Source organism: Prionailurus viverrinus, unplaced genomic scaffold (genome assembly GCF_022837055.1).
Source record: "Prionailurus viverrinus isolate Anna unplaced genomic scaffold, UM_Priviv_1.0 scaffold_63, whole genome shotgun sequence".
Classification (NCBI taxonomy): Eukaryota; Metazoa; Chordata; class Mammalia; order Carnivora; family Felidae; genus Prionailurus; species Prionailurus viverrinus.
The window spans coordinates 321,995-382,942 of NW_025927625.1; the positions used below are offsets into that span (position 1 = coordinate 321,995).

A 60,948-nucleotide genomic window follows, 5' to 3' on the forward strand; every position below is an offset into this window, starting at 1 on the left:
ACAGTATGGCTATAACTGCAGTGTGTCCTGTGGCTGCTGTGACAGATGACCACACACTGAGTAGGAATTCATTCTCGCACAGTCTGGGGCTAGAAGTCTGACACGGAAGTGTGGACAGGTCTGTGCTCCCCCAGGTCTGGGGGAGGCGGGGCTTCGCTCAGCTTCCCTGTGGCTCCAGCACTCTTGGAAGACCCTCGCTGTACACAGCCTTCCTCTCATGTCTGCGTCTTTCACCGTCTTCTGGAAAGGCCCACACACTGATACCTCACCCCATCTCCCCATCCCCCTCCCCGTCCTTGTCCCCATGCTCACCCATCATCAAGGGTGCTGGAGTGGACTTTTGATCCTGCCTGTCCACCCACAGCCGAGCTCCAGTGATACAATTCATCTTGGAGACCCCAAGTGCCACGGATTCCCTCTCCCTACTCCTTCCCTGACATTACAGAACATCTGGTGAGTTTGGTGAGCTTTTCTTCCTCTTTGGGTTGGCACAGTCTCCTAGGAGTGCAAGTCATGGCCCATGGCCGTGGCACCTGCAGGGGCTGTCCGCACCGGAGGCCAAGCACGTCAGTGCACCACATAGATGGATTCCACTGCCCTGGGCCTGCCTGAGGCTCCGCTCGGGGTCCACACACATCCGCCTTGTTGTGTGCACTTTCCTGTCTCCCATGTGGAATCTGGGGAATTTCAGAGAGAGAGAGAGAGAGGGAGCTCTTCAGTGGAGGCCAAGGGGCCTTCACTCCCTATGTGCTCTGCATGTTCTCAGGGCCCACACACTAGGCTGGGCCCCTGTGGTCCAGAGCTCCACCCAGGTCTGGTAGGCAGCGGAGGAGGAAGGCAAGTCGGAATCATAATCCAGTTACGCTCTCTGGGCCAGAAGCTGCAGACTCAAGTGGCCGTCACTGTTGCGGCCAGGCTGAACTGGGCCAAGTTTGCACGAGAGCTGCTTTATTCGATGCCAGGTACAGAGGATCGTGGGGTCACCTCTTGACTTTCCCTTCTCCATGAAACCTGGTTGAATCACTGGTGAAGGCAGGCTACGGCTGCTTGTTGCCCTCTCAGAGTTTACAGAGGAATAAGAACACAGCATGGACAAAATGATCCGCCTGTGGATACGAGTCACGTTCTGCTGGACTTGACCTCTGGCCACTAAAGCGGAAGCACAGTTTGCTTAGGGAATCACAGGGGTGTGAGCCGCAGTGTCAGGAGGGTGGGACAGGAGGTGGTGTGGGGCATGGGCTGCAGGGATGGGCAGGGGTCACACACACTGGGCGCCCGCAGACTGGGCCTTGGGGGGAGAGAGAGAGAACAGGGCCCCGTTGATCCGCTTATGTGGAACGCCTGGGGCCGGGCGAGGTGGGAGAGGCCTGCTCTGCATGTGTCGGCATCTGAGAGGACTCAGAAGGGGCCGAGAGGGGACCTGTGTGCAGGGGCAGGTGCTGCCGGTCACCTTACAGCCACCGTTTGGATCCCCCTTGGTCCACCTGCAGACAGTTACCTTGACAATGAGGGAGGGAAGGCGGTGGAGCATGACCTGCAGGAGAGCCCCCAGTGCTGAGAGCAAGAGGCCAGAGCCAGGGCATCATGTCAGGTGGGGAGGGGCCCCCCAAAACCAGTCGTGGGTTGAAGGGGGCCCCACTCACCCTGTTGAAAGGCGCTGACTCTTACAGCCCCTTGTCAGTCATCATCGTACAGACCAGACGAGATGCACCCCAGCTGCTCCCCATATGGGTCCAAACTTGGGGACAGATGAGTTACATGCTGGCCATGCACCCCTGTGTCCTTGCCTGTGGCCGGGTACCCGCAGCTTTTCTAGCAGACCTGCGAGAGGCCCTCTGAGCCAGGCGGGGCTGCCGACTTCCCCTCTGCTTCACGTTGGGGCCCCGGGGATCCGTCCTCCCGACCAGGAGGCTCAGGAGGGGAACAGCTTGGCATGGGGCATCCAGCGCCCCCGGCCCGGAGACCCCTCCCGGGAAACGCTCCCCACCGCCCCCGCCCCCCACCCCGGCCTTCCTGTGCCCACATGCTCCAGGAAGCCTGGACAATGCCCCACGTGGAGCCTCTGCTGGCCCGTCCCACCTCCCGAATGCGTCTCCACCCGGGCAATCCCATCCACATCACTGCACGGAGGAGCCCCCCCCCCCATCATGCAGGCCGAGAGGCAGTGCCCCCTCCACGGCACCTTCACCCTGGGCCTCACACACACACACCCCTGCACCCCCTGTGCTCTCGTTGCCCCAACTCCTGCTGGGTGGCCTCTGCTTTCCTGCAGCGGCGGGAACTCTGGGCCGCGGGTTCCACGGAAACAGGAGGGGCGGGCTCGCTCATCCATCCCTTCACAGAGCACCGACTGCCTGCGGGCTCTGCGCCACACGTGGCTCTAGGCACTTGGGCGTGTGGGCTGATACCGTCCCCCAAAGATGTCAGGCTCTCACCCCCGGGCCTCGCAAATGTGGCCTCAGATGGCAGAGAAGAGGTCTTCGGGCTGTGACAGGTTAAGGCTGAGGTGAGAAGCTCACGCGTGGCTGGGGTGGGCCCCGAATGCCGTCCCGAGGGGCCTTACAGAGACGGGAGCCCCTGAAGCGGGGGAAGCGGCGAGGGGCCTCCTCCAGAGCCCCAGGAAGGGGGTCGGCGGGGCCGGACCAGCAACGATGCCAACAGCAACCCCGGGTCTGCCCTCTGGCCTCACAAGCGAGACAATGCGTCTCTGTTTTGGTACAGCAGCTGCAGGAGACAGGCCAGCGCCCTAAGCAACCTTCCCGCCCTCCGCCTTCCAGTGTGGGCAGGACCGTGAAATCGAGGAAAGCACAGGTAAGTGCCGCCACCAAAGTGCAGGGCTGTGTGTCCACGGGGCACAGGGGCTGCCGGCCGGTGTCCCTGCCCGCGGGCGCTGAGGCCGAACCCCGTGGCGATGTCGTGGACGCTGCTGGGCAGTCGGTGCCGCTCCCCGCCCTGGGGCCTCATCAGATGCGGGCTGGGGACCCCGCGGGTGGAGCGAGCCCCCAGGGCCCCTGAAGGGGACACAGCTTCCTTCGGAGTCGCCCTCACACCTCGGCCAGAACTGACATCTTCTGCCGAGAGCTGCCGAGGCCCGAAGCACAGAATCCCCAAAACGGAAGTGGCCAGAGGGTGGTGTGGATGCTGGCCAGGCGGCTGCTCAAGGTGACAGGGGCGGGCAGATGCAGGGGAGACACCAGGATGGCCCACATCACCCTGCAGCCAGGCGGTCCCACGGGGTCCTGATGGTGACATGGAGCCTGGGTGCGGTGGCCGCGGGCGGGCCCAGGAGGCCTCGGTGCCACCGCACAGCCATGGAGGATGGGGCGGAGCCTGAGCCCGGTTCCCCCACTGACTGCAAGGCCAGGTCCCGGCTCCGGCCCGGGGACGGCCGCCCACGCTGCTGTGGGGTCCGCGGGTCCCCGTGTCATTGTGCAGGTGCCAAGGTCATCAGGGGATTCCCACCCTTTTTTCAGGTGTTTCGAGTACAAAACCACGGAGAGAGGGGTTCCCAGGCAGCCCTGTGGCCCTCCTGGCCCAGCCACCGTCAAGCATCCCAGGAGAGTCTGCATTGGGCCTTGCTTGCTTTGCGGGAGTCCCAGGAACGTGTGATTCCTCATGAGGGGCCGGCGTGTGGAGAGGACCCGAGTGGGGCCGGGCCTGGGGGTGCCCGTGGGGTGCAAGCCACGTGTGTCACTCGCCGAGACCCAGAGCGAAGCCGCCCGCCCCACCTAGATGCGTCTCCCCCCGGGCACCTGCCCTCCCGTGTCCTCTGCACAGAGACTCGGCCCTCAGGGACTGGGGCTCAGCCGCTGTGGGACTGGGATGGGGTTGCCTCGAGGACCCTGGGGCTTCATGGGCAAGTCCAAAGGCCTTGTGCCCGAGGAGGGGTCTCTGAAGGCGGCCGCTCAGGTCTGAGACCCCAGCGAAGGCACCCTCTGGGACGCGTCCAGGGCAGCAGAGCTGAGGTCAAAGACGGTCTGCTTGGCCACCCAGGGGCTCCTGCTGCCCACCGGTCCCGGCGCCGCCTCCAGCCTGGGTCCCCGACCCTCCCAGAGGCCCGGGTCTCCGGGGTGGACCCGCTGTCCAGAGGGGGAGGCCGGGCACACAGGGGACCCAGCACCCCGTGCTGAGCAGTGGGTGTGCAGCCACGAAGAGACACACGATTCCAATTTCCTGGAGCCTACGCTAATGAAGCAAAGAAGAAAAATCACGTGATCGCTGTATAGAAAAACATCTGAGAACATTCAGTGTTCATCCATGAAAAAATTCTCAGCAGACTAAGAATAGAAAGGCATTTCCTTGACTGAACAAGCAGTTTGCTCAAAAAACCTTCAGCAAATATGATCCCCAACAGTAAAACAGAAGACATTCCCCGTAAGACAGGAATGGTAAGCATGCCTTCCAAAACGTCTTCTCAGCCCGGTAGGGGAGTAACCGCTGTCCTATCGTTCCTGAGAGAGACAGACAGAGACAGAGACAGAGAGGCAGAGACAGAGACCGAGAGATACAGAGATAGACAGAGACAGAGACAGAGAGGCAGAGACAGAGAAGCAGAGACAGAGACTGAGAGACAGACAGAGACAGAGACAGAGAGGCAGAGACAGAGATAGATAGAGACAGACAGAGACAGAGACAGAGAGGCAGAGACAGAGATAGATAGAGACAGACAGAGACAGAGGCAGAGAGGCAGAGACAGAGACCGAGAGATACAGAGATAGACAGAGACAGAGACAGAGGCAGAGACAGAGAAGCAGAGACAGAGACTGAGAGACAGACAGAGACAGAGACAGAGAGGCAGACAGAGACAGAGAGGCAGAGACAGAGATAGATAGAGACAGACAGAGACAGAGGCAGAGACAGAGACCGAGAGATACAGACAGAGATAGACAGAGACAGAGACAGAGAGGCAGAGACAGAGATAGATAGAGACAGACAGAGACAGAGGCAGAAACAGAGACCGAGAGATACAGAGATAGACAGAGACAGAGACAGAGAGGCAGAGACAGAGATAGATAGAGACAGACAGAGACAGAGGCAGAGAGGCAGAGACAGAGACCGAGAGATACAGAGATAGACAGAGACAGAGAGGCAGAGACAGAGATAGAGACAGACAGAGACAGAGGCAGAGACAGAGACCGAGAGATACAGAGATAGACAGAGACAGAGACAGAGAGGCAGAGACAGAGATAGATAGAGACAGACAGAGACAGAGGCAGAGACAGAGACCGAGAGATACAGAGATAGACAGAGACAGAGACAGAGAGGCAGAGACAGAGACCGAGAGATACAGAGATAGACAGAGACAGAGACAGAGGCAGAGACAGAGAAGCAGAGACAGAGACTGAGAGACAGACAGAGACAGAGACTCAGAGACAGAGACCAAGAGACAGAGGGACAGAGATAGGAGATAGAAACAGAGACAGTGACAGAGAGACAGAGATACACAGAGACAGAGACAGAGGGAGGTGGAGCGATAAGGAGGGGAAGGGAAAAGGAAAAGCAGATTATTCACAAATGGTCTCATCATAGAAATCAGGGGAAAACGAACAGGATAAAGAATCAATAATAAAGACAAGACACAAGGGATAAGGTGGAAACCCGGAAGCATTGTGCACACGTTACCAGAGGAAACAGCACGTAGCAAGTATGTTGGGTGCAAATGCGACGTACAGAATCGGCTACATCTCTGTGTCCCAGAACAAACACACGAAGACCTGTACAAATCTAACAACAGATGCGAACTTCGTGGAGACGCTGATAAGGCTCTAGCTTCTCGGCACCACCGCGCCGACGGAGCGTGAGCCTGGGCGGCTGGCGAAGACGGTGCCCGCAAGGACCAGTCAGCGCCCATCCGGTTTTGCTGCAGGACGCGGCAAGCTGCTGCAAATTCGCGGGGACGCTCGCGGCACAGGACAGCCAGACGGAGCGGGTGGGGAACTGTCCCCGTCGGAGCCGAGACGGAGGCGCTGGCGCAGGACAGACCGGCCGACAAGGGGCGGGCGGGGAGCGAGGACGGACGCGTGATCCGACACGCAGGGACGCTGCAGAGGGCCTTCTCGGTGGACGTCTCGGGAAAATCAGCCGTGGCTTAAGAAAAGAGTGTCGCGTCCGGGCAGAATGCCGGGTAGAAGACGTACAGGAGCAAGCACCTAGGTCCCTAGGGGAGCAGGGCTTTCCGAAACAAGCCAGAAAAGGCAGAAAGCGTCAAGGCAGAGGCTGGCCGTGAACTGAAGAATGCGCACTCATCGAGACACACGCAGGCTGCAGAGACCAGGTGTGGGACCCAGACGAAGCGCTCACGTTCAGATGACGTCAAGGACGCCGAGCCGTCAATGAGGAAAACACCAAGGGCCCGGGAGCACGCGCCGTTCAGCCTCATCGGTAACGACGGCCCCCAGGAGCAAGTCAGGACACCGGCCGTGTCACTCCCTACGGAGACCGAAGTCCGCAAAAACCAAGCGACTTCTCGCTCGGGGTCGTGGTACGAACGGCGGTATCGTCAGAGGGAGAGGGAGGAGCGGACCAGACCGAGGCTCGGCGGGAGCTGCCCCTCGAGCTGCCGGGAACTTTCTTCCAGACCCTGGAACCAGCAGAGCCTCGCGTGGACCAGCGTGGCTTCCGCCTCCCGTAGTGAAGTCACCTCCCTGCGGTGCGTACCCACAAGTGCGGAACCGGACCCGTGGCCCCAGAAAACCGTTTCTCTTCCTTCTCGGTTAGGCCCGTCCTCGGGAAGAGTAATGTACCGTCCCCAGACTCCATTCCTGCCCCTCTGACTACACACGGGCTGCCCGCAGGGCCCTCGGAGGCCAGAGTCCAGAGCCGCCTGTGCTCCCAGCGCCCCCAGTGGAGAGACCCAGCGCGGGTTGTGAGAACGGTACCCCTTACCTCCTGATACCCTCGGCCGGCCTCTGCAGCCTGCGTGTGTCACCGGCCCCCGGTTGCCCGTGGAGAGATGGGGCTACTTCCTTGTTGATCGGAGCGTCCCCTTCTCTGTGGGGCAAGTCGCAGGGAGGTAGATCGTCGGGTGGTGGGCACCCCAGCGGGCCGGGGCCTCGGGTGCTCCTGGGGAGCAGGCAGTGGACCACTCGCTGGGTGGGGCCGGGCCAGGGGGTCCGGGTGCTCTCCCATCTCCCCCCTGCCCCGTGGGGCTGGGCTCATCACGGTCCCTAAGGCCCGAGCCCTCCGACGGGCTAAGGCCGCGCGTCGTCAGGACAGAGGAAACAAGCACGCCAGCCCACGTGCTCCTCCCTCCACCCGTGTCTACACGGCGGCCTGCCCTGCCCCCACTGCACCCCAGCACGGCCTCGCGCAGCCAGGCCTGCACCGCTCCGGCCCCCGGAGCCGCCCGGCAGAGGCCCCAGCCGCCGGCACCCTCCCAGGCGGCCGGCAGGGCAGCCCCCACTAGGGCCCGTGGCACACCACGCACAGCCGCCTCCGGATGGGCGGTGGCTGTGCTCACTGCCGCCTGCCCCCCCTCCCCTCCCCCCAGCGCAGGTAGCTCCGCCAGGGCCTGGCCCTGAGCAGCTGTACGAGTCCAGGAGGGAGTGCGGCCAGCCTCTCCTCTCTGCGAGGAGCACCGGTCTGGGGGTCTGGCCGGCCTGCTCCCCTCACTCCACGGATCCAGCTGACCGTCAGGAGCAGGTTAGTTTGAGTCCGTTTGCTGTGCGGTTGGTGTTTCTGTCTTAGACGTACTCTGGAGAGGTGGGCCTCTGCTCCCTGCACAAGAGTGTTTCTTTATTTTTTTAAAGTTTATTTGTTTTGAGAGAGAGAGAGAGTGTGTGTGTGGGAGGGGGGAGAGAGAGAGAGCACAAGCGCACACAGCAGGGGAGGGGCAGAGGGACAGACAGAACCCCAAGCGGGCTCCGTGCCGTCAGCACAGAGCCCAACGTGGGGCTCGATCTCACAACCATGAGATCGTGACCTGAACTGATATCAAGAGTTGGACGCTTAGGGGCGCCTGGGTGGCGCAGTCGTGAGTTCGAGCCCCGCGTTGGGCTCTGGGCTGATGGCTCGGAGCCTGGAGCCTGTTTCCGATTCTGTGTCTCCCTCTCTCTCTGCCCCTCCCCCGTTCATGCTCTGTCTCTCTCTGTCCCCAAAAAAATAAATGAATGTTGGAAAAAAAAAAAATTAAAAAAAAAAAAAAAGAGTTGGACGCTTAGCCGACTGAGCCACCCAGGTGCCCCCAAAAGTATGCTTTTTGATGCCCGGGTCTGCCGCACCATGCGCAAAGCCACGAACACAAACCCGTGAGCCAGCGAGACGGGCGCGCTGCTCTCCGGGACCTGCCAGCCTTCACCCAACAGGGTGCCCCGCAAGGGCGGCCCTCAGGGCCTCCAGGGCCGACAGCCTGTCTGGTGCCCATCTTCCTAGAGCCTCGGGAGGGGACCCCCTAGTGGGGCCGTGGGCCTTCTCCCCCACCCACCGCAAGCGGCATGCAGGGCTTGGGGGCGGCCCCTGGCCACGGGATCGGCTCTCGGGGAGGCCTGTGTCTCCGCAGCGTGCCTGCACCTGGACGTGTGTGCGTGTGTCCGTCCACCTGTGGGCCAAGGTTGCCTCTATGTGCAACTTCTTACCTAAGACTGCAATGTTTATAATTCAGTGAACTGGTACCATGAGTCTTTCCAGGCAGGACCACAAAATTAGCAAAGTCCTTTGCATTATCTTCCTCCAAAAACTTTATTCATAAATCAAAGGCGCAAGGATTCATCACCCAGATGGTTCTGTCAGGACTAGCCCATCCAAGAGAATGCACCGCAAGACATATATAAAACCAGATTTTCTAATAGTCACATTAAAACAAAAACAAAAACAAAAACAAAAACAAAAACGAGCGCCTGGGTGGCTCGGTTGAGGGTCCGACTTCAGCTCAGGTCATGATCTCATGGTCCAGGAGTTCAAGACCCACGTCGGGCTCTGTGCTGACAGGTCAGAGCCCGGAGCCTGCTTCTCACTCTGTGTCTCCCTCTCTCTCTCTGCCCCTCCCCTGCTGGCGCTCTGTCTCCCTCTCTTTCTCTCAAAAATAAACATAAAAATAAATAAAAGCCCAAAAAGAAACAGATGTCGTTAGCTTAAATAATATGCCATTTAAGCCAACGTACCCCAAGTATAATTTTGGCCAAAATGTAACCGAAATGTAAAGTTGTTGCCAAGATGCTCTGCGTCCCTTGCCCTGCGCTGTGTCCTTCCACATGTCTGCGGAGGGCAGGTTTCAGGGGCCCCACAGGCCCGGCGGTTGGCGGCCACCAGCTGGACACCCAGGCCCAGACTTGCCATGTCACAGTCAGGTGCTGCCTTGCCCAAGTCAGCCCACGTCTGTCCTATATGGCCCTGGGTTGCAGGATGTGTGGGGCCCAGGGGCAGGGGGGTATTGGGAGAGGGAAGGACACCTCAGGTCCCTGCACGTCTCCTGGGGGCCGAGCCCCTGACGTGCCTGAAAACCCGTGTGCCCTCCAGCCCCACCTGCAGTTGGAGGGGAAGCCGTGAGGGGGACAGGAGGTAGAAGGGTCACCACAGGATAGGGCGGGCACGGAAGGTAGGACCAGCCTGTCCTTCGGGAGCAAAGTCTCTGGCCCCCAGGTAACGGCAGAACCACCCCGGCTTCTCCCCAGACGGGGGTGGGGGGGGGGTCCCGCGTCCCGGACCCCGTGAGGAGGATGGTCCTCACACTGTCCTCGTCCACACCAGAGGACTGAGGTCACAGGGAAACAGCCACTTTGAGTCTACGGAGACAGAGGGTCACTGGCACCCAGAAACCGGCAGAAACACCTGACGGTCATTTTTACGAGTTGACGAAGGCTGAGCAAGGACAGACTCCGCATCTTCGCGGTTTTGCCTCCAGGAACCACACCAGGTTCTCCTGGTGAGGATGCAAACACCTCCACCTGAGAGGAGGGCTCGGTCCCCACGGTGACTGGTCCCCATCAGGGCAGGCCCGGGCTGAGTGTGGGACGCTGTGCCCTGGAGGAAAGGTCCCAGACGCTCCGTCCCGCACGTGTGGCCGCCTGCAGACACAGGGACGCCCAGAGCCAGAAGGGGAGACGACACGGCCTCTGAGCCCTGGTGCCGAGGCCACCGGCAAGCGCAGCCTGTCTCTGGCCAAAAGAACACAAAGCCCATCAGAAAGGCCTGCGTCGCTCGGTGCCACTTACCCCGCACAAGTGTCCGGCTTTCCACGTGAGCCACAAGACACACCGCCATCTGGGAAACGCCACCACCAGACGAGACTCTACGAGACACAGCGGGGATTTTAGAATTTGGGGACTGGGATTTACTTTTTATTACTCTCAGTTTTTAACACTTTGGCAGAGAGAGGGAGAGAGAGAGAATCCCAAGCAGGCTCCGATCTGTCAGTGCAGAGCCCTACTCGGGGATCCATCCCACGAACCGTGAGATCGTGACCCGAGCCAGAATCAAGAGCCGGACATTGAACTGATGGAGCCACGCAGGTGCCCCTGGGGCCTGGGATTTAAGATGCCAGTGATGAGCGTGTGAGGGGCTCCAGTGGGAAAAGTAGACGGAATCGGTGGCCTGGAGCAGGGAAGCCCCAGGACGCCATGGACCCACACACGCGCAGCTAAGAATTCCAGGAGGAGGAGGGAAGAAGGGAGAGGACCCGTTTGCCGTGAAAGTGCCTGGAATCTTCCAGAGTTAATGAGACTCAAACCACAAACCAGGAAGCTCGGGGCACCACCAGCAGAATGAACCCCCCCAGACAGACACCTCAGCAAATCCTACTCCAGCTGGAGAACGGGAGGCGGGGAGGACGCGTGAGGAGCCGTCGGACGAACATGCCAGCTTCCCTCCAGAAGCCAGGATGGGGACCCCAGCTCACCTCCCGAGCCCGTGGCTCCAGGCCTTCCCGGAGGGACCTCGCACACGTCCCAGAGCCCTCCTGGAGGACAACGGGGTCGGGAAACCACGACCAGAGGAGCCTGGGGAGACATGGCAGTAGGCCTGTGTCTGTTCGTGTGTGTCTGTCAGTCTGTCCATGTCTCTGTGTCCGTTTCTACGTGCGTCTGTCCGTGCCTGTATCTGTCTGTGTGTCTGTCCATGTCCACGTCCGTGTGCGAGCCTCCCGGGAGGTGGAGGGCGTCTAGTCTGAAGGGCCCTCTTGCAGCCTTGGTTCAGAGGTTCAATTGTATGTTCAATTGTATGTAAGACCATACAATTGACGCAGGAACCATTTCCATTAAAACAATTTCCCCGATACGTGGACAGAGCAAGGTCACGTCCAGGGTCATGCGGAGGTGCGCTCAGGTGCACGCGCTCCCGGTCGGGTCTGTGTCTGCTGTGCTTATGGCCTCCAAACAGCGTGTCTCCCCAAGCGAGCACTGGTGCTAAGTAGGCGAGGTGGGTGCGTGCACTGGCCGCTTACCCCCGCTCCCCCCTCAGGTGCCCTCCACCCACCCCCCCGCAGGCGCCCCCCCCACCCCCCCGCAGGCATCCTCCCCACTGCACAGGAGAGCGCTGGAGTGCCACCGGAGGCGCTCCCTGTGGTTGCACTTGACTTAAAGCTCCGAGTCGGTCTGCCCGGTCTCTCCCTGCGATGAATCACTGAATCACGGGCCGCAGACACAGTCACACCCGCCCTGACAGCCCCATGTGGAAGCAGGCCTGGGGCCAAGTGGCTTAATGCTTAACGTCTGGGCCCCGATGCAGCCTTGCAGGCGAGCGGTCTTGCCGGTGGCCTGGGGCGCTCGGGCGGGACCGGGCCCACCCCACTTCCCTGCAGGCTGATGAGGCTACGTGGCCCACGTCCTCAGATGACCCCTGCCTCAGCCACCAGCCGTGCTGTCCTCCCTCCCCTGCCCCCCGACCACTTTCTGGCCTCAAATCCCTGAGGGGCATCTTGGTGATGGATAGATGGAGGCATCATGACCTCAGCACGAGCAAAGAGAAAACCCTAAGCAGGCGAATGAACCTGAACAAACGGAGACTTCGAACAAAAGGCAAAAGTGTCTGGACTCCAGGAGGCGTCACCCCCAAGCGGCCGCTGGAGCACTTGTCCGAGGGGAGCTTCCAAGCTGACGATTAAGCGCGTGACGAGGACAGTAACCAAGCTCCGAGAGGAGGGAGAGTGGCTACGGAGAACGAGTGGGACACATCGGGAGAAAACAAAACACACGGTGGCTGGAATACAGAGTGCGACGCGGGCCAGGGGCACCTGGAGGCCATGGAGGCGGCGCCTGGGAGGGACGGGGGCCCAGAGGAGCACTCACAGCCATGGGGGTGTGTGGGGGCGAGTCGGCGCCCACACCTGGGGCCATGGGACAGAGCAGACCAGCAAACGGAAAACAAGCTCAGAGTTTCCAGAATTACAGAATGATAAGACCGTCCCCGCCTGCGGCCACCATCCTAAAGTCTGAGGGCACAGACCAGCGAGGAGGCCCAGATGACCAGGAGGGGTGCTCAGGCGGCCATGTCTCTGAGCCCCACGTTCGGGGTCACAGAGCCCCTGTCTGAGAGCGCGTGGTGGGAGGGGGCGCAGGTGGTGACAAGTTCAGAGTCGGCAGGAAGAGTCAGGGCAACAGGAAGGACAAAGAACTTGCAGACCAGCCCACGGAAATGCACTCGAGGCAGGGGACGGCACAGAGACGAAGGGAGGAAAGACACAGGGACACGTGTGGAAGTGGAAGGCGGAGCGGACACTGGACTTGGACACGGAGTAGGGCTGCACACCTCCTCCGGGGGCGGTTTTAGACACGTCTGCCAGGAGAGGGGACAGGAAAGGGTGCCGCTCCTTCCGTTGTCGCTCAAAACTCCTCAGCGCAAGGGACACTGGAAACGCTGGCTGGGAACCGGAGGTTTCGAGGGTCGCGGCCAGAGGGTGGCTGGCATGGGCAAAGAGGCCCCGCTCCGTGGGCTGCGCCCCCCACTGGCCTGAGACCCTCGCTGGGTCACTCCGTGTCTGTCACTCACTAGCAGGAGATGACACGGAGGTATGTGAGTGGGGTTTGTGTGGGGAATAAAAGGACACAAAGAGAGGACATGGTCAGCAAGGAGCCCAGGCATGGTAGGGTGTTCTTTCTGAGATATCCCATTGTGACCATCCTCGAGGCCACTGTCCCCTCGTTTGGATGATGCATTTGGGCCGAGCCACAGGAACAGAGACTCGCCGCACCAGCCAGAGGGGGGCCAGATGGGGCCATACAGGGGTCAGACATGGGTCAGATGGGGGTCAGACGGAGACCAGACAGGGGTCAGATAGGGGCCATCCGGGGGCTGGTGGGGGTCAGACAGGGGTTAAGCAGGCGCCAGATAGGGGCCATACAGAGGCTGGTGGGGGTGAGACGGGGGCTGAGGGATCAAGTGGGGGCCAGGTGGGGGTCAGATGGGGACAGGGGTCAGACAGGGGCCAGATGGGGGCCAGACGGGCTGGTGGGGGTGAGACGGGGGTCAGACTAGGCCGGACCGTCGGGATGTGCACAGATCCCAGGACCCCTGGTCTGTCCCTGAGGGTCTGGGAGCACTGACTGCCTAAGGTTCCAGGCGACTAACGGGCCTGTGCCGAGCAAACCAGGCGTCAACTCCAATTTCTCACGGTGACGAGACAGGGTCGTTACCCACACACAACCGACAGCTCGTCACCCGCTGAGGTTGAAGTGGCGGGTGCCATACTTACTTGTCACGGTAAATAGATGTGCAGCCACCGGTTTCCCAGCAGAGGAAACTGGAAAAAACACCAACTCTGGGTTGATTTCGGAACAAAAAGAGGGCCGGACCCGGTGTCGTGCTCCACTGTTCCTGCTAAAAGTCCGTCTCTTCGATCAGAATGTGGGCATAGTTTCCCCATCTGTGCATCCCACTTAAGCAACAGGTCCTCCCTCCCTTTCATTCCAAAAATTAGGCCAAATAAAAACTAGCCAGAGTGCCAGTTGTTCTCCAAAAGGGAAATAAAAGAAGTCATGTGTCAGCAGAAAATATAATAAATAATATATAAATATATATAATATATGATATGTAAATATAATAAATAATAGATAAAATATAATAACTGTTATAGGCCAGTGGGTGGGGCAGGATCCCACCCCTACATCGTGTCCCACACCCAAGGTGTTAGCAGCAGGTGCCCAAAGCCCAGGGTAAGACAAACTAGGCCCTGGGGCCCTGGGTGGCTCAGGGGTTCAGCATCCCACTTCAACTCAGGTCACGATCTCTCTGTTTGTGACTTTAAGCCCCACGTCGGGCTCGCTGCTGTCAGTGCGGGGCCCACTTCAGATCTTCTGTTCCCCTCTCTCTCTGCCCCTCCCCTACTCGCTCGCTCTCTCGAAAATAAACAAAAAACTAGGCCCTGCCAGGCGCTCGGCTTTAGCTCACTTTGTTGTAGCCACTTAAAGAACGTGCTCCTTCCCCAATCACAGGTGAACATGCTCACAGGTGAGGACAATCACAGGTGGACGTGGTCTCAGGTGAGTAAGATCACAGGTGGATACAGCTATCGATGGAGGTGCTCACAGGGGAAGGGTCTGTGTCGTCCGGCTCCCTGGGCACCGGGAGGAAGCGTGACGTGCAGACATGAAATTGGGGTGGCCTTGACGAGGGTGGGCACCCACGGATGAAACAAATGCAAGCTCCAACTCCACACGCAGAGTTAACTCAGGACGTCGCTGATATTCGTCTCTTTCTAGCCCCAAACACAGCTGGTTGTGCTGACACGGGCATAAATTACCCGGGTCAGGATGGCAGGAGAAATTAAGATAGCCCAAAGCAGGTGCTTGGCTTAAGCACAGGTCTTTAAAATTCAAATCAATGTAAAATAACATCCGGTTTGAAAGACTCACCATGGTGGCTAAACCAGGCCAGCTCCGGGAGAAGTGAGGCTCCGGCTCCGGGAAAGGAATCACGGGGGAGGGGACACCGCAGGGACAGAAGCGGGGGAGAGGCGGACACCGGCAGCACCACCTGAGAGCCAGTGAGGGCTGCTCTGTGCCTGAGGCCACGCTGTCCCCGGTTCCCCGGGCTCTGTGGCCACACCAGAGGGGGGCGGGGAGAGGGAGTGGGTGGCCGCGGGGTCGACGGCTGGCATCCCCTCCAGATGTCCCTCGCCCTCGTCACGGAGTCGCGTGCAGCGGCCAAGGCCAGAGACCAGGGGAAGCGCGCCGGCACGCGCTGCCTCTTCGAGCACAGGTGCGTCCTCTCCCCGGGCCTCGGTGGCCCCCCAGCCAGGCGAAGGGCCGAGCCAACACCCGTCTCAGGGAACCGATTCCGGCATGCCTTTTGCAGGCGGTTCCAAGTAAAGGTGTCACCTAATTTCCATTCCAGGTGCCAGCAGCCTGGTTTTGCCTTTCACAGGGCTGCTTAGCGGCTCCGGGCAACTGGGAGCGAGCGGGTCAGCCCAGCCGCCAGGACTCCCTGAGTCAGGATCACAGGCCTACGTGTGGACGAGGAGCTGCTGGCCTACGCGGTCTCTCGGGGACCGGCCGGCGACGCCACAGCAGGGTCCTTGTGCTGCTGGGCTCGTCTCCCCGCCACCCCTCCGCCAGCACAGGGAGAGCGAGGGGTCACATGTGCCCAGGACCCGGGCCGAGTGGAGCGGCGGCGTCCAGCTGTAGGCACCTCGGCAAGCCGACAGCAAGCGCCAGCAAATGGCCCTCATTTTCTGAAAAGCTCAAAAAGAACAAAAAACAAAACTACCTTAGAGCAATTGCTAATCCCAACCCCAGCGGTTGAAAGCAGGCCTCCTTTCCTGTACTGCCTCGGGGAGACTAAAGAAATCTCTGGAACAAGTCCGACTCGGCGGCACAACTGAGCAACATGTCCTTGCACAGCCCTCTGCCAGTCCGGCGGGGAAACGCTCACAGCGATCTTCCCAGGTGACTGCAAAGAAAAGTGAAGCGGGAAAGACAAGTCTGTGCCTCAAACCGGCAACAGAGACTAGGTCAGGACCCACCGACTCACAGATGCCATCCCACACGCTCTCTTTCCCAGGAAACCACCGCCGAGTGAAGAAAACCACTAAGAAGAAAACGAGGTGTGCAGGACAGAGGCTCTGGGACACAGGCGTCCACGAAGCAGGACTCAGGACGTAGAAGATGGGTTCCAGCCATCAGTGACAAGTCAGGGGGCACAGGAGCACTTTCTTCCACGTACGCCATGTCAGGTGACGGGGAAGGGACCGTTCCTGATGTGTGTGAAAACACAGGTGACGAAAGAGATCGCTGGTTGCACATGGTGACTCGGTAGATAAGGAAGGGGCACTTCCAGTCAGAAATACCTCAGATGGTCGAGAAGGATAGTTCACGGTTGCAAATGGCAATGAAAGTAACAGAGGAGGACTTTCTGGCCATAAATTGTGACCCAGGTGACAGGAAAGGCTCCAGTGGTAAGTGGTCAATCGGTGGACAGAGAAAGATTCCTAGTCATTAATGACAGCTTGGGGGTTAGAAAAAGATGGTTTCCGTTCATAAGTAACAACACACGTGATAGAATAATACTGTTCCAGTGATAAATGGTAGCTCAGCCAGCAGGGAGAGAAGGTTCTGGTCAAAAATGACCGTTCAGTTTTGATAGAGAAAGAATGATTTCAGTCATAAATAACTCAGGTGACACAGACAGACGTTCCCAGGGATAAAGCTTCAAGGCTTTCAGCCCCAGATTAGAAGTCAGATAACGGACGGTGAGTGTTTCCAGGGACAAACCACTGGTAAGTGGCAGGTAAGTGATCAGAGGTGATGGAGTCAGAAAGACTTCCTGTCAAACATGAGAGCACAGGCGACAGGTATTGAAATTTTCCCGTCATAAGCCGTAATTCACACAACAGCAAAAGGTTTCAAGTGGTAAGTCCCGTGATGGAGAAAGTTTCTGGTCATAACCGATCATTCAGATGACAGAGGAAGGCTTCTAGTGCAAAGTAATAACTCAGCAGAGGCAAATCCGGCTTCCAGTCATCAAGTATGGCTCAAGGTGGTGACAAGAAAGACCGCCAGTCACAAGTGATAACTCACGTGACAGGGGAAACAGGTTTCTGTGAATGGTAACTCATCTAACAGAGAAAGGTTTCCAGTCCTAAGTGAGAACTCGCGTGATAGAGATTACACTTGTGGGAAGTTGGGTCTGGGTGTCTGTGGGGTGCAGGGACTAGAAGCACGAGGGAACGTGGCGCTCACGCCGCTCACTGTGCCGAGAGATGACCTCTGCCTCTGCTTGAGTTTCCCGCCAGCATCCACGAAACGTGTCTGCTCTTAACTGACCCCTGGAATGCTTCGAGGGACCAGTCCTTTCTCCTGACGGGGGGCTCCACCAACAGGCCGTCTTTGCTCCAGTGGCCTGGTTGGCCGATAGAGTCCAAACTGTTGGGTCCGCTCGGCCATCTGAAGGCTCCCGGGCCCAATCCTGCGTCCTCTCTGGTTGGGGCGCCTGCGTCCCCGCCTGGCGGGGAAGGTGCTCAGGCGCCAGGGACCGAGGAGGCTGACCGTCACCGCGCCCGAGCTGTGGGGGTGTGCCGGCCAGAGAGGTACGTGAAGTGCTGGGGGGAACGGCAAATGCAAGGACGGTGGCACCGGGTGGCTGTTACTATGATGTGAGGACGTCCCGCAGGAAAGGAAAAGCTGAGGCCAGCGGGCGGTGCGCGGAGAGGAGCGTGAGGGCCGGAGAGGCTCCAGACACGCAGAGAAACGCGGCTCATGCGGCAGAGAAGCGGAGAGTTCGGTGGCCCAGCACCCGGACACAAGGCGGTCGAGTGCCCCCGGGGGATCCCAGACCCCAACCCAGGCACAGGACACCTGTGTGAACGGGTCCCGAATCTAACTCCCCAGACCCGCTGGACCTTCTGAGCCCGCAGAAGTGGCCCCCGAACTAGGGCTAAATAGCACAACCTACCTGGGGACCTGCCGGGTCCCCAGGACTGAGCTGTAGAGGGAGCACCAGGGCCACACCCCAGGGTGTCACCGAGGGAGCCGGAGGGGAAGATCTGTGAGCGTTCAGGACTTCAGGCGCTTTCTTGGGACACGGGGTCAGATTTCCCGGCCAAGACCCAAGGGATGAGTAAACCGGCCGCTCAGGGGCCCCTGGAGGCTTAAAGACAGATGTGGCCACGGCAGCCAAGGAAGGGGTGGCTGGGTCGGCAGGCCTGTGACGGCAGGGGCCAGGCAGCCGTGGGGGAGAGCTCACCAGAGCCACCTGCTTTTCCCTGCTGTGTGCGTTGGGAATGAAGCAACGCGCTTAACATCGGGTCCCTGTCCAGTGGTGAGAGCCACGCCAGTGGGGAGAGTAGGGGGCAATCTTGGAACTGACCCCCCACGACGGTTTCCCAAAACCAACACCAGGTGGGAAAGGGTTCAGGGGTGTGCCCTTCCCACCTCTGCTCACTCTCCGCCCGGTCCCGTGGAAACCGGGACGCAGCGATGACCGTGGGCTCCCTCAGACATGGCTCAGAGGTGGCCCTCCTGGCCCCGGTCCCCACACCTCTGCTGCTGAGGCACGGTCTCGTGGCTACAGCGGTCCGTGGCTCATGCCCGCTATTTGGAGGACTCAGAAAAGGGGCCCCGAAGGCGGTCACACACACACTGCCCTGCCTACAGGTGACCTCTCTCTCAGTTTCATCTCACGGCCCCTCCGGGCTTCCGGGGACAGCGCTCGGCGTTTCGCCCATGAGGAGTGGGCTGCCCACCCCAGGAACGCAGCTCTGCTTGCCCCTCGGACCCGCCCCTTGTGGGCAGGACGGCCCTGAGCCAGCGGGGTGTCTAGCGATGCCCGGCGGCGTGCACCTGGGAGGTTTTGGCTGCTACCCACACAGTGACCCCGACACAGCCCGTACCAGGGGACGAGCCCAGGACCCGTGTCCTCAGTCTCGGGGCCCATGTATGACCCCACCCATCTCCAGCAGGCCCCTCCGGATGGCCAAGTGGGCGCGACGGCCCACAGCCTTTCTCCTACACATGCCTAGCGAAGTAGGTTCCGAGGAGGAATGGGAAGCTGGGAACACTCATGCCCCGCCGCCCCCTCCCCCGCACGGAAGTTCATACTCACGCACAGCCCCAGGCTCAGACATGCACATGGACACACGCGGCACGTGGGGAAGACAGAAGGGACCGCAGAGCTTAAGAGGGGACACGTGGCAGGGTTGGTGGCCTTCGCTGACCACGCTGTCCACCCCGGGGTGCCGGCTGAGCCCCGGCACCCCCTCCTGTGCCACCACCCGGGGCGGCGCCACCCTCTAGGGGCCCTTGGGCGGATGCCTCAGATGCACCCACGGAACCTCTGGAACCCACCTTCTGGGAAACGGGTCTTGGTCTGCTGGCCTCCAGCGCTTAGATCTCGTTTTCTGCCCGCAGGGTCTGGCTCTGGAGCCCCTGCCCCTGCCGTCCCCAGTCCCTCGGGCTTCCCTTCCCCCTGCCTGTCTCCCTTACCCTGTCTTTCCCCCCATCTGCCCCGGCCCAGCCCCTGTCTCCTTCCTTCCATCCAGGCACCTGGACACCAGGCATTCCAGCAAAGTTGAGATGAGGTTGTCTCAGGGTCCCCCGCTCCTGGAGCACGGCGCGCCCCTCTTCTGACCCCGGTGCCCACAGACACTGCTTTTACCCCCACTTCAGGGCTCGAGGAGGCCAGAGCCAGGCTCCAGGTTCCAGATGCGGCTCTTGGTGTCATTCCCATAAATGGTCACAGTCCCTTTTGACACCTCAAGGCATGAAACAGGCTAAAAGCTACATAATCACGGGAACGTCTCAATAGAATCCACATCGTCGGAGTGGAGACCCAACATGAAAAGTTCTGGTGGAGTATGCTTTAATACTTAAAAAGCTCTGTAACAAAAACCAACGTGGTCTTCAAAACGTGTACAAAACATGAGCGTGAAATGGATTTGAGCGTCGGGTAAGCGCAAAGCACATCCTGTGAGGTGCGCCAAGCTCCAGCCAGCTTGCCGTGGGCGAGTGACGTGCCACCGCGCGCGCGGCCGCAATGCTACCGCAAAACGACGGGCAGGAAACCGTGCGACGCCGCCTGTCCTGGGGCCGAGCTGCGTGGCACGCGCTCGCCCGATCCCCAAACTGCACCTTTCTCACAAATAGCACCTTTGTGCGAAGCCCACTCTTCCAGAATTGTTTTCTCCGTTTCTAGAACATAGGAATAGGTTTTTTTTTCTTACTCATTAGTCTCTGAACCATTTGTACCAAATAAATGAGGCTCAGGTCAGAGAGCAAAGGCCACCTCATATTTCAGCGACCCAGATGTTTTTAACGCTGGGATTACATTCTTATTTAAGACAACGTAGTTTTTTCTTTTGCTTCGTAAAGCCTGTGTTCATGGCCTATTTTAAACCAATTTTGTCAGCATTTTGCATCTGACTGTCTAGCGGCAGGATGAAGTGAGGACACCTAGACAGCAGAACTTGAATCATCTTTTGAAACAGTGAAAATGACAGGCCGACTCGTCTTAAAAACACGTCACATACAACACACTTCTTTGAACACCACTCAGCCTCGTGGGCTTCCAGCCCGGGCAGAGCGCGTTCGGAGACTTCTGGGCAGCGACGTCACCTGCCGACTGTGCCCACGATCACGGCGGGGTCCGGATCAGACGCAAGGCGAGAGCTGCTTCTTCTCTTCGAACTGCTTGTCCACTGCCAGAGACAGGGCTCGAAGGAAGCCCTCGATGGTGACAGTGGGGGCCTGGAAACAGACACGGGTATATGGGCCGGTCATGTCCCTGGTGGGGCTGCTGGCCGGCACCCCCAGTATGGGGCAGGGCGGGGGACTCCGAGGCCCTGCTCCGCACGAGTCCATGGAGGGCCCAGTGTGAGCAGAGGTGTGTGAGACGCCCACAGGCCACCTCCTCGCTTCAGAGGCACCGAGGCCCTCCCGCCCAGAAGCCCATCGCTTAGGCATGGAGGTGAGTCAGATCCGTAACGGTGTTATGTGCAACTCCCCGCGAGGCCAGGCCCCGCCACACAGAGTGGTGGTGGGGGGCACACAGTGGCAGTGGGGGGCACCGAGCAGCGGTGGGGGGGCACAGAGCAGCGGTGGGGGGCTCAGAGCGCTCAGAGGCAGGGGCGGCCATGGCGGACTCACCTGGACATACAGCGCATGAGCCAGAAAAGGGAGCTTTCTCAGGACGCGGCCGCTGAGACCCTCGCTCTTCCTGTGAACAGAACCGCGCTTGGGGACGGTCTCCCTCATCTCCGGAAGTCCCCTCCCCTATAGCTGGCCTCAAGGTGGGCTGGTGGCCCCCGGTCCTCAGCTCCTGCCCCAGGCGGGACAGGATGCTTGCCGCCCTGAGCTGCTAGCTGCCCAGGAGAGGCACACACGACATGGTGGGCACGTGGCCAGTGGCACGGATCCCGAGGAAACCAGGCTGGTCCCCATCAACTATTTTTGTCCAAGTGTCAGAACTGCCCTCTTCTGCCTCATCTTGACCAGTTTCCATCTCTTTAAGAGATAACCCGAAATATAGTTTCTTCAGGCTATCCCTTTGTTCAAAAGCTTCCACAAGCCTCACGGCTTCAGGATGAAGTTCAAACTCTGGTCACAACGTGGCCTCTGGGCCGCCAGCACCACCACCTGATCTCTGCCGTACAGCCCACCGCAAGTCCCCCACGGCCTTCCCCAGTTCTCTCCAGTTTGTCCAAATTCTAACCGTCCTTCACTCCACTGCAACTGTGCTCCACTCCATCTCCCCACCTTCCCTTCCTGCCACCCCTGGTCACCAAAGCCACGGGGGAGGTCGACCACGCTGCCAGCCACAGGCCCCCAGCACGTGTGCAGCCACTGGCGCTCAGGGGCCGAGCGCTCCCTCCTGACGCCTAGGGCTGCCGGGCCGCGTTCTTTCTCTGATTTCCCGAAGCACCAAACACAGACCCCTGCCGCTGTGTCCTCTGCTTACTCACACAGAAGCTTCCACTTTTTCCTTCTCATCCATTTGTAAAAATCTAACAAATGCCGTTTTTTAAGAAATCAGGACTACGTCACGAGAGCCTCATCTGAATATCTATCTTTTCAGAGACAAACACAGCACTGCTTTTTACTTTCTAACGGTGCCTGTGGGAGGGTGGCGGACCTCTACGCTCTGGCCCAGGCGCCTGGGGCCCGGGCGGTCGGGGGCTCTCAAAGCTCTCCCAGCGCCTGTGCGACAGACGCCTCGGGGTCCCAGTCCCTGTCCTCTGACCCCAAACCACGACCCCAGGCTGCTGCAGTCAGCTACAACCGCCCATGACCACAACAAATGCACTTTTCTAGGTTATAAAGACGGAGGCAATGCACACCTTGAAATTTCACTCAAAAGGAGACTCAACCTTGACACGTTGTTTTCAATGAAGCCAATCATCTCCAGCTCCCGGAGGGTCAGCAGCTGCTGGCGAGGGTATATGATCTGACACTGGAGACAGACACAGGGCGTCACGGCGCGGTTCACGGGCAGAGTGCACACTGTCGGCCACGGAACAGCAGCCCGTTCCTCAGAAACATCGCCTCCCCCAGAAAGGCAAGCACGGCCACGCCAGGACGCAGGCCGCTCCCCTCTCGCTCACACGCACGTCCCCGCTCCTTCAAACGCAGGTGAGAATACGGGTGACGGGACACGTCTCGGAGACTAGCGGGGACCCAGCCTCTTCTGTGCTTTTGATCAAGACGTGTCTTCACTACGTGTCAGGGCAGAGAGGGACTCGGAGGGGCTGAGGCCAGCCCGGTATTGGGTTTCAAAGGCGTATCACAACCCAGGGAAGCAGAGTCGAGCTCAGGAGTCAGGACTTGGCCTGCCTTTCAAGGAGGGTCTCCATTTTTTTTTTTTTCTTTTAGTATTTATTTGAGGGAGAGGGAGAGGGAGAGATAGGGAGAGGGAGAGGGAGAGGGAGAGGGAGAGGGAGAGGGAGAGGGAGAGGGAGAGAGAGAGACACACAGAATCCGAAGGAGGCTCCGGGCTCCAAGCTGACGGCACAGAACCCGACGCGGGGCTCGAACCCACAAACCATGAGATCATGACCCGAGCCGCGCAGGCGCCCCTTCATTTGTTGTTTTTAAGACAAGACCGTTGCGTGGCAGGTGGCACAGCCTGACCCTGGATCTGGACTTCATTCCCTTGTGAGCCACGTGGCTGTACACGGGAGGCACTCTGCCAAGAAGCGGCACCTGACAGGGCGCCCAGGGACCAGCACCGAACGACTTCTAACGTGAACCGCTCTGACTTAGGGACCGGGAGAGAACGGGGAACAAACAGCTTTGTCCGCATGTTTTGGAGGTCTGGTGAAGGCTGTGAGTAAATTTAAGCAACAGGGTTTACGCCAGGAGTGTTCTCACCTTCCTGAGCCTCCCTGGGTCCCTGCAGCCTCCCCGGGACTGCCCCCCGCTGCCCCTCCGGGTGCACGCGACAACCGCGGGTTCCTGACGAGTGGGCCAGGCACAGGCCGACAGCCTTCAGGACTGGCCAAATTTCCACTCCGTCATCGGAATGGCTTAACTTCCTGCAAACCGGTTGAGAACCCCTGTCCCACACACTCAGCTTCTAGAAAAAGTTCGTACGTTAACTGGCGAAACATCTCCCGGATGCGCAGCACAAGTAGGAGCGTGACCACCGTCGGGATCCCATCACGCTGACTTCTCGGCACCGACACTTTCCGGAGCTCACCTGGGACCTCAGGTCAAGGCTCCCTGGGGCCGCCACTTCCTCCGTGCCGCAGCAAAGTGGGACGGGGTGCACACGCCAGACCAGCCCTCCCATCCCTGTCAGGGGCTGTGTGATCCCCGCCGAAGCTCTGTGGCGCCGGGCTGGGGGTCGATCCCACCCCCGCCATCCTCTTACGACAACGTCATGCCAACGATCACCACGTAAATCCCCGTCCGTCGGTTGGCTTGGTTACTGCCTATCTCCCAGAATCAGGGTTCAGGAACGCTCCCCTGGGGGAAGGGACTGCCTGCCTCGGGCCTGCTGTGCCCACTGCCCTGGACTCCTAGCACCCAGGTTCTGCCTAGAGTGGTTTACGCCAGGCCACTGGGAGCGCGCTACCTCGCCCACTGCTGTTGTGCTCACTGCTCGCCAGAACACGGGACTGAAGGGACATTAATGCCGTAGCTAATGATACACTGTGAACGGCAACCCAGTCAGATGACCCCTCTGTGAACTGTGACCTCCAGTCAGATGACATCCCTGTGACCTGTGGCCTCCAGTCAGGTCTCCCTATGAACTAGGACGCGTCCGGCAGGTTTCCACGCCCCTCCCGGCAGATCGATCGATCACATGATCACAATCATCACTTTGCACTAAAAGAGCAAAAATATAAAGTCGGTGGCCATAATTTCTTTTTTTTAAATTTTTTTTTTACATTTATTTATTTTTGAGAAACAGAGTGAGACAAAGCGTGAGAGGAGGAGGGGCAGAGAGAGAAGGAGACACAGAATCTGAAGCAGGCTCCAGGCTCTGAGCAAGCGGTCAGCACAGAGCCTGATGCGGGGCTCGAACCCATGAACCGTGAGATCATGACCTGAGCCCAAGTCAGACGCTCAACTGACTGAGCCACCCAGGCACCCCAATAATTTCAACTATCAACTCAACCTACGAAACACACCAACTGCAGTTTTCGACCTAAGATGGTTAATACCACGTTCAAGTAACTCATCCCATCTCGGAATTGGCGACTTTAACCCGTGTCAGGGAACTAAGGACACACGAGAAGCCCGGTTGGAAACAAAAACGCCCCGTACCTTCATCAGTTCTTCCAGACAGGAGAGGTAGATTTTGAAGATGGCTGCTGCAGAGGGCGGTCCGATGTACTGCCTGATGTCAGCCCTGTCCACGAAGGCCACGTCGATCCTCTCCGTGATGTTGGAAGTGGTCAGAATCACCACGTTGCAGTGCCTGGAGGCAGAGGAGTGAGCGCCAGTCGGCCGGTGCCTCAGTGATTCCATCACACACCCCCACCCCCGTCCTCGAAGGTTCAGAATTCAGCCAGCGTCTCAGCCGGCTGCACCCCACATCCCACACCCAGCCTAGGAGGCCTCCTGAGGCCCACACCTGAGTGCCTGCCGGGCCCCCAACTCCCACCAGGCTCTCTTGGCTGCAACACAGTGCGCTAAGGAGGTGTTGCTCCTGTCTTCCAGCAAGTTGTCCCAGACCCCCACTTGACTGTTCCCTCTCTTCCGTCAACTGTGGCATGACAAAACTCTCGTTTTTTCTTTTTTCTTCCTCCCCCCCCCCCCAATTTTATTTTTATGTCTAGAGACAGGGAAAGTGTGTATGTGCAGGGCGGGGGGAGGGGGGGGAGGGAGGGAGAGAGAGAAAGAGAGAGAGAGAGAAAGAGAGAGAGAGAGAGAGAGAGAGAGAGAAGAGAGAGAGAGAGAGAGAGAGAGAGAGAGAGAGAGAGAGAGAGAGAGAGAGAATCCCAAGCAGGCTCCATGCTCAGCTTGGAGCCCAGTGCAGGGCTTGATCCCACGACCCGAGCCAGTATCAAAAGTCAGACACTTAACCGCCTGAGCCACCCAAGCACCCCCGGAGCTCTCACTCTGTGTGCAGCGCCCTGAGCACCCCATCGACCTGCCAGGGCACAGCCAGCTGAGCACTCGACGCGCAGCTCTCGGGACTCCCACATGCCGCGGAGCTGAGGTATTTATCCTGTTTACGGGCTGCTTCCCCTTTAGCTTCCAAAGGACAAGAGAGCCCCGCTGTCCAGTCTGTCGGCCAGCGTGGCCAGCACACGGCAGGCACAAGGCATCCCGTGAGCACGCTTCCCAGGCCACTGGGCTTGGTGTGGGGGATGTGGCGATGCTCCCCCGGGGCCCGAGTCAACACACAGGCCAGGCCGCAGGAAGCGTGTGGCCTGGGGAGCCCCCCCAGGAAGGCCAGCTTCACCCGGTGTCTGGAAACAGGTGTGTAGTGCGGGGTGAGCAAGGGTGAGCCACTGAGGGTTAGGGGCAGGGAGTGTGCGGGTCACAGGAGTCCGGGCGGAGGGATGACACGGCTGGGATTCTTGTCTGGGGACGGGCTTTGTCCCAAAGAGTCAGACCCACACAAAGGAAGGCCTGGAAGGGTGGCCTAGAGGGGCCTGAACAGGAAGCGTGAAGTTAAGGGCACAGGAAGGGGTGAGGGCAACCGGAAACCCGTGCGTCTCCATTCCCTCCTGAGCCCCCACACCTGCCAGCGACAGGAGGGGCACTGGGACCCCACCTTCTGGCTCGAGCAGGGGCTGCACAGGGAGGACATCGGGTCAATGGGAACCCTGGAGGCGGGAGCTGCAGGGCTGAGTGAGCACCCCGGGAGTGTCCGACGCCCAGTCTAGGTGGACCCACAGGCCCGTGAGGGGTAACCAACAGAAGAGGGAAGGAGGCTGACAGCAGAAACTAGGCGGTCTGGAGAGTGGAGGCAGGGGAAGGGTGGCTGGAGGTCTGATGGTGCGGAAAATTCCAGGGAGGGCGGGTGGCTCTCAGGTAAGGGAGGGGCAGAAACCAGACTGAGGAGCAGGGGCGGGGCTGGGAGCAGAGCCCAGGGAGGAAGGAGGAGCGGCTACAGGGGCACATGGCTGGCCCCGAGCAGGGTGGAAGCAAGCAGGCCAGCAACAGCTGCGGCTCAGGAAATTACAGCCCCTCACAGCAGGTCGCAGGTCGTAAACCGCAAATGTACTGCGGGTGGCCCGGGAAACAGCCCACGACACGATTCGGTTCCCCACCAGTCCACGCGGACAAGCTAGCTCTGCAGCCGGGCAGCCTCCCAGTGGGAGAGCGCTCCCGGGACCCACCGAGGGCTGCGATCCGGGGTGGGGGTCGGGGGGTGGGGGCCCGGACCGAGTCAGGTTACGAGGAGTCACTCCCTAAAGCTGCACGGGCTCAGGGCACACTGACCACAGGCCCCGGACCTGCAAGGCTGGGCTGTGGAGACGTGAAATCTGGCCCCATGAAGCGCACGCGGGGGGCGCTCGCCTGTCCATCGCCAGCCCTGCAACGCCAACCAACACCGGGCGGTGCCGGCATCGGTGCCGGAGGACGGCCGTGTTTCACGGTCACGCGCTTCTCCGCACGCTTGAGTTTCGCTTTATGTTTCCGATACCTTAATGAAAGTACCTGCCCACGAAGTGGTGCATTTAGCAGATACACCGCCTCAGGTGTGGGAGAAGGGCCGAAACTCAGCAGCCGTGTGTCCACTCAGAGGAGCTGAGTAACGTGTAGAGGCGTGCGGCCACTTCACACCCTCCCTGTGGCTTCTCGCGTGAGACCACCGTGTCAGCATTACCTCTTAATCTGATCGATCTGGGTTAAGACAGCGTTGACCACACGGATGGCATCTGACGGCTCGGTACCTGCTCTGCAAGCGTTGCGGGCGGCCGTGAGGCTCTCCACCTGTGGGGACGGGGCGACAGGTCGGAAAGGACAGCACCCGACCCCAGGGGCAGCCGTGCGCTGCATCAACCGAGCAAGCGAGGGGCAAGCGAACGGGTACGCGTGAGCCCGCTATGCCAGGAGCTCGACGTGCGGGACGCCGGGCAGGAGAGGGCTGCGTGACAGGAGTGCCGGATGGAGGACGGACTCAGCCAGGGGTCCAATTCCCTCCAGTCACGGGTGTGATGTCCAGCTGCGCCTACCTCATCAATCAGCACGAACACCAGCGCATCTCTGTCATCGATCAAGTCCTGAATCTTCTGGAACATCTTCGTTACCAGCTTGCCACTCTGGAACCAAAACACTCCTTTAATGTTGACTTGTACGCTTCACGCCGCCTGCTGCACACCCTCATCTGCCGTCCCTGCCCAGCCTCGTTATGACCCCAGGGGGCCCCACGAGCCCATTGCCTCCTGACGGCCCCCCGGAGGAATCCCTAAATCCCAGGAGCCAGGGCCACACGGGAGAGGCCGACCCACAAGATCCCCTTGCCCCGCTCCACGTGCCGGGAAGCGCGCTCGAGCCCACGCCGGCTCAGCCCTGAGCCGCCTGGCACACACAGGTGCCTCAGCGCCCTCCCTCCTTCCTTTTGCCTGCCATCCGCACCACCAGGAACAAGATGGGTCACGGATGCAAGCTAAGGGCACTCCTTACGGGTGCTCCGCGTCCTGGCTCACCACCCTCTGGAGGGATGTTTGCACCGGTGCCCGGGCAGAGCTCTCCTGTGCTGAGAGGCACCTGCAACATCACCTTGGCCGAGCCCCACGGTTCGGACAGAGGAACACAGAGGAACGAGGCTCAGAGCCCTGAGGGCGTGCTCTCTGAGGATGCAGCCCTCTGCTGAACGCAGGTCCCGTCCTCAGAGAAAGCTGAGTGTCTGTCCCGCCCAAAGGTCTGGATGCCACCAGCAGAGGGTACTCTCGGGCCTATTTCCAAGTTACCGCTCAGTTCTGGAACTTCCCTCCGACCGCGAGTCCGCCCTACTGTCCCGTTACCTACTTCTGTCTGAAGCTCTCGGAGGAGAGTTTGCCTACTCTACGAGACAGCCGTCCAACTACATGGTTGACAATGCCGACAAGCAGAAGCGATGCTGATACTTACTTCCGAAAACCACTTAGAGAAGAGGCTGTGGCTGTTTATTTCAATTAATTGGCCGTACCGGTACCTGAGATGATAAAACAGAGTTACAACGAGTGGCTTCCAAATCGCTCCTACGGCACCCACAGGGGCGGCAACACTTCCGCTTTAACCCAGCATCCCTCCGCTGCCCGCTAACTGGTTAAGTCGCCACAGCTACCAACGAGGGCTGGTGCAGCAGCCTGCGCAAGTACTTACGACCATCTAACAACATGCAATCAGCGGTCCTGGCTGAAGCAAACTAAGGGTTTTGAACTGGAAAACATCTCTGCATCAAAACAACTTTTCATCTGCTTGTAACTGACGTCTCAGGTGCTCTAAGAAGCGTCACCAGCAGTAACGTGGTAGCAAAACAAAACGTAACCGTCAGGCGTTTTCTGGCCAGAGCTGAACGTGTTTTCCTCCCTCCATAAACCCGACGAGTGGACAATCTGTTTCCCAGCAAAAACTCACTTCCTGTGGACCCCAGGGCCACGGGGCACCCGGAGGCCCCGATGTCAGCCTCAGTATATACTGACAGACTGCAATCTAGCACTGGTCCTCTGTGCACACGGGACACCTGGATGCACTTAGTTCTAACTAAAATCAAACAGGGAGCGAGACGGGGGCAGAAGGGAAGCCGGGCCCCGTCCCCGATGCCTCGAAAGTCCACATGAGAAAGACAACCCCTTTCAAAAAATTGCAACTGGCTATCCGCTAATTCTGTTTACCAAAGAGGGGAGAGACAGACAACCTAATGGAATAAAGACTGGGTTGAATACTGAACAAAATCAACCCTAAGGCATTTCCATCAGGTGAGCAACAAAGGCTTGCTAAGGTTTCTCTCTGGCATTTCTAAGCCACAAAATAAATGCGTATTTCCAGACGGTTGTACTGCAGGAAGTTTTCTTTCTTGAGGTAACATCTTCAGTGTCCAGTGTTTCAGGTAACGGCTCCAAGAGATCTGCAAGGCACAGATGCACCTCGGCAGGTCAAGACAAAACCAAGTTGCTCACACAGAATAAAAGGTAGGAAAAGAGCAACTTCCCTACACAAAAATACTCACGGGACATTTTTGAAAGGGAAGAAAATAAAGTATTCGTCCTAGGATACACGCTGGAGTAACAAGTCTCAGATCAATCCCCTGAATTAACCGGAAAAGGAGACGAAATCATCGCAACAGCAACAGCCATCTGTGAGTGGCGCCAGACAGCAGGCGTCAGGACTGTCACCCAGACAGGAACGAGGGAGCCCGCAAGCGCTCTGGCTCTCTGCCTACAGCGCCTTCCGACCGCGAGCCTGGAGGGGACCCAAGACGTGCACAGCCACCGCGCTGACTTGGACACAGAGGTCAGAGTTCGAGGAGCCTGAGGCAGCTGTAGGCTGCAGAGCAGAGTTCCAGAGGGGAGGTAGACACGCAGGAGTAAAGCTCCGGGAATCGTCACGGGGTCCCTCTGGGTCTTTGCTGACACTCGGGCGTGTGTGAATATGGAAATCCCAATCGGCTGGAGAGCCGTGAGGGGCACGGCTCCTGGGGCTCACAGGCTGGGAAGCTCGAGTTCCCAATGGCCAACGTGCGCAGTACCCGCTATCACTCAGGGTGCCCAAGTGAGATCCCAGAAGGGCCTCACTTCACTATTAAGTCTGGACTCCTTTCCAGTAAAGCTTAAAAACAAACCTCAAAAGGGTTGCCCTAAATCACAAATGCAATGCCTAGCGGAACAAAACCCGACAAAAACAATGTCTGCACTCAACCAAAACTTACCTGACAGCACAAGCAGAAACGGACCCCGAACCAGGAGAAACGCCAGTCAACAGAAAGACCCGGAACTGACAAGGATGGACTTAGCAGGGAAAGTTGTGAAATGGTGACCACACACCGGCTCAAACATTTTAACACGAGGATAATGCGGAAAATTGAAAAGTATAAAAGGAACCAGGTGGAACAGCCGGAAAAGAAAAACATGCAAACAGAAACGAAAATGTCACTGAATTAAAAGCAGATCTGACATCTTAGAAAACTGTCCAAAATGCAACACAGAAAATTCTAAAATCCTCAAAGAAAAAAAGCCACATCGGTGGCCCAGGGGAGAATATCAAACAGCTGAACACGCAAATAAATGGGTCTGTTCCTAGAAAGTGAGTGTGTGTAGGGGGAATTCGTTGAGAAAATAACGGCCGAATGGTGTCTAAACGCAAGGACATCATAAGCCCCGAGAGAGACAGAACTCAAGGAGAAACAGACAAACCCACCCCTGGCTTGGCCATGCCTCTCTCAGGCAACAGGATGGGAAACCGTCAGCGAGAGCAGCAAGCATCCGGCCCTGAGAGCGGACTGCATTCTGACACACACGTGGGACGGTCACCCAAAGAGCACGTGCTGATTGTTAAAGGAAGCGCCGTAAACGTAGAAGACTGAGACTCTTAACTCAGAACAGTGCTCAGTACGGGAGTGAATTTGCTCTGAGAGGGATCTACTAGTAAAGGAAAATTAGGAAGAAATAAACAGCTTCCATGTCACACGTGAAAAGCAAGCGACCCGGTCCTGCTGCTCCCCTTTCTCGAATTACCAGAAGTTACCTGCTCGAAAGTCTGATGGTCAATTTCTGGGCTAGTGCCTTACACAGGGATGTTTTTCCAGTTCCTGGAGGACCTGTAACAAAACCCAAGCAGATGTGTTTTTCAGTCAGCGTGGTAGCAAATCCCTTAAAACAACGGGAGCTGCGTTATCCCCGGCACACACAACAAGGAGTGGGGCTCAGAGCTCCGAATGCTGTTACCCCAAGTACCGCCGGGCAGCCCACAAAGAAGTCGGCTAGCAGCGTGCGTGCTGCAAAATATTAACACGCTTCCCAAGGCTTTCCCTTTTTCTCCTTGTCTGACCTCGGCCTGTGTTTCCACTCTTGGCTTCCACGTCCCCAACACAGCATCGCCTCCCGGCCCGTGCGTCCCCTCAGCATCCAGAGCGAGCACATCTCCTGGTCTCCAACTTCGCTGACACCCTCCTTGTCCCCGCACGTCCTCTAGAAAACCCACTCGCTAAGTCACCTCGTGAAAGGTCAAACACCTTTCGTGACAAGCATCTGGATCCTTAAGGCACTGGTGCTTGTCATTCCTGCAGCCCACAGCATCCCCGTCTTCCACGGCAGCCCACACTAAACCAGGAGAGCAGCAGGCGAAGCCCTGCTCGTACAGCTTCTTGCCCCGTGTGCCGCCGAGCAGGAGGCCTGGCAGCAGCTGAGACGCCAACACAGAGGGACAAATGCATCTGCCAGAAGATGCAGACGCTTGCAAATCTGATCTGCGTGCATTCTTGATAATTAAAGAAGAAACATAGAGCCGATTCCAAATGGGAAATACTTGATTTCACTAATCAAAATACCCACGGATGGTCTGCTCAGAACCCAGTATCGGGACAATATGCTGAGATTATCTGCGGTTTAAAAGGCCCCGTGTTGGGGGTGCCTGGGTGGTTCGGTTAAGCATCTGAACCTTGATTTCGGCCCAGGCCAAGATCTCACAGTTTGTGAGACTGAACCCCGAGTTGGGCTCTGTGCTGACAGCGTGGAGCCTTTTCGGGATTCTCTCTCCCGCTCTCCCTCTCTGCCCTTCCCCCACTCGTGCGCTCTGTCTCAAAACAGAGAAATACAATCTCAGGAGAAAATAAAAGACTTTTAAGACTCCACGGAAGCATATGGTCTTAACTGGTCTCAGAAGCTAATCACCCCCACCTCACTATTATTGGGGCATTCTCTCGATTTCTTTCTAACCAGGAACATCAAGAAAAAATCCAATGTTCTCCTCTGAGAAGATTCAGACAGAACTTCAGTGAAGCAGGGCTGTTGCGGTTTATGGTCACAAAGCGAAGCCCTGGGAATACTACAAAAACGTGAGGCGGTTCCTGCCCTAAGGACTGTACGATCACTTGGGGGAACGAGGCAGTTATGTGAAAAGTTTAATAATAACATAGAAGAGTCACAAGGCAGAGACCAGGCAGCTGCCGAGTGAAGGGTCAGGTGACACATGCCCAGGGTAATGTGAGCTAGAGTGGCTTCTCAGGGAGGGGACATTAGAGGACAGCTCTGGCTGCATCAGAAAACAGAACTGTAACCCCTTGAAGGTCAGCGGGACAAGTAAAAAAGCCTGACTTCACACGGTTTACCTGGTTAAATAAAGAAAACCCCACACGCTCTTACCGTGAAGCAGCACCACCCGGTTCCAGGCGATGAGATTGCTGTCGACGTTCTTGTCTGAGAAGAGCAAGGTTGTCATCACGTAATCGAGGAGCTGAGCGAAGAAAGGTAAAATGCACACGGAGGTGTGGACAAGGCAAAGGTTCCCACCAGATGTGCCCGAGGAGAGGGGCCGGGCGCCAGACCACCCACCCCTCGGCGACTGCTGGCGCCGAGTGCCGGATGCTTCACAGGCTTTCGTTTTGGAAGAAACTCCAAACGTACGAGACCAGGTTGGCTGCTGCTACTCTAAGTATGCAGACAAACACAGGGGTCCCGCCAAAGGACAAGACTTAGCAAGTGATGAGTGGGCTCCTACCTCTGGGACAACACAGCAGCGGGCAAGCCACAGCACATTCACTTAGGACCACAGCCAGGACTGTGGCCGCGTAGCCCGGGTGATGCGGGGGATGGACTTCTAGTGTCCCCCACGGCATGCAGGACCCTTCCCCTTGAAGGGGGCTCAGACGAGCTGGCGCTTGCTCAGACCTGCCGACCTGCTCTGTCTGCCCCTTGGCCCTGCCTCCTCAGTCCCAGTGCGTTAAAAGCACAATCCGGTGAAGGCTGTCTTTACATTCTGCACCCTCCTCTTCCTCCCCCATGGGACAGACACCCGGGACACGGGCTGCCAGGAGCCATAAATTCGCAAAAGCCTATTTGAGTCACGGGGCTCCAAGATGCTGGAGGGCAACACAATATTGATCCCAACTCAAACAGCCGGGACTTCCTGCAAAATCAGCACGGCAACTTACATGAGATTTGACTTCCACATCATATACCAGGCTGTCCCAAAGCCCATGGAATTCAGCTGGGAGAGAGGAAAACAAAAACCTAATTTTAGGAAAACAAGCACCACAATGACCAGTGAGGTCTGCCCCGAGTCACTGACGCTCTCCACCGCGCCACACACCACAGGCCGAGAGTCTCGTTACCGGGAAGTTAAATGTTTGAGTTGTTTCTTAAAAGTTTAATTTTTCTTTACAGGTGCAAAATCACTGCCAGTCACTCAGCTTTCAACAGACAACCGAATGGAGTACGGAGTTACTTTTTCATCACGTGGCCACGCGCAATTATCTCTTGCAGACCTGAGCTCTCCCACAAGCACATAGACTGCCCCACCGTCCTCCCAGCAGCCAGCACTTGGGTGGGGCAGAGGCAGGTCTGGACCGGCTGTCACGACACCACACGTAAACGCTGAGGACTCCACCGGCTAGAACCAAGGCAAAGTCCACAGGGAAGCACGGAGAAGGCAGGAGGAAGGAAGGGGCCGGCAGGTGACCAACCGGGAAGGAAAGAGCACCTCCGGATTCTCAGCACCATCTCTGAGGGACCCGCCTGCAGGAACACAGCCTCACAATGGAGACCCCTGCTTTCATCTTCTGTGATGCGCTCTCTGTTCCACAAGAAAAAAAACACCCCGAAAGCCTACAAAACAGATGGATGAATACAACCTCCTCAGCTAACTGCCGTGGAGAGAGCAGGCCACATGCCGACCCCTGACTTCGTGTCCTAGGTGCGTACTGCCCGGCGCCAGTGCTCACGCACCTGCGGGCAGGACCCAGTGACTCGCCGCAGTTATGTTCTCGGTCTCCTCCTCCAGAGTCTCACTGCTGGGGCCGCCCTCATTCAGCTGGAAGACGTGAAGTGAAATCGTGCAGGCACCCAAGTCGATGGGCTGTGATGAGAGGGAGAGCAATCAACCCACACAGACTGAACTCCCTTCCCAATTCTAGCCATGACAATTACCCGGTAACGTCCAAAAATAAAAATTGGATATGCAGAACGTTAGAAACTCGTTCGTAGATTAGGAAAAAAGCCTATCATATTCAGATTCGGTATCAACTCTTTAAGATGTTTCTCTCTCCCCTTTTGACTAAAAAACTACCTTATTGTTCTTCGTAATCGTGAAAATTGCGTGGTTGGTGAAAACATACAAACGATACAGAATGAAGTTTGTCAAAGTCGCCCATCCAACCTCACATGCGCCCTGGTCTATCACGCAGCCACATACATGTACTTGACCAAAAACGGATTCAACCACACAGTTTTCTAACTGGGCTTTTCCCGCTTCTTTTTCACAGCTATGTCGTATTTACTGTGATCCTATCATCTGCTTAGTCAACCTCTGACTGGCGGATAACCAAGATATTTCGAGGTGTCAGCTACTATTAACAACGTATAGAAAGTCGCCCTTGCACTTCTATAAAACCACATAATTACGTCTGAAGATGAATTTCTCTAGGTGAACAGGCAGAGCCAAAGATGAGAACGTTAAAACGTCTAACCGCTGGCCCCAGCACCCTCCACTGAGGCTGCGTTAACCTGTCCTCCCTCAGTAGCGTGGAGAGCGCCTCTGTGTCCTCCAAGCTGTCCAAAATCAAGTATGATGGGTAAAAGTCACAAAGCCACGGGGCACCTGGGTGGCTCAGTCGGTTGAGCGTCCGACTTCGGCTCAGGTCATGATCTCACCATTCGGGGGTTCGAGCCCCGGGTCGGGCTCTGTGCTGACTACCCAGAGCCTAGAGCCTGCTTCGGATTCTGGGTCTCCCCCCTCTCGGCCCCTCCCCTGCTCACACTCTGTCTCTCAAAAATAAACATTAAAAAATTTTTTTAAAAAACCCCAAAACTGACAAAGACACAAACGTTAGTCCCAGTATAAGAAAGGAGAGGTCCACCTTCTAAGCAAACTTTTGGGGCCAAACCAATGCTTCCCAACTGATTCTAAGACACGAGCCATGCGGATAGAGGGGATGTATCAGACACTGGGTTGTTTGTACAGTGACAAAAAGGTCCCAACACACCCACCCTCTCCCACAAAGATGGTGGGCGGGGCCGTCCGCACGCCAGACTAGACGAAGCCCTTCTCCACGGAAGGCCCATCTCATCCCTCAGCCCCCATGCCTCCTACAGTCTATGCCGGTGGAGCGGTCCATGGACCTCTGCTGCCTGGAAGGACAGAGAGCAGGGACGGAGGCCTCATCAGCACAGCCCATTCCGCGGCGCTGCGTTCTGCTTTCCCAATGGTCCCCCTACTGTGCTGTGAGCATCCTGACCCCGGGGCCAGCCCACTCCCAGCACCTGGCTCTTCCCAGACAAAGCAACAGATAAACGAACCACTTTCTGACAACACACCACCAAAGCAGCGAGCAGACATCCGTGACACTGACGTTGTTGTTGTTTTTTTTTTTTTTTTTAAGGTAAACTCAACACCCGACGTGGGGCGTGAACCTATGAACCCAGGATCAAGATCGCATGATCTGCTAAATGAGCCAGCCTGGTGCCCCCATGACACTGACTTTGTATTCGACTATGGATTAGCGATTTTTTGGCAATATGAATTAGTCACCTGTGGGTCTTTAACCTTCAACTCTGTGTCAACAATAGACACAGACTGCACGTTTCTGCTCAGAAAAGGATCATCAAACTCGGTCCACGTGTAGTCACCAAACACAATGTTATGTCTGTTGAGCAGCTTTCTAACGCTCAGCTTTATATCTTCTTTTTTGGCAGTGCTGGGAACACAAGACACAGAGGTCAGGGTGGTAACAAGTGCCTTCCACAAAATCAGGCCTTTCAGAGCACAGCGGTGGGCTCGCCTGGGGGTCAGCCCCAAGCCAAGCCCTGCCCTCCATCCGCCAAGAGGCCACAGCAACAGCTCCTGCCACCCCGGGCTGCCCCAACGGAAGATCAGCCAGGACACACAGGCGCCGCGAGCTCTCGCTAGTGCTGCTACTGTTAGGAACCAAGGCACAAAGCTCCCACAGCCGTGGGGTTGCAGCCCGAGTCCGCATTTTAACAAAAGCCCGAGGCCTGTGATTCACGTGGGAAAACTCTGACACTTTGGGACTGGCATTCGAGGCTTCCAGGACGCCGACAGGTTCTGGACCGTACCTGCCTCCGCCCCCACCTCCCACACTGCCCCAGCCGGCCTCCCCCTCGGGCTCCCCCTCGGCGGCAGGCAGGCCCCCGGGAGGGTCCACCCTCCCGGGCGCCTGCCCCACGCAAGCCACACCCAGACCCCTCTGAAAGCTGCGGACCACGGGGGTTCGCCTGGGGTCCTGAGAGATCAGGTGGTGGGCGGCTGGGGTGACGAAACGGCCCGACAAACGCCAGGTCCGAGGATAACGTGCACACGCGCCCCTTCCTCCCCGGGCCCGTCCGGCTCCGCTTGGGTGCGGCGCCCGGGCTCACCTGCCGCTCCGCTGGTGCACCTCCACGTGGACGGTCGGCGCCTCGGCCACGCACGGCAGCGCCTGCTTCAGGTCGCCCACGGCCTCGTCCATGGCGCCGCCTGGAGCAGCGGGGACCCGGCCGGAGCGTGGCCGCCGCCGCCGCCTCGCGCCCCGAGCCGCCGCCGCCGCCGCCGCCACCGCCCGGGCCGCCACCGCCCGGGCCTGTCCAGCCGTCAGCCCTCCCGCCCGCGCTTGAAAGTGCCGCGCGCGGCGCACCGCCCTCTGACCCGGAAGCGCTGGGCGCCGGCGGGGCGAGGCGGCCCGACTTCCGGCGCCTGCTTCCGGCGGGGCCCGGCGACCTCCGCGGGGCCAGGCGGGTGGCGAGTCAGGGCCGCGGCGGCGGCGGCGTCCACGCTGCGGCCGCGCTTGCTTGCAGCCCTCAGCCCCGCGCTCCGGCCCCGCGCCGCCATGGGCAAGAAGCACAAGAAGCACAAGACCGAGTGGCGCTCGTCCTACGAGGGTGAGGCGGCGGGCGCGCTTTGTGACGTCGGGCCGGCCGGCGGGCGGGGGGCGGGGTCCCAGGCGGGGGTCCCGGGCAAAGATCCCGGGCTCGCGGGCTCGGGCCCCGAGGGAGAATCCCCGGCTCGCCTGCGGGTGGGGGAGGGGGGGTCTCGGCGGGGGGAAGATTCCGGGGTCGCGGGAAGGTGTCCTGGGCGAGGATTCTGGGATCGCGGGCGGCGGTTCCGGGCCAGGGCGCCAGGGCTGTCGGGCGTCTGGTCCGGCTCCTGCATCTGTGTTGGCTTGTCTGGTCTTGGAGAAGTTCGTCCCTGTTTGTCACCCGCGTCCCGCCTGCGCGTTCCTGCAGCCTCGGTCCTGTGTCTGCCGCAGGACAGACGGGCGTGAGCGCAGGCCAGGAGCTTAGGGAAGGGGGCGAGGAGGGACCAGGCTCCTGGGCTCCCCTGCCCCCTTGTTCCTCGCGAGACAGAGCAGCTCGAACTATGTCCCTGAGGGTGATGCAGCACCAAGGGGGGCGGGACTGGCAGCCCTGGGGTTTGCTTCCCCATCTTTCCCTGATGGTGTTGCCTTCTGGGGCCTGGGCGTCCTCTCTGTTCCCCCTGCACGTCGGGCCCCTGGTGCGTCTACACACCCGAGCACACCCCGAAGCTGCGGTCTCTGCTTCCAGATTATGCAGACAAGCCCTTGGAGAAGCCCCTGAAGCTGGTTCTCAAGGTTGGAGGAAGTGAAGTGACTGAGCTGTCGGGGTCTGGGCACGACTCCAGTTATTACGATGACAGGTCAGACCACGAGCGAGAGCGGCACAAGGAAAAGAAGAAGAAGAAGAAGAAGAAATCCGAGAAGGAGAAGCACCTTGACGACGAGGAAAGAAGAAAAAGAAAGGTAGAGCAGGGCGGCAGCTGGCCGGTGGAGGCCCCCAGCCCCCCGGAGGGCAGATCACAAGGGCCGTGGGGTCTTAGGAAAGGGCTGTCCTGCTTGTAGCAAAAGGCGCACGAGCCCAGGGGGTGGTCGTTGGGGGGGGAGGGGGGATCTGAAGGAGAAGCGTCTCTGGAGGGAGGTTTGCTCGCTCAGCTTTGTGTCGCAGGAGATTATTTAAAACCGCTTGCCCTGCTCTCGCTGCCCTGACTCTGCCTCACAGGAAGAGAAGAAGCGGAAACGGGAAAAGGAGCACGGCGACTCGGAGGGAGAGGCCGACGACTTTGACCCCGGCAAGAAGGTGGAGGTGGAGCCGCCCCCCGACAGGCCCGTGCGAGCGTGCCGGACACAGCCAGGCGAGTGGAAGGAACGTGTTTGGAGGCTCTCCTGGAGCGCGACAGCTCGTCTCTGTGACACAGTGGTTGGCGTCGTGCTTTTCTGCCTTTTGGGGACGTGTGCGGGAAGGAGGGAACGGCGCTTTCTCTTCCAGGGCTCGACGTGAAGCGTAGCTGGACCTGAGGTCTTAGTGTCAACTTGAACCTGTAGAGCAGGGTTCAGCCAACTGCCGCTCCTGTGCCCCCTCCCTTTGTTCTTTTTAAACTCACGAGCTCGTCATGGGGAGAAGGGAACTAGTGCTCAAATCAGTTGTTACTGAGGCTGTCAGGCACCACGAGGGCTGTGCCAGCCTCACCGGAGGAGAGGACACTCGGGGCTCTCTAATCTGTGAGCGGTCACTTTCCTCAGGGGCTTTCAAATGGTCAGGAGGTACTGAAGTGGAGGCGGTTTTGCTTCAAGCATTTCTCTTCTTGACCTTGGGTTTGACTGCCTGTGATTCAGGAGAGAAGGAAGCGGGGTCGTATGGCAGTCGTTGCCGAGGGTGTGGTTTTCTGGCAACAGCCGTCCCCGTGCAAGTCATTGCCACGGTGAACAGGTAGGACCCGGGGCCACGGGGCACAGTGGGCAGGAGAGAAGGTCAGGCATGAGACGGTTCGCTAGGGGAACGCGCTCACGGAGCGCGTACAGTCGCCGGTCCCTGCCGGCTTGGTCTGATCAGCTGATTGAGGTCACGCGTGCAGTGCTTCCCTTCCGTGTACCCGAAGGGGTGATGTTCACACTCGCTCTGGTCACTGTCACTATCGGGACCCACTCGTGGTCTGCAGGCCTGTTTGCTTCAGCCCTGGAACCAGCTATTTCTCCAAGGAGCCCTGGTTCCTTAGTGCGTTCAGATGCTGAGGTCTGGGGGCTGGGCGTGGCCGGCAGTGGATGCTCTAGGTAAGAGCACTTGTGTTCTCATGGCTTGGGGAACAGAGCCTAGGCCGCCACGTGTGCTTACTACGTTCACCAGAAACCACGGTTCCACACCGTGGGCCAAGAGACGTAGTTAGTGGCCGTCCTCACAAGGACCCCCGTGCGGTTGCATTCGTACCCGTTTTACAGAGGAGGAGCCGCGGAGGCGCGGCCAGAGGTTCTGGACTGCCAAGTGAAGTGATGGTCGGTGAAGCGCGGCCTCTGTGTCCTGGCCGTCTGCGTACCGTGTCTGGAACGTACTGGGTCCGGTCGTGACAGGGGACTCATACAGACTGACAAGTGACAGCTCCCTGTTGTCGTTTGAAGGATCTTGGCACTTTCTAAGGGGTTTGGGGGACTGATGCTGTGGTGGATGCCCCTCCCCCCCAGCCGAGTTTTTTGGGGCCAAGACCGGGTCTGGGTCGTCCTCGTACCCGGTTCTTGTTGGAGCCTGAAACGCTGAAACGTGCCGTGGAGTGGGAGCTCTCTAGTGACACAGTATCAGGATGTTTTGACTCATCGTTATCCTGTACTCTTTAAATTGTCAGCCGAGAACGAGAGCACACCGATTCAGCAGTTACTAGAGCATTTTCTCCGCCAGCTCCAGAGGTAAACAGTTTCTCAAGAACTTGAGGTCGGGAACCTTCAGGGTGTCTTTCCTTGTGACGGGTTCTTCCCTCACCTCCCACACCCGTGAAGCAGACCCTTCGCCCTCCCTGGGTGACGCCTAGTCTAGTGGGGGGTGGGCCGGCGTGGGGAGAGCGCCGTGTGCCCGGTCCGTGCAGGGCAGGGGTGTTGGCGGGGGGCGGTCAGGACCTCCACGATGCAGATGTCACGGCTCCAGCCAGGAGGGTAATTTTGGAATTTTTAATCATCAAAAACATCTATGCTTCTACAGAGTGTAAATTTTATCTCTCATCTTAAGGAACAAAACTTGGTGAATTGTATCATGTTTTTACCGTGAAACGTTTTGTATCGTTTGGAAATCTACATTTAGGGTTTTCCTGTTTAAGTAATGACGTTCTTGTTTTCAGAAAAGATCCTCATGGATTTTTTGCTTTTCCTGTCACGGATGCAATTGCTCCCGGATACTCCATGATAATAAAACATCCCATGGACTTTGGTACAATGAAGGACAAGATTGTAGCCAACGAATACAAATCAGTCACAGAATTTAAGGTAAACTAATTTCGGTTTCTGAAATAATTGCTGCAAAGCTCTCTGTGTGTTTATGTCCAGTAAGTACTCTGTCCGTATCAGTTGGTTTCTAGTTGCGAGCGTTCATGGGGGCCTGAGCCTTCGGGCCAAGGTCTCCCAAATGTTGCATCAGAGAAACTGGTATCTTGTCTGGAAGCTGTAGAGACACGTGAGGTCAAGCAAAAGTGTGTCTGATTTGGTCTGACTCCAGAATGGGTATTTTTTTTTTTTTTTAATTTTTTTTTTAACGTTTATTTATTTTTGGGACAGAGAGAGACAGAACATGAACGGGGGAGGGGCAGAGAGAGGGGGAGACACAGAATCGGAAACAGGCTCCAGGCTCCGAGCTGTCAGCCCAGAGCCCGACGCGGGGCTCGAACTTACGGACCGCGAGATCGTGACCTGGCTGAAGTCGGACGCTTAACCGACTGCGCCACCCAGGCGCCCCCAGAATGGGTATTTTTAGAATTACAGTTTTTCCTAGTTTTTTGTTTTATAGTAACTGTGAGTTTAATTTTTTTTTTTAACGATAAACTTCTATGACTCTCTAGTGTGTGGTTCTGAACTCTGTTTCTTGGTACAACTGCGAGGCAGGAATTGCTTGTTGGCTTTGATCCCAGGGGCGGATCAAGATGAGTGCTTGACGCTTTGGTAATGATGTCATGTAGGAAAAGGCATTGGGTTTCTTTCTTAGTTTCTATTCAATTTGGAAGGCTTAGCTCTGTCACTTTCATTTGCTGGTGACATGACTGAGCGTGTTTGCTGGGCCTCAGAGGCTGTGCCACGTGAAAAGGTACGGGGGCGGGGGGCCCTCAGTCCTCCACCTTCCTTGTCGGGCCCTGGTTTGCTCTGCTGCCCAGTGACGGTCCTGGATGTGAGCAGTGTCCCCCCTCTGCCTTGTCCTCAAGACTGCTACATCAAGGCCCACAGAGGAAGGGGAATTGAGGGCCACAGGCCCAGCCCTGGGGACCTTGGCCGTGGGGCCAGTGCTGGGGCTCGGTCGGGGTCTGGCTGGCGTCAGCTGTCCTTATGCGTCCTCATGGCCAGCACAGCGCACAGTGACAGGTGTGTGTGCGGTCTGTAATTTGGTTGGGGTGATGATATATTGAGACGTCCAATAGCTTGCTTTTAACGTAAGCTGTTCAGCAAGATTTCCCTTATCTTACAGAAAGCCTTTTTTGCTGATGCTATTAGAGTAATTGGCGATAGACCAAGTTTTGAATTCTGTGCCAAAATCCCAGAGAGGGGACGTGAACGTGCTCAGCTCTCAGTTCATTCCTCAGCTTTTACTTAAAAGGACCTGGCTGTCACCTCTCGTTCCTACTTACATCTGATTTCTCCCAAAGCGGGGGAGCTGGAGATGGAGAGAGGGAGCCGCGATGTTCTTAGAACGCGCACGTGTTGGGGCAGCTGGGAGGCTCCGTCGGTTAAGCGTCCAATTCTTGGTTTCGGCTTAGGTCATGATCTCGTGGTTCACGAGTTCAGGCCCCACGTCAGGCTCTGTGATGACAGCATGGAGCCTGCTTGGGATTCTGTCTCTCCCCTGCTCACACACACATTCTCTTTCTCAGAATAAAAAAACAGAAACAGAAGCCACGCGTGTCGCGCTCAGGAGGAAGGTCCAGGTTTGGCAGGCTTCTCACTGTAAGGTCTGAAACTTCCCTCAAAGAGTCGTTAAAAACCATTTGTTAAGCTGAAGAGCCTGGTTTAGTTGCTTGCCACTCAGTTTTAGCCTCTTGACAGGAATCCGGTTTTTGCCGGCATCTCAGTGGTTCAAACTCGACAGATTCTATTTTTTTCCCTTTCAGGCGGATTTCAAATTGATGTGTGATAACGCGATGACCTACAACAGACCAGACACCGTGTACTACAAGTTAGCTAAGAAGATCCTTCACGCAGGCTTTAAGATGATGAGCAAAGTAAGAAGCCCGCGGCGGCAAGGAGCCACAGAGACGAGGGTTCCCCTCTGTCTTGATGCCTACACAGAGCCCCACCCCCACTGACTGACATGCTTCCACCCGTCCATCACTGGCCGTGGTGCAGAGCCTCTGTACACATCCCAGGCCACCCTCCCCGCCAGGCGCGCTCTCTCTCTCTCTCTCTGCTCCTGCGCCAGCTGGAACGTCTCCTTTAGGGTTGGTGGAAAGTGCTGGATCTGTTGATCTAAGTGTGGGTGTCTGATGGATTGCAGCCAGCCTGCGATTTGTTTTACGTGGCTGCCTCACTGAGTCCAGACAGGACGTCTTGGCCGTCCGGAGTGGATTCCCAGATCTGTCCCATGAGCCAGGTTGCATGCGTCACGCATCTAGGACCAGTGCCTTGTGCCTGAGCGGCCTGTAGGTGAGGTGTGGGCCCCTGTGCCCTCTGGCCCGTCCCCCTCTGCCAGCCCCGAGTGCTCCCAGCCAGTCGGCCGCGCCTGTGGTGCTGACTCCCACCTGCACCTGCCGCGGTAGCGCCATGGGAGCCCGCTGTTAGGCCAGGCGAGGCTGCGGCCGTCCCCATCCCACCCATCGCCATGGCGCCTCGGCTGTGAGGCAGAGGTAAAGGCCTGCTGCTCTGTCCTTTTTGATTCTAGGAGCGGCTGTTAGCTCTGAAGCGCAGCATGTCGTTTATGCAGGACATGGATTTTTCTCAGCAGGCAGCTCTTCTGGGCAACGAAGACACAGCTGTTGAGGAGCCCGTTCCTGAAGCGGCACCTGTACAAGTAGAAACTGCCAAGAAATCCAAAAGGCCGAGTAGAGAAGTTATCAGGTAACGGGAAACGCACCTCAGGATTGTGAGTGAGGGTGAGCCTGTGCTGGCGCCCGTGTCCGCGGAGTAGCTCGCGGACCCCCACCTGCTGGAAGGAGCCCGGTCCCCAGCGGCCGCGCGTGAGCTCTGGTCTCAGGTGTTTCCAGGCAGCTGGCCGGCAACCTGGGCCAGCCGGGCCTCGTCACGCTAACGGACCTGGGGGCACAAGGGCAGGACAGCTCCTGCCAGCCACACGCAGGCTCTGTTCCAGGTGTGACACTGCTGTTCCCATATGCGTGTTGCAGTGATTGTTGGCCCTTCACTCTGAAGAAGTTCCCTCACGTGCAGGAGGACACTTGATGGTGGCCTAGCTTGGCTGTCCCTGTGCGGGGGACGTAGCTGTGCTGTGTTAGGCAGGTGACACGCTTTGTGGGGGGGCTTCATTCTCCTCGTACCTGACCCCCCAACTCCTGCAGCCGTCCACCCTGGGCCAGAGGCGGGGCCTTCTTGCAGGCTTGGGGTCCGCAGGCAGAGTTTGCTCCCGCAGCTCCTTGGATGGAGTCGGTCCATATGCTTCTGGAACCTTCCACAGGAGAGGCCACATCCCTTGGGCGCTGCACCCAGTGACCCTTGGCTGTTCGAATAAATCTCTTCTCTGTGTGGGGTCTGAGCCCGCCTGCCGAAGGCTCGGGACGCCCCTTTTGCCTCACGACCTGTGCTCCCAGCTCACCCTTGTTTCTGGCATCTCCACGCTCCACGGAGCTTTGCCTCTTTTTCCAACGATGCCTCGAATGACATTGTGAGTAGTCAGGTTGCCGTCAGGTTGCTCTTAGATCAACTCAGGTGTGCAGCTGAGACACGAGACACCTCCAGCGGCCGTTTGGGGCTCCCTCGCTGTTCGTGGAGGCCCCGCATATTGGTGCAGTTACAGCCATGAGGACAGGGTCGAGGAGTGCTCCGTGCCCTTGCTCCCGGCCCGTGGTGACCTTGGGGAGCGGTAGGGACTGACCGTGGTGAGGTGGGAGCAGCACGTGCCCCGGTGACGTGTGTGGTGTTCCCTGCCTCGCAGCTGCACGTTTGAGCCGGAAGGAAATGCCTGCAGCCTGACTGACAGCACGGCAGAGGAGCACGTGCTGGCCTTGGTGGAGCACGCAGCTGACGAGGCTCGGGACAGGATCAGCCGGCTCCTCCCAGGGGGCAAGGTAGAGTCGGGGGTGTCCGGGCAGAGCTCGTGTCCCGCAGGCTCGCTTTGGGTCCCGTCACCGGCTCCATCTCTGGGGTGGGCGGGGGCCTCCCAGAAGCGGTGTGTGATGCGGGGACGCTGCAGCAGGCTCGCTCCGTAGTGGGGATGTTGCCCACCGGCAGATGGACGTCAGGCCTGCCAGGCGTCTGCGCTGCAGCCTCCCTCTTCTCCTGGTGTGCTTGCGTCTCTGTGTGCCTCTGCTGCGCCCGTGGTTCCCATCTGACCTGGGCCTGGCCTGTGGGGGCCTCCCTGCTGTGCTTGGAGCACCCCCCTGCCGGGAGAGCAGCCCGGCACCTCCGGTAGAAACGGTGTGGCTCTTGCGTGCACTTTTAAACCCGCTAGTGACGGTAACAAGGACAGAGGTGACGTTAATCCCGGCACGTTTCCTTGACCTGGTGCATCCACAGTCTCGTCTGTGCATGTGGTCCATGTGAAGAGCTCTTAGAACTTCATATCCCTGTCTCAGACACGCGTTTTCAAAACGCGTATGGAGTGTTATGTCAAGGATTTTGAACAATGACGTTTTGCGTACGCCAGGTTACGTGAAGCATACGGAGATGAATCTTTTACTTATCTTAAGCTTCCCTGGGGGAAAGTTTGCGGTTCCCTGTGTAGCTGATGTTGATCTGCTGGACCCGCTGGTCTGCGTGCCTGTAGTGCTTCTGCCCTGGAATGTCCCAGGCACTGGGCATGGCCCTCAGTGGCGCTGGGAAAGAGCCCTGCGGACTGTAGCTCGGAGAGGGAGGGCCGTGCTGAGCTGCGTGTATTCATCAGAGGCACGTGTCCACACCCGAACCCCCATTGCTCCCAGTGCTGGGCCTGTTTCCCTTTTCTCCCTTTTTGGGTTGTAATTCCACAGCGAGAAACCTGACTCCTGTTCCCCTTAGTGCATTCACGTGGTCAGTGCTCACGTGATCAGCACTTACATGGTCAGCGCTCATGTGGCCGGTGCTCATGTGGTCAGTGCTTACACGGTCAGCACTCACGTGGTCAGTACATCCATAGTCAGCACTTGCATGGTCAGTGCTCACATGGTGAGTACTTACATGGTTAGTACTCCCATGCTCACCACTCACATGGTCAGCGCTTATGTGGTCAGTGCTCACGTGGTCAGTATATGTGGTCATTGCTCGTGGTCAGTACTGACACGGTTAGTGCTCACGTGGTATTTATGTGGCCAGCACTCAGTGGTCAGCACTTACATGGTCGGCGCTTACGTGGTATTTACGTGGTCAGCGCTCATGTGATCAGTACTGACACAGCGCTCACATGGTCCGTGCTCACATGGTGAGTACTTGTATGGTTAGTACTCACACACTCAGCGCTCACATGGTCAGTACTTATGTGGCCAGTGCTCACATGGTCAGCAGTGACGGGTCTCCTGTCCTCCCTGCCCTGTATTCAGGCACTCAGGCCAAGGGTCCCCCTCTTCTCTTCCCCCACTCCCATGTGCAGGTGCCCCTCCTGGACCTTCCTGGGGGCCTTCAGAGGAAGAGGGCTTTTGTTCAGTGGTTTTCTGTAAGCGGAACTAAGTCCCTTGTGTTAGAGATGGAGCCTCTAGTGCCCGTTGATGTGGCATTTGGTGACCAGGGTCCTGTTCTGGGTCATTTGGCTCAGGTTCTGACATCCTGTAAGAGGGCAGTTTCTGGGGTAAGCTTCCTGTTTCCGTATCTCCTTTAGAAGAATCAGGAACTAGTCTTAATCCTTTCAGTACACACGGGTGTGAAATCAAGTTCGGGGAGGTATGAGAGAGGTCTGTGCGGTCTTTTCCATGGGGAAACCAACTGCCCCGTGACCTGTTGGGATCTGTGCACGTTAGGCCGTGCTCGCTCGCACGCCTTAGCTCTGTTGGCGTTGCGGCAGAGCACGTAGGGCCGGCCCTCAGGTGTGCTTCCTTGCAGATGGGCTATCTGAAGAAGGACAGTGACGGCAGCTTGCTCTACAGCGTGGTCAACACGGCCGAGCCGGATGCCGACGGTGCGTGGCCCCGAGCAGGGCTGGGGTTAGTCTCTGCAGCGCCAGGGAGTTTCGGCTTCGTAGCCCGTTTGAGATCACGGTTGCCCGTGCAGAGCAGGCCCCAGTCGCACGGCGTAGACGAATCCCATCCGGTGTTACTCCCCTGTCCTCCCCCTCCTGTGTATGATACGCAGCCTGCGTATGATACGTGGACAGGGGGCAGTCATCCAACGGGGGCAGGGGTGCTGCTCAGACCTTTTCTGCCCCAGGGTCTAGCATAGGCAGCCAGTGTAGAGCTGTGCTCCCGCAGGGCTGTGGTTCTACAAGTCCTCATGGCCTGACTTCCAGATACCATCATGAGGATCGACTCACACCCTTGTCAGGGCTCCTGGGAGGAGCCAGAGTGCACAACTCAGTCGCACGCGCGGAGCTTGGAAGGGGCCCAGACGTGGGCTTAGAGGGGATGCCCTGTGTGATCATCGTGTTGACGACCTTGAGGGGGGCACAGATGCTGGATCTGCTCACCCGTGGGGAAGCCCTTATGTACTCCGTTTCTTTGAAAAGTATCTCGAGTTGATCAACTCGTAGCTTAGACAAAGTTAAGGTTTGAGAATTGTAGCGGCTGCTTTTTTTTTTAAGTGCTTATTTATCTTGAGAGAGAGAGGGAGAGAAAGAATCCCGAGCAGGCCCCAGGCAGTGCAGAGCCTGAGGCGGGGCTCGACCTCACAAACCGTGAGATCGACCTGAGCTGAAATCAAGAGTCGGATGTTTAACTGACTGAGCCACCCAGGCGCCTAAGAATTTTAGTGGTTTCTGTAAATTTGATTTTAGCTGGTCTTTCTAGAGAGCCCCCCGTGCCTTCCCCAAGTGCACTCTGTGAGCCACTGCGGGAGCTGGGAACTCCCCGAGCCACCTGTTCACAGCCCGGTCCCTTTGCAGAGGAGGAGACCCACCCTGTGGACCTGAGCTCGCTCTCCAGCAAGCTGCTCCCCGGCTTTACCACACTGGGCTTCAAGGATGAGAGAAGGGGCAAAGGTGAGTGTGGGGTGGGCAGGTAGGGGCACGGGATGAGGGAAATCACAGGAGAGGTGTGGATCCAGAGTCCTCCCGCCATCTTCCTGGCTCACCTGTTCTTAGTACTGTGTCCAGATTCTGGCTCTGAAACTAACAATGAGGTTAAATTAAGGTCCTGCCGAGTGAGGGGAATAAACATTTCACCGGGCACGCTCTTCTTTGCCGTCCGCTCGTACCGGTCTGTGGGTCTCAGCCGTGCCGACCGTGGGTAGGGGTGTATGCCCGGGTGTCTGCCGAATGATGGTGGGCCAGTGTGGGGGATGGAAGGTTGGATGGGTGTGGCGGTGGAGGGAGGGAGGGCACTGGTGTGCTGGCCGCACTTGTGTGTGTGGCCGAGTGACCGAGTGACATCTGTGGCTGGTTTGCTAGATTTGGAGTGTGTCGGTGTGCAGCAGTTCTGTTCCCCGGGGGACAGCTGGTGGCGTCTGGGGACGTTGTGATGGCCACATCGTGGTGCGACTGGAGTCTAGTGGGGGGGAGGGGCACGTCTGAGACGCATCGCTCTTGAGCTCTGACGTCATTCACGTGGGGACGCCAGCCGTGATGCCCCCACAGCCCCTCGAGGGATCCAGCCTCGTCCCGTGGGCTCGGTTCCCAGCGGGGCCTGGGTCGGCACGAAGCCCATCTACCAGCGCGCGCTCGCCTTGCATCGCGTAAACTGTCCTCTGCACATGCTGCGGAGCCTGAAGTGCTGGTTCGGCCCGGAAGCTGCCACCGCTTCGGGTCGCTGGGGAGCAGCGATGTCACAGGGAGGGGGCTGGGAGCGGGGGCGGGGGCGCCGCCCGCGGGACCGAGCGCGTCTCGTGCGGGCGTCACCGCACGTGCGTCTCACGTCTTGTGCTCTCCCTCTCCTGCCCTCAGTCACTTTTCTCTCCAGCACCACCACCGCGCTTTCAATGCACAGCAATTCCGTGTTCGGCGACTTGAAGTCGGAGGAGATAGACCTGCTGTATTCCGCCTACGGGGATGAGACGGGCGTGCAGTGTGCGCTGAGGTGAGCAGGGTCGGCACGGTCTGGAAGGTTCTCGCTTGCCGTGCGGGAGGAGCCGTTTCCCTGGTGGGTGGTTGGCGGGAGACGGCCGACGGCAGCGGGTCTGCACGGCAGAGGTTTTCGAGTTCTTTTCCGTAAACCGCTGGTTTGCCACGGGTTGGTCTTGAAGTTCGGGTAACTCAGCTGCGCCTTGCAAAGGTGACGATCCGGGCTGTAGTTTAAAAAAGAACGTGTGTGTGCGTGTAACCAACCACGTGTTTGGAGCTTGTTTCGTGATTTTGTTGGAACCTGGCTCGGTGGCCGTGTTCGTCTGCTGGGGCCACCGGAACCGTGCACCCCAGCCTGAGGGGCTGAAGTGACAGGCATTCGTCGTCTGGCGGGGCCGGAGGCTGGGAGTCCGAGACCCGGGCGTGGGCAGGGCTGCTTTCTCCTGGGGCCTCTGTGCTTAGCGCGTAGACGGGCCTGGTCTCCCTGTGTCCTCACCTGCACGCCCGTCTCTAAGTCTGTGTCCTGGTCTCCGTTTCCTTCAGAGACACCAATCGTAACGCGTTAGGGCCCCCTAAAGACTCCGCTTGAACTTCATCACCTTTGGGAGGCCACGTCTCCAGATAATACGTTCTGAGGTACTGGGGTTGGAGCTTCAGCAGAAGAATTTTGGGACACGCTTCAGTCCCCGACGGTGACTGGGACGTGGTACCGAAACCGCAGACGTGGTGCCGTGTTTCTGTGGAACTGCTGTGTTCTGTGCACCAATAGAAGTGGGTCACGCCTGTAGGATTTTAGTAATTCTCCAGGAGGAAAGGCAAGTTCGGCTAACCTCTAAGAAATGGATCTTTCCACATGAGATCTTTAATTCCAAACAGAACATGGGACGTATTTTAAAAACGAACAAAAGGAAATCAGCCCTTAATACGATTTTTATGAGCCCAGAGAAGCAGAAGTGGAACACCAAGGAGGAAATCTGGTGAGCGAGGACAGTGTCACAGGTGGTGCGCCGCCCCCCCACCCCCCCTTTTGCCCCACTGCCCTGTCACAGCCTTTAAGGGACGGCAGTCACCTTTGGTTCGGGGGGCACGGTGTTCCCAGACGGTGGTCGCTTTCACCCGCGCCCACCCCTGAAACACGGATGGACTCTGGGCGCCGGGCAGCGAGAAGCCCGACCGCGTGAGCAGCGCACGGCGGCCGCAGCCCACGCTCCTCCCGGGCGTCCCCGCGTCACCTCGCCACGCGCTCTGTTCCGGACCACGCCGCGAGTGTTCCGGCGTCCCTGCTCCCGTCACACGCTCACGGTGGTGGCGTCTCCTGAAACGCCCCCCGGAGAGACTCGTGTGCCGTCACGGTCTCACCCCCAGATCGGTGGCCCTCCTCGCTCCGTGTGACGGTCTGGCCTCTGGGGAGCCCTTCTGAGCCTTTGCCCCAGGGCTTAGAGGCCAGGACCCGGGCCTTCGTCCCCCGCCTCCTTTTACGGTGCCTTCCACTCACTTCTTTTTAGTTTGTAGTCTTCACGGAGTCCGAAAACCAGGACGACACTCTAGGGCGCGGTGCCCGCGGAGTCTCGTTCCCGCACGGGCTCCCTCTCCCCGCTGCTGTGGAGCATCTCTCCTCGGTCTCCTTTCGTTAAGTCAGAACGGAAACAAAAACGAAAACGGCACCGGGTACGGCCGTGCCCCTCCCGCGGGAGCCCGCGTCTCCCCGTTGACCCCGAGCCGCGTGCTGGCGGTTGTGCGGGGCTACCTACCCGCGGCCTTTCTCGGTCGGTAGAGGACGGCGTCGCGGTCGGGTTTTCTCGGGATTTTCTTCGTAACGTGCTCTTCCTGGCGTGTCTCGTGCGGGGTGTGGTGTGCGGCGCGTGTGACGTGCGAGAGCCGCGCTCGTCAGCTCGCGTTCTCAGAAAGGCTTCCGGTCAGCAGACTGCGAGTGGTTCGGTCTTTGGCGAGACAGAAGTGATGCGTGGATTTGCAGCTTGCGGGGTTGACGCCCCCGATCCCTGCCGTTGTTCAGGAGTTCACCGTATGTGCCCGGACTCTCGTTAGCCTTGTCTTTTTTTAAGCGATCTTCTCGAGATGGTTTTTAAGTTTTAGCACCTGTTTTTCAAGATCTTTTGTGTGTGTTGTTTAGTTTATGTTGAGGGAGAGCGCCCGTGCACGTGAATGGGGGAGGGGCGGGGGGGGGAGGGGGGAGAACCCCAAGCAGCCTCCGCGCTCAGCTCAGAGCCTGACGTGCGTCTAGAACTCCCAAAGTGTGAGATCGCGACTCGAGCCCAAGTCGAGAGTCACGTGCTTGACGAGCCACCCGGGCGCCCCTTGAGTTGCTTTTCGCCTTTCTGGATCACGGGCCACCCTGAGTATCCGACGAAGACGGTTGCTGCCACCCCCCAGATTACACGTGGGAGGTTCGCGGCTCTCGGCGAGACCCTCTCGCGGAGGCGCGTCCGAGGAGCCGGGTCCACGGGGCAGGCCCCGCTCCTCGGGACCGCCGGCCCCGGGGAAGGCGCCTGGGAGACGAGAGTGTGCGGCGCGGGGCCTTCCGGCGGCATCACGCCCTCTCTCGGCCTTCCAGCCTGCAGGAGTTCGTGAAGGATGCTGGGAGCTACAGCAAGAAGATGGTGGACGACCTCCTGGACCAGATCACCGGCGGGGACCACTCCCGGATGCTGTTCCAGCTGAGGCAGGTGGGCGTGCATGTGCCGCGTTTGTGGGGCCGCGCCTGTGGAAAGAGCCTGTCCGGATGGACACCGTCCTAGGGAATCGCTGGCTCGTCTCCCCTCATTCATGTTTTAAGTTTTTACTTCAGGCGGTCAGTTTTCTTTCAGAGGAACTGAAAAGTTGGAGAAGTCCCGCTTGCCGCCCCCCGCCCCCCCCCCCCCCCCCCCCCCCGCCGTCTCTGGGGCTCTGTGACTTTATATCCAGATCACCGTCGTGTGCCGTCCATTCCCTTTGCTCTGAAGACTCTTTTTGGCTATTTCTTCGAGTGTAGACTTGCTGACGGGGAATTTATTCAGCTTTTTTTTGGTCTGAAAGAAGTTATTTTATCTGTATTTGTGGAATTCCTCTTCCCTGGGTCTGGAATCGTGGAATCATAGGCTGCTTTTCTCCTATTTTGAGAGACATCTGACCACACCGTTTCTGAAGCGTCGCCGTCGTAGGCGTCTGCGTCTTCTGTCGCGCGTCTTCTTGGCAAAGCGCACGCGTCGGCCGTCGGGCTTCGAGTGGGCTTTTCCTTTTTTCAAGGTCGTAGGAGAAGACCAGAAGAGGTCTGTGCTATACAGACCTCCGTTCCAGGAGGCCTCAGATACTCGCTCCTTTGTCCTTTGCGGGAAATGGACTGTTTGCTGCTCTACATGCTTCTAAAGTTTAATCTTTGTAACTGATTTTCAGTAATTCGTCTCTGATGTGTTTCAGCGTTCTTTTCTCTGTGTTTATCCTGCTTAACGTTTGTCGGGCTTCTCAGGCCCGTCATTTAGAAGATTTTCATCCGTCGTCTTTTCAGATGTCGTGTCTGCCCCCACCCCACACTCGTCGCTTCTCCAGGACTCTGACACGCCGCTGGCATCCTGGCCTGTCCCGAGTGCCGGTAATGCTCAGCTCCTTTCTCAGTCTCTTGTCCCTCCCTCAGGGGTGAATGCTGTCTGTTGCCGTGGCTTCAAGTTGAGTGATCTGTTTTTGTGCCGCGGCCACATTTGCTGTTAAGCTCAGCCAGTGAAGGTTTCCTTTGAGACGCCGTGTTGTAGGTCTGGGCTCTGTTTTCTTCCTTCTTAGGCCTTCCCTTTCACGTTATGTTCATGCTTTCCTTTAAATTTTTGGACCTATTTCTCATATCTCCCACAGCTGCTTTGAAAGTCCTTATCCACCAATTCTGTCATCTCTGCCATTCCTGGATTTGCCTTTTGGTAGATTTTCCTCTGCTTACTGTCCACAGTTTGCTGCTTTATTGTTTGATTGGGCCCCGGGCATTACATTGTCGAGTCTTTGCTGTCTGGACTGTGCTATCACTGCCGCCAGCAGTCATAAGTGACTGGCGGAAATATGACTGTGGTTAGTCTGAATTAGATACGATGAGAATGTGAGCTGCGGACCAGAATTTCAGAGACTGGTGCGAAAAAAGAAACGTAAAACTATTTCATTATTTTATCTGGATCTCACGTTACAATAAAAAATGTTTTCAACACGTTGGGTTAAGTGAAACGTGTCATCGTCGACTACGTGTTAAGATTAATCTTAAGCAGGCTACTGGAAGGCTAGGTAGGTATGTGCTCGCGTTACATTACTGCTGGGTGAGGCTGGCCTGATTTTACTGTGTTCTTTTAAGAACGTTGATGTTCATTTTGGCAGAGTTCTTAGGAGTCATCTGATTTCTTGGGATTTGTTTTTAATTTGGTAGGGTGGGTTTCAGCGGCCTTTATGTTGGGTGAATTTGGCCCTGATCCTAAGGAATGGCCTTTCAGGGTCTCTTCTGGTGGCCCAGGTGTCAGTGAGGTCTTGGCTGGGTGGAGTTTGGTTGTGTCTCCTCACGTGTACCTGGCCCCATGGTGTTCGTCTGTGTGTGCCCAGGTCAGTGTGCTCCGGGTTCAGCCCTCCTGGACTTGTGGAGCTCCTGCTGTGAGCTATATCCTCCTCTCCAGACTTTGCCACTCTTCAGTTCCGTGTGGCCGCTGTGCCCCGGCTGCCGTTCTCTGCACTGTGGTCTGAAAGTTTTCCTCCTGGTGCCCCCCTGGGCACAGTGTGTGAGGCTGTGTCTTTATAGAGCAGGAACTGCTGAGATGTCCTGGCCACTTGTTTTCCTTTCTAGATTCCAGTGGGATCACTTTTCTGAAAGTGAGCTTGCATTACAGGAGTCACATAATTCCCAACGTGCTGTGGCGTTAGGTGACGTTTGATGCTAAAACGTATACGTTAGTGGAGGCGTGCGTATGCGTGTGGAACTGGACGTGACGATAGCGGAGAAGTTAATTTTCTACTAAAACTTATAAAAACCTTAGCACAGGTGAATCTCTAGAACGTTGTCCCAAACAAAAGATCTCAGATGCAAAAGCGTGTGAGCCGAGTGACTGTTTTGAAGGTGAAGATCCTGCCAGATTGCAGGACGGTGGCTCAGTAGCATTTAGGCTTGTGATCTCCACATGTGGTCACATGTGGCTGGGCGTCCCATACAGAATGTAGTCACACAGTAGCTGTCTTGGGTGACTCTGGGTCCCGCACAGGCTGTGGTCATGCAGTAGTGGTCAAGCGTAAGCCTCTTGTGGACACTGCAGCCCGAGGAGAAGATGCGTGGCCCCACAGTGCAGCCCGTCGGAGGGCAGGGGACCCTCCTCACCTAGCAGGTGGTTTCCTGAGCTGCCTCTGAGACGCAGGTACAATGTCAGACGTTTACCTTCTGTTTGAAGCCGTCCAGGGCTGCGGAAACGCATCGGGTGCCCTCTCCTTCACCTCCGTCCCTCCCAGGGTGCCATCAGGGCACTCGGCCTCCCAGGGTCTTGGCCGGGCCTGCATGAATCGGGCCCTCTGTGGGGAGTTGGCTGTCTGTCTGATGCTGCACCAGCTCTGATTCACGGGGTGGTGTGAATACCGCGAGGACAACCCCAGCAAGACTGAATGGGCTGCTTTAATTTACGTCTGTGTACACGATATGAGCGAGTCATTCTGTATAAAACCATTTCGAAAACTGGCTTCTCCCGTTTTGATTTGCAGAGGAGAAATGTTCCCGTGAAGCCTCCAGAGGAAGCGAAGGTGAGTTGCACGGACGTGTAAGTGAAAACCTGATGATTAGCGTTCCTGCGGGGAACGGTCGTGTTCGGCCTGTGAAATGGGGTCATTGAGAAGAGGGTGTTGTTTTGTTGGGAAACTGGTTAAGTGGTAGTCTCCCTGCCCCTGAGTTTTAGTGACAGGGGTGAGGGGCAGGAAGCCACGGCACTTCTCTTCCAGTCCAGGCACGGGAGCCGCAGAGCAGTGGTTGTGCGGGGGCCCTGTCTTCTCACGTGGCAAGTGTGCACGGCCGGCCGGTGGGGAAGCAGGCGCTGGACCGGATTCCTGTAGGGGAGCCGTGGGGCACGCTAGCCTCTGGGGTGCTCCCTCGGCTGCGTGTGGGGCCTCGGCCCTGTGAGGTCTCCAGGGAGAGCTGCGTGTCTGCTCTTTGGCTGGTGTGAGAAGTCGTGAGTAAACCAGCTGTCTTCAAGTCGCTTTTACGAGTTCCAAGTTGCAGGCGAATCTGTAACAACTTGGAAAACCGCAGCTGTGGGATGATTGCCCCAGCCACGTAGCGAGAAGGGCCCCGTGCTGGGCCCTGGGTAGGATCATGAGTAGCACTGAGCCTCGGTCTCTGGTTGCAAAGTAGAGCAGTAACAGTGGGGTCGTTGTAGGACTCTCGGTGGCACTCTCCCCTGAGATCTGGCTGCCGCCGTACTCCATAAACACGAGCTCAGCCCCGGCCGGCGTGTCGATGGCCCAGAGTGATCACTGTAACATTTCCTCTTGAGAGAGATTTATCAGAGCACAGAGCAAAGTGGCTTTTCTGAAAGTCAAGTGAAAGAAGCAAATTCACAGATCACCCAGATGAGACAGACCGATGGCACCCAGACAGGACGACAGGAGAGGGCTCAGACCCAGAGGGGACAGGCTGATGTGAGAGGGTTCACATCAGAGGGCACAGCCCAACATGACAGGACTCACACCCACAGGGGACAGGCCAACGGGAGAGGGTTCACACCAGAGGGCACGGCCTAATGTGACAGGGCTCACACCCACAGGGGATAGGCCGATGGGAGAGGGTTCATACCAGAGGGCGGGGCCCAACAGGAGAGGGCTCGCACCCACAGGGGACAGGCCGGTGGGAGAGGGCCCACACCAGAGGGCACGACCTGACGGGAGAGGGCTCACGGGCCCTGTGCCCCTTGCCTGGTTAGCAGGGTCTCATCTTCCTCCTTCGCCAGGTCCCTGTGTGTGGCCGGATGTAGGTGGGTGCCTGTCCCTACTCTCTGGGCTGGAGGGGACCCTGTGTGAGCCTTCGAGCTGCAGGGCGGGCTGAGGGTGTTTGAGGGCACGTGACGTGCACCTGCGCAACCAGGTCCACAGGCTCTGAGCCTCTGCTGCAATGTGGACCTTTAGTTGAACTATTTGGTGAAGAAACGGTCCCTCCAGGCCGTGTGTCGGGAAGGGCGTGGTCATCGGACAGTAACTTATCCCACAGTGACTTAGGGTCCGATCTCCAAAGTGACAACGGGATTTGGTAGGATTTGAAGGCCTTAGGGTCTTACTTATAGTACATTTCCCTTAAAGCACCAGAGGTGGCTCTCAATGTTCATTTTAAAAAGGGCCATACATTAGCCGTTACCTCCTAACGTTTACGAGCCACAGGCCGCCGTGAAAGGTTTGCGTGGTGGGAGCGTCTCGGGGAACGCTGGGCTGTTTCCTTACAGTGCAGAGAGGGCTAGGAGGGCGTGGGGCGGCCACAGAAGGAGAGAGAACACGCTTGGCTTGGAATCTGCCGTGTTTTTACGTGTAGTCTCTGCAAGGTAGCCGTGAGCCCCTCAGGTCCCCTGTGTCCCCCTGTGCCGCCGCCCCCCTCCCCCCGTTGCAGGGACCTGTTTATCCCCGAGAGCCAGTGGCCTTTGGCCTTTGGTCTCGGCAGTGGCAGCCGCCTCTGGGAGCGCCCCTGGTGGTCGTGGCTGCAGCGAGGACCAGACGCAGCGTGGTCTTCCGTTCCCTGGGTGTGGACGTGGCGGAGCTGGCCTGTCCTTGGGGGGGTGGGGGGGTGGCGCTGCCGCTCCTGTGAGTTCAACAGCTGGTGTTAACTGCCCGCTCAGTGACCTCTTTCTTTTTCTGCTCGGTACCTACCCGTCTCCTGCAGGCTGGGGACTCGCTGGGCGACAGCAACTCCGTCCTGGACTTCATGTCGACAAAGTCCTACTCGGACGCCTCCCTGGACATCTCCATGCTTGGCTCTCTAGGTAGGTCGTGCCGGGCGTGCTCACATCCTCAGGCTCCGCTGGAAGAGGACGCTGTGTTCTCATCCCCAGTGCCGTGTCAGTCTGCGAGGTGGTCCCCGGGGTACGAGGCTGGTGTGCCGAGGCCTGTCCCCTTTCTAGGAATATGGCCACTGTGCTCGGGGTCCCTCCCTGATGGCCCCAGAGGGGGCTTGCCCAGGTCTCCTTTTTGACGTCAGGGTCCCTCGAGCCTGTCGGTCGTGCAGGGACAAGCTGCCTGCCTCGTGGCCTGCCATCGATGTGTCTGCGCGCACGTACCCACCAGGCTGTGCCCTCGTCGGCAGCTGAACCCGACCCTGCCACGTGAGATGCCCTCTGCGGTCCGCATGGCACCTCTTTGGCCGTCCGGCTCCCTGGTGACTCGATGCTCTCGGGGTGCATTCTCCTCCCCTCCTTTCCTTTGGGCCGACCTGACCATTACCACGGGGCTTCTCGCGGACGGTGGCCTCCCTCATTGCGTGTGGCCGTGCCCGTGGTGCTTCCGGCGTCAAGGGGTGGAGGCCAGACGTGCCGCTAAACATCCCGAGGCACAGGGAGCGGCCCCCCAAGAATGACCCGGCCCCGGAGGCCACCGCGGCCGGGGGTGAGAAATCCTGCCTGCGTCAGAAGTGGTTTCTGTCAGCGGCTCGGAGTGCATGAGGCCGGCTCTCGCTTTGTCATCAGCCCCGCGGTCTCTGCCTTGGGTTAGGCTGTTTGTACTTAGCGTGGTAACCCAGACCTGATTGAGATCTGCTGTCTTGCTCCTTGTCTGTCATTTTCCCAATTGTTTGGGGGTCCCACGCCTACCGCTGGGTTAGGTGGTTCCCTAGGAGTCTTGGGACTCGTGGCTCTGGTTTGATACAGCAAAGGGGGACAGATCGGGACCCACAGAGGGAAGGGGTGCATGGGGTGAGTCTGGGGGAGACCAGGCAGCGCTCCAGAGCCGCCCCATGGGGTCCCACGGACACGCCTGACTCCCAGCATCGAGTTGGGGCAATGCAGGCACCCTCTCCCTGGCACATCTGCAAATTCCAGGCTCCTGGAAGGAGAGCAGGTGTTCAGTGGAAGCCACATCAGTTGCATGGACAGTCGAGGTCCGGGGAGCCCCTCTGTCACTTGGGTGGTGGCGACCCTCCCGGGATCCAAGTTCACCAGCCAAGGGCCAACCTGGTCTTCTGGGCTTGCGGTCGGAGGCTGCTGTGTTAATGTCAGCCTTGCCAACTCTTCTTTTCCTCTGTGTTTAAGATTTTTTCCTCATTACTGGTTTTTGGTAGTTTGAGTGTAAGGTGCCTTGATTTATTTTTGTTTGGATTTATCCGTTGGGTTATGTTCGACCTGTGGACTCGGGGGTCTGTGGATTTTCAGCTGGGCTCCCGATTCTGCCATTTGTTGCTGAGTGTCTTTGCTTCGTGTGTGGCCGTCTGTTCCGCCGCGGCTGACCTGCTGTTGTCTTTCCCAGCGTGGGGTGGCGGGTTGCCGCAGACGCTGCTCTTTTCCTGTGCCGGAGCCCAATTCGGCTTTTCCAGACTCTCCCCTTCTCCCCTCACCACCCTCTTCCTCTGCTTTTTGAGGAGCGAGTGCCTAGTCGCGAATTTAAGGCCCCTCTTGTTCACAACTTTCCTCCCGTGTTTGGTGGGGCTGTTTCCCTGCCCTCTGCCCACCCGGTAGTGGTTTCTCATGGGCCAGACTGCAGTTACGCCTTTGGGTGCTGGTTAGCTCGCGTGCCTCGATGCTGCGCTTGGTCACGTTCTGACGGGCCGTTACCGATGTGTAGGCGTCAGACCCTGTCCAGGTGTGGCTGTGAGGTGCTCTAAGGGCGGCCCTGAGCCACATTTAGTGTAGGGAGGGACACCGTCCCGCCGGTGGACCGCGCCCTTCTTCAGGCTTGGGCCACCGGTTGTCGGAGACACGTGAGTTCTTGAACTGCCTGGAGGGGTCGTGTGCTCCCACACACGCAGGGCCCCTCCTGGCCCAGACCCGGGAGCTCTCCCGGCAGCCCACTGTCCGGGGCCCCCTGCCCCCGCTCTGGCGTGTTCTCCGTCCTGGCGTCTGTGGGCCTCCGTTGCACATGCTGTCCTGCTTCCTGCGTGTTTACAACAGAGGGCAAGCCCTCTTCGTGAATGGCTCAGATCTGATGTGGCACCTGCCCTCCAAGCTTGCCTGTCCTTCCCTGCCCCCCCCCCCCCGCCCCCCGCCCAGCTTTCCGCACGGTGGGTGTTGTCCCAAGTGTTCATAGCGGCGAGGGAGAGACCGGGGGTGTGGCCCAGGCGTCGGGGTGTCTGACGTCTGACGGCCCCGTGTCTGTGCAGGGAAAGTGAGGAAGGAGCCTGACGCAGACGACAGCCACCTGAACCTGGATGAGACGGCGAAGCTCCTGCAGGACCTACACGAGGCACAGGCAGAGCGCGGGGGCTCCCGGCCGTCCTCCAACCTCAGCTCCCTGTCCAACACCTCCCCCTCCGATAGGGACCAGCACCACCTGGGTAAGGTGGCCCCCGGGACCGTGTGGGCTGCTCCCTCTGCAGGGTGTCCCTGCCCCTGGGGCGCTGAGACCGCCCTATAGTCGGGCAGCTGCCCGGGGCGGAAACGTGTGAGTGGAAGTCACTTGGCGTTAGGAATCGTGGGGAGTGGCCGTGAGACGTGGCCGGCCCTGCGTCAGGAGGAGCCCCAGCTGGCTACACCCCAGGGCCCTTGGAAGCGGCAGAACGAGCCTCAGACGCTGAGTTCGACTCGGGGAACGTTTGTTTCTTTCTGCCATTCCCGTGTTTAGTCCTAACACAGAGTGTCAAGGAGTGTGTCGATCCTCCGGGGCCCTGAGGGGAGAGCAGGTGGCCTGGGGCCTTCTGCGTTTACTGAGACAGAGCGGGCAGGTGTGTGGGCCCCATCGGGATTTCAGTCCCACCAGGAAGGGAACCAGACGCTTCCTGCTCCTTGAATTTACTCCCTTACTTGCCCAGGCTGCTGTCGTAGTTCCCAGATAGAAGGTCGGGCTCGCGGAATACGTCTTGATGTCGTGGGCCCAGGGGTGCTCGTCTGCGGTGGAGGTTTGGCTGAATAACAAGCGGGCTCTGTGGCTGAGTTGTGGTCTCACTAACCGCCGTCACTAGGACACATTTTCGGCCCGGTGTGAACCGTGACGTGTGTGTGGATCTGCTGTGTGAACACCTGTCTTTCCCACAATTGCAGGAAGTCCTTCTCGCCTCAGCGTCGGGGAGCAGCCAGAGGTGACCCACGACCCATACGAATTTCTTCAGTCTCCAGAACCTGCAGCCTCTGCAAAGAGCTAGCCTCGTAGATAGACTTCCGTTAGTTTTTTATTTTTTTATTTGTGTGTACAGAGTTTTTGTCGTGAGACAGAGACTTTCGTTTTGTCCCCTCTGGCATGCGGGAAGCAGCCCCGGGAGGTGGGGAGGTGTCTCTGGCATCATGTCAGCCACACGCGGATCCCGTGTTTCTGTGGGTAGCCCCGTGAATGCTGGACAGTGGACAGCACACATACAGGTGTGTGACCGGGTGGGGTCGAGCCGTTGTGCTTTGTCTCGTGAGCTTTGAGGGGTCTGTAAAGCTCTTCCCTGTGGCTGGCCGGGACACGCCGTCCTGCCCCAGCATCCTTCCCGAGCACCCCTTGGGAGGCAAGAGATGCCCACGTTGGGGGTCCTGTGTGCTGTTCGCCCTGCCCGCCCTCCCCGCCGTCCCCACATTCCCGAAGCAGGTCGTGGTGGGGCTGCAACCCTCCTGGCCTGGGACAGGCTCTGTGCTGGGCGAGGCCTGCCTTCTGCTGGAAGCTGACACTGCCCCCTGGCGACAGTGGTGTGCTGTGTCCGTAGACTTTTTTAATCTGGATGTGTTTACTGGATGCCTGTTTACATTTGCAAAACGTAGAGATCTCAATAAAATACAGAGCGATTGCATGTAATTGTTTGCAGCCCCGTAGGTGTCCACTTCTTTGTTGTTTTTTTAATTTTCTTCAACGTTTATATCTGAGAGAGAGCACGAGAGAGGGAGGGGCCGAGAGAGAGGGAGACGCAGAAACGGAAGCAGCTCTGGGCCCGACGTGGGGCTAAACTTACAAACCGTGGGATCATGACCTGAGCCGCAGTCGGACGCTCAACCACCCTGAGCCCCCAGGCGCCCCTGTGGGTGTCCACTTCCGAGTGACTTTTCGCCGAGAACCTTTGTCACAGGAGGTCAGCAGCGTCCCTTCCGGCCGCTCACCCTCCCGCGCTTACTCTGCGTCTGGCCCCGTTCTCCGCCCGCAGTGTGTCTGTCTCT

General features: G+C 58.2%; 2 protein-coding genes across 8 annotated transcripts; one reads left to right on the forward strand and one right to left on the reverse strand.

Moving 5' to 3' along the window:
* Window positions 1-19,705: 19,705 nt before the first annotated feature.
* TRIP13 (thyroid hormone receptor interactor 13) lies at window positions 19,706-37,001 on the reverse strand. 2 transcript variants are annotated; one of them, XM_047848439.1, is made up of 13 exons: window positions 36,830-37,001; window positions 35,985-36,150; window positions 34,184-34,313; window positions 33,391-33,446; window positions 32,603-32,693; window positions 30,987-31,059; window positions 28,392-28,455; window positions 27,494-27,580; window positions 27,145-27,251; window positions 24,627-24,780; window positions 22,196-22,308; window positions 21,006-21,075; window positions 19,706-20,606 (listed from the first exon to the last, which is right to left on the reverse strand). In XM_047848439.1, exons 1-13 carry the CDS (start codon window positions 36,919-36,921, stop codon window positions 20,511-20,513), a joined length of 1,299 nt encoding a protein of 432 aa, XP_047704395.1. In that variant the 5' UTR covers window positions 36,922-37,001; the 3' UTR covers window positions 19,706-20,510. The 2 variants fall into 2 exon arrangements, with proteins under 2 accessions (XP_047704395.1, XP_047704396.1); XM_047848440.1 differs by lacking the exons at window positions 19,706-20,606; window positions 21,006-21,075; window positions 22,196-22,308 and adding an exon at window positions 22,936-24,185 and having other exon boundaries at window positions 36,830-36,999.
* Window positions 37,002-37,143: 142 nt separating this feature from the next.
* On the forward strand, window positions 37,144-60,592 carry BRD9 (bromodomain containing 9). Of its 6 annotated transcripts, none has more exons than XM_047848432.1 (17): window positions 37,144-37,330; window positions 37,994-38,208; window positions 38,465-38,597; window positions 40,077-40,137; window positions 40,563-40,707; window positions 42,534-42,644; window positions 43,301-43,476; window positions 44,525-44,657; window positions 46,600-46,675; window positions 47,594-47,689; window positions 48,590-48,722; window positions 51,279-51,390; window positions 52,209-52,292; window positions 54,407-54,445; window positions 56,562-56,661; window positions 58,986-59,159; window positions 59,863-60,592. In XM_047848432.1, exons 1-17 carry the CDS (start codon window positions 37,279-37,281, stop codon window positions 59,961-59,963), a joined length of 1,941 nt encoding a protein of 646 aa, XP_047704388.1. In that variant the 5' UTR covers window positions 37,144-37,278; the 3' UTR covers window positions 59,964-60,592. The 6 variants fall into 6 exon arrangements, with proteins under 6 accessions (XP_047704388.1, XP_047704389.1, XP_047704391.1 ...); XM_047848433.1 differs by having other exon boundaries at window positions 43,361-43,476; XM_047848435.1 differs by having other exon boundaries at window positions 43,364-43,476.
* Window positions 60,593-60,948: the final 356 nt, after the last annotated feature.

Coding starts and splice junctions, on each gene's coding strand:
- TRIP13 (XM_047848439.1), bottom strand. CDS start 36,921: ATGGACGAGGCCGTGGGCGACCTGAAGCAGGCGCTGCCGTGCGTGGCC. Junction 32,694..33,390: donor ATGTGGAAGTCAAATCTCAT/GTAAGTTGCCGT, acceptor TTCTTCGCTCAG/CTCCTCGATTACGTGATGAC. Junction 21,076..22,195: donor CTTTTGAGTGAAATTTCAAG/GTGTGCATTGCC, acceptor TTCTGTTCACAG/GAAGAGCGAGGGTCTCAGCG.
- BRD9 (XM_047848432.1), top strand. CDS start 37,279: ATGGGCAAGAAGCACAAGAAGCACAAGACCGAGTGGCGCTCGTCCTAC. Junction 42,645..43,300: donor GCTTTAAGATGATGAGCAAA/GTAAGAAGCCCG, acceptor TTTTGATTCTAG/GAGCGGCTGTTAGCTCTGAA. Junction 59,160..59,862: donor TAGGGACCAGCACCACCTGG/GTAAGGTGGCCC, acceptor CCACAATTGCAG/GAAGTCCTTCTCGCCTCAGC.